The sequence below is a fragment of the Chenopodium quinoa genome, unplaced genomic scaffold (assembly GCF_001683475.1).
Source record: "Chenopodium quinoa cultivar QQ74 unplaced genomic scaffold, ASM168347v1, whole genome shotgun sequence".
In the NCBI taxonomy this organism is placed as follows: Eukaryota; Viridiplantae; Streptophyta; class Magnoliopsida; order Caryophyllales; family Amaranthaceae; genus Chenopodium; species Chenopodium quinoa.
The window spans coordinates 42,788-114,876 of record NW_018744582.1 but is presented as its reverse complement, the minus strand read 5'-3'; the positions used below and the strand labels follow the sequence as shown (position 1 = coordinate 114,876).

Genomic DNA, 72,089 nt, shown 5'->3' with positions numbered 1-72,089 from the left:
TTGAAGGAGGAGAGAGAAAATCAAAAAATACCAAAAGGTTGAAAGAGGAGAGAGAAATCAACAGTTAACCAAAGTTAGATGTAATTTTGTTTATCAAGGTTATAAACTTGTATTTTCTCTTTGAAAAGTACAGTTTTTTTTTTTTTAATGTAATTTATTTTGATCTTATTTGTAGTCGTTAGTTACGTAGCAATTGAATTTATTATACATAAATAACTTGTAAATATGTTATCACATTCTGTCACATTAGGATAAAATCTTTAATGTGCATGAAAAGATATTTTTTAAAAAATTATTTGAAAAAGCATGGGTACACCTTAGAAACTCGACTACCTTAGGGGCATAGCTTAGACAAACCCTTAAATTTTTCTTGCGTGGCGATTGAATTTTTTAATTCCAAATTAAAATACAAATCACTTTTTTTATTGGTTGAAATAAGTCTCTTGCTTATGCAACGCGCCGAATGCTCTCGAAAATTGCCTCCTTTATTTATATATATTAGATTTATTAAGCTCAAAGTAAATATACTGAAAACTTACATTTTGTTTAATAAATGCTTCTTGTTAAGAAATAAGGGTGTAATTGTGTTTGATTAATGTGGAACAAGTCAATGAAAAATAAGAACGAGAAAAGCAACAAAAAAGATAAACAAAGAACACAAAGATTTATGTGGTTCGGTCAAATTAGACCTACATCCACGGGTGAAGGATTTGAGAGCTTCTTCACTATAATGGAGAAAGAACGAGAGCATAATACAAGGAGTCCTAAATCTTAATGGCTCTCTAAGGTGTGATCTAATTGATCAACTAAAGGGTCCTTTTATAACACAATGAAACCTTAATAAAAAAACCCTAAATTATTCCCCAAGTATACTCAAATAGCTGTCATAGAAGAAATATACTTTTAGGAAATATTCCATAAAACAATTACACTTAAAACTGAAATTATTTCCGACTAGGCACGAACGTGCCTGGTCGAGTAGTTCGTCAGCAAATTTCCAGCATCGTCAATTCTTCGTAAAACGGACATAACTTTCTCATTTCTTATCGAAAATAGACATATGATCAACCGTTGGATAGATATTGAACCAAGCTATCACTTCCAACTTGAAACATCTCAAAATCACTTATAGTTTGAGAGATATCTGCATTCAACAACCCTACTAGATTTCGAGTCACAATTTAACACTTCTAATATAGTACTAAATAATCACCAGTAAATATATTGAAATATGAGGTAAAAAAAAAAATCTTATCAAGCGCCCCAAGGGCACCTGTTAGCATTTGCCATTTTTCAATGAGTTGGGTTTTGATTATATGCATAAACTATTAAAGTAGGTGAGAAAGAATGGTAATCTTGGGTGGAGATTGAGAAAGGAAAAAAAAAGGGATTAAAACGCGACATGAGGTATGTAAAGTTAGTGGAAATTGAGGTAAAAGGAGGGGAAGGATGAAAAAGAAATTATATTACCTTTGACCAAGGGTCAAGAATACATATGGTTTTGAGGATGAAAGATACTAAGTGTTGAGCGCCTAGATTACCATCTCTTTTCTCTCCTCTCTCTTTTAGGACTTTAGTTTTCTTAGTCGTTAGTTTAGGTCGGAAATAGTCTATATTCTTTGGAAATTAGACTATTTTCGACCTTTTTTCTTTGATTTAATTTAGTTATCTGTTATTTGTTTTGTTTTGCTTTGTTTTGTTCTCTCCATTTGTGAGAATTTGTCCCAACTTTACCCCAACAATGAACATACATCTTGAGTGACTCTTGATTCTCTATTTATGGAGAGTCACTTGAAGATGACACTTGGCTAAGATCCGCTATATTGTATGTAAGAGAAAAGTCTTATTAGTACATACTCGATATATAGGATCCTCATACATACCAAGGTGTCATTTTTTTTTATAAAACTGTAAATTTCAACACTATATATTTTGTGTACCAGTAGAACCATATATATTATCATTGAAGTCTTAATGGTACTATTAGTTTAGTACCATTGAAATTTACATTTTTCTAGGATGCTCATACATATCAAGGTAAATTTGTCCTTTTTTTTTTTATAAAATTTTAAATTTCAACACTATATATTTTGTGTACCAGTACAACCATATATATTAACAATGAAGTCTTAATGGTACTATTAGTTTAGTACCATTAAAATTTACATTTTTCTAGTCGTAAAAAGAATTTTTTGAACATGGTAAATTTTCAGTGATTTTAACTAGTTTGGGGCTCGGGCAATGCCCCATGATGTTTAAATACAAAATAAAAAAATTACCTTGAGTCTAAATAATATTCTGGAACCATTACCTTATTAAGATTAAATAATAAAATAAAAATGGTAAGGTTTGTTGGGGATAGAAACAAAGATGTAGTAGTATTTGTTTACAATAAAAATGCTTAAAAATCTTTTAAAATTCTTAATGAAAAGTTACAACTCGTAAATGTTAATTAAGTAATAAAGTGACATTAATTGTGGAATAGAAACAACAAATGCAATAGAGTAAATATGAATTTATTCACGGTAAATCAAAGTGAAATAATTGCCTACTTGATATAACAATGGTAATGAAAAGTTAGAAATTTCAAGGGATGTAATAGTTTAAATCTAATTCAAATATGAATATGTAGTGTCATGTCATCATCTATGTGGCGCTATATCATAAATTTCATGATGACATAAGAATGACATATGTCGTCAGCATGTTAATCCCTTGAGTTTTAATAATATTATAGATGTGATATGTGATAGTACCATTAAGACTTCAATGGTACTATATGTGTTTTTAATGGTGCACAAAATATATCATTGAAATTTAAATTTCCTAAAAATGACCAAAATACCCCCGTACAATATGATGCTCATACAACACGGGTATGTATTTGTATCCAGGTAACTTTATCTTTATTAATTGTATGATATGTGTCTATGTGGGACCATAAATCTCCTACTTGTTTTTTGGCTCACTCATGGATAGATATCTATGGAGAGACATTCACTATTATTGGTGTATTTTAAGGTAGGTTTAGAGGATATCTTGTAGAGAGACAATGATAGAAAGAAAGGGAAGAGTCGTTAAAGTATGGTACATAATAATAAGGTTATGATAGTTGTAGCGAATTTTTCAACTCTCATTGAGCCCTATTGGTGTTCATGTTTATAAGCATGGCGACGTTCCAAGGAAAAGAAAATAGAGATAAAAGAGTCGCAACAAGTTTTAGGAAATTGTAAATCGTTCGGGTGTGAAAGTTACACCCCATTCACAATCATGGAGAAATCGTTCGGGTGTGAAGGTTACACCCCATTCACAATCATGGAGATTGCTAACTCCATAGTGGTCCGGAACCATGACTGGATGTTCAGGGATGATGGTACGAATCCAACCTTAAAGAGATTGGACCGGCCCTAAATAGGCCTCTACTTAAGTCTTATAATATTTATGTGCGCTTTTCGATCAACATACATACATCAAATTAATCATAAACCTGTTTAATCTACGTTAGTTGATTATTAATGCACAATCAAATCTAATATTGGTGATCACTTGAATTAAAATCATATTATCCTAAATCAAATTATTAATTATCTTATTAGGCGTGATTTCAAGTACAAATTCCCTTTAAACCTACAAAAAGGGGCGTGATCAAGCAATAGCAATAAATCATGGATAATCAAGCAACATATGATTAACACAACAATCATCATCATAATACATCATCAAAATATTGTTAATAGTAAATCCTAGGCATGATACTAAACGGATTAATAACAAATCCTAGCATGTCACTAAATAACAAAAACAAAGCTTTATCCTAAACATGATACTAGAAATCATAATAACATCCTAAACTACATGATACTAGAAATCATAAAAACATCCTAAGCATGATACTAGGAACTAAAATAATATTGTAAACATAATTTCTACTCCAAAATCAAAGAATATTAATATGGGTGATTAAATTACTCAATTTGATGCCTCAACCTTCTTGCTATTAAAACAATACACATATTAGTAAATTTCAAGAAAGTTAATTCAATAAAGTAAATAAACCAAATATGAATTGAAATATAGATTTGGGACCAAACCCTCAGGATTATCAACCTTTCACGTCGAGGTCGAAGGCAACATCAAGTATGGTTTGGAGTATTCGAATCTCGCAAAGGAGGTATTATGGATGATCTAGATGTATCAAGGATGTGTTTAAGCTAAGAACATGGATGATTGATAAGGATTGATGATGATTGGAACTAGGTGATTATAGCTAATTGTGGCTTATGATTGATAGTTTTAGCTGATTTGAAAACGAGGAAAACAACCTCTATTCATAAGGAAAAATGAGGGTTTGGACGATCAGAAAAGATCAGAATTTGGAACGGAATAGAATTGCTCTTGTCCCGCCGCGCTGGCTTTGACGCGTCGCGTTGGAACCATCGCAGTGCGTTAAGACCATCGCGGTGTGTTGAGACCATCGCGGTGCGTTGGGACCGTCACGATGTGTTGATCCTGGCGTTGTGCGCTGGTTTTAAAGGATGATATAATTTGTACGAAATTTAATTTCTAATGGAATTATGATCGTGATATATATTCGAACGTCTTTGAATTCAAACAGGATGAGGATTATCATATGAGAAGTTTTATTCGGTTTCGAATTCTTTTTTATCTTTATCTTTCCGGAAAGGATAAATTAGAACCTTCTAGAGGATTCTTGAAGCTCCTAAGGAATCCTAGTTGGTTTAGGATTAGGAATAAGTTATTTGGACCCTCATGTGATCATTGGGTCGTACGTTAGGTGGACCTAGGTTCGGTTTGGGCTCGATTTAGTATTTTGGCCATAACTTATTCGTTTTAAGTCGGATTTGGGCTTATAATATATCGTTGGAAAGCTTTTTTCAAGCCCCATCCAGCTAAGAAATAATTGGACTGGAATTATGGACCAAAATAATTAGGTTTGGACGTTTTTATGAGTTGGACACGAAATAAACGATTTTAAGGACACAAAATGAATGATTTTGGGTTTAAAGACACGAAATAACTGATTTTGGACACGAAATGAATGATTTTGGGTTAAAGGCATGAAATGAATGATTTTGGATAAAACATTTTAGGAAAGGTTAGAAATATGATCAAGGCTTAAGGTAATTTCACGAGACTCTTCAACACTTTACCGAACTCGTTAATCAAAGACGTGAAAGGTACTCATCACTGGATTTGGTTTTTGGGGAGACACAATCAGGTGTCTACAATAGTTTTTTGAAAGAAGGTAAAAAAAATTTATTAATGAACCAAAAGACTTTAAAAATTTATTAAGAAGGTAAAAAAAATTTATTAATGAACCAAAACACTCAAGGTAGCCACCCTATACAAAACCTACTTACATTAAAAATTCAGCAAAAAAACACAACAACTAAACATCAAACACCAACACTAAACTCCTAAGCAATCAAGCACTTCAGCCATTCTCTGTTCTTTCTACTCGTTTTCCTTAGCATGACATGATTGATTCTTTGATAAATCTCCCACACCAGCTTCTGAACAACCAAAGTTGGTCTCTGCAAGCACATATCCCAGACAACTTTATTTCTTTGCTACCAAACTACATAAAGGATCCTGCATAATAGCTCTGTATCACATGTCTTCTAAACCTTCCAGCAATGCTTTGCAAATTCAAATTGCAATCTTCCAAGGAGCTAGGACTGCATTTGATGCTTGTAATCTTATCCACTAAGTCACAACGTTCTTTGCTGTAATTACACTCAAAGAATAAGTGCTCAACAGTCTCATCCTTTTCACCGCACAGGGGGCAAGAAGTCTCAGTTATGATTCCCATCTAAACCAGCTTCATTCTCACTCTAATTCTCTTCCAAACAATAAGCCAAGCAGTAAAACTGTGTCTAGGGATGTTCAATATGTTCCAAACCCAATTACACCAAGGTACCTCTGGAAGAGGGTTTCCTGTCCAGCTAATGCTAGCTGGACCTGGAAACAGTTGTGGAAGGTAAAGGAGCTCTTTAAGCCTATTTATACTGGAAGTAGATGGAATGCAAATGAAAAGGGTTATATAGTAGCTAGTGGGTATAAATGGCTACAACAGGAATTTCTAGAGGTACCTTGGTAGTTAATTACAATTGCAAGCATACACTATTATTCCCCATAATTGAAGCAGAAGATTTTTGTACATTATGATTATTGTCCATGAAATCATCAAATAGTATGCGTATATGCCCTTTAGTAAATATTTCGGCTCTGACAGCGGGATAGAAAATGTAAGACACATAGTTCACCACAAACAACCTTCCACTATGACACTACGGATGACATTACTTCCACTCACATGTAGTTTGTTCATGAAATCTCAACACCTTCCATATTAGTATATGTTATACTTTGTACTCATGCCAATTTTTGTACTTTTATCGGCCTATTAAAAAACAAAAACATCACATAGTAGCTTAGTACTAGTTCAATTCATCACCCTTGCACAAACTAAACTTACATTATTATTTTTTTTTTTTTTTTTTTTGAGAGAAAGTTACAATAACTTATTCAAAGTGCACATCAACAAACCAAAACAAAACATTACAACTATAGACTAACGCTCATAATAAATAAAATTACATACATACGTAGGCTAGGAACTTCATATTAGTATATTATACACACCACAACTTCACAAGTAACTTATTCAAAATATACACATACACTCATAGATCATGCTATATTTTTCACTTTCATTCTTTGGGAGGATTGTTGTTGAAGTCTTGCCGTGGGATCTCATGGTGATTATTTGGATTACTTTCCGAGTAGTAACCAAATTTTGGGTTGTCGACACCGCCTTCGGACAACATTCTTGGCATCCTCTGGTTGTCCTTTTGAGTTTGCACCATCAAAGTTCTCCCTTCTGCTAACAACCAGAAACTTGAGACAATTAAGATGATCATAACCACCCCTTGAAACCTCATTATAGCTAACCAAGAGCTTAAGATAAAAGTTTTAGCAATCAAGTTTATCTTAATTTATATGTAGAAGCTAGAAAATTATTTGATTGTATGTTTAGCTAAGAGCTACTACATAGTTGAACAAATTTATAGAGGAAATAATATAAGGTAATTGACTAAATAATGTGGTAAGAAATTAAATTAATTAATAAGTGATTAATGATGGAGTCACCACCAAATCAGGCAACATTAAGTGAGTTGTAGCCACTTGTTGAAAATGTGAAGAATGATGGGAGTAGTAGGCATATATGCGTTTTTCTGTAACTAGAATTAGGATGCTTTCTCAATTCTCATTGGAGGAGACAATAATATTGGATGTTGGTGCATTGCAACCAGAAATTTTAAAATTGAATTTACTCAATAAGTCATAAGTTGTGGACCTACATATCATAAATGATCTTTATCTAAGGTAAAAATTGATGAAATGATTTTCACCTATATATTAAACGGTCGAGTTTAGTGTAGATAGCTTCAAATAGAATTGGAATATAAGGGTCGTTTAGAGTGCGGCTTAAATTTAAATGATTTTTTTAATAATTAATTTAATATGTGGTTTAAAATGAAGTTTTGATATAATTAGATTACTCTCCTTTATAAATTAGTTGGCTACTCTCTCTATTTTTTTAAATGCATCACTTGATAATGGGCGGAGTTTTAGGATAGTAGTATAATATTGTGACTGGGTGAATAATTTATTATAATAAAAGTAAGATGAGAACCATGAAAGAGAAAATATGTGAGAGAGTAGATATTTTTACTCCCTCCGTTCTTTTATTAAGAGCTTATCTGAGTTTTTTCACAGGAATTAAGAAAATTGTAGATTCCTTAAAACTAATTATTGAGAGTATTTATGGGCATGTGGGGTTAGAGAGAGAATAGAGAAAAAGAAAAAGTGGTTGAAAATTATTGAAGAGAAAGAGAAAGGATTGGAAATTGATGTAAAAAGGTATGACAACTCATAAAAAGAGGGGAATATTATCAAAAAGTACAATCTCTAAATAGAAATAGACTCTTAATTTTGGTTACCTAAAAATGGAATACAGGCTCTTAATAAGAGGACGGAGGGAATATTATTTAAAGTGGGGACCATGGGAGAGAGATAAATTATAAAATAATTTAAGTGGAGTTTAAAGCAAGAGCCCTTTAAGAATGAATTGACTACCACAAGCCTTATTATGTGGCATGATTTGATTGGATGTACTTTGCCATGTAATCTTTGACTTTTCAAAGCATATTTTAATTAAAATTTATTTTTGTAATTTCTGAAATTCTTTTTTTGCTTTCAAAAATTTTATTTTATAATTTCTAAAATTCTTTTTCTAATTTCTTAATTAATTTCAGAAAATTAAATTAAATTAAAAATCAAAATTAAAAAATTAAAATTTCAAAAATTGTTCTTCATTGGTCTTCATCCAAAATAAAAACTTTTCAAAAATTTGTCACTTTTATTCAGCAATTCGTTCAATGTTTCAATATTAGGTTCGATCTACCCATGTCGTTCATCAATTTATGTTGTAGCGTTTTTTTTTCCAGTTTTTGATTTTTAGGTTTTTGTTCTTAAAAATATCTATAACTTTCGCATTTTTAAGTATTTGTTAAGCAAGAATTACCCGCATATGTGTTTGTCAATATCGAAGTGGTCGGGGGCATAGTGATTAACGCTGAATGATTGGTGTTCTTCCGACTGTGCAATCGAGAAAGATGTTCGTTCGTTTTTACTTTTTGAGCTTTAGTTTGATTCATAAACATGCATGTAATTAATTTATCGCGAACTTGTTTGTGTCTTAGATAATGACCTAAACTAGGTCATACCTTAGGCACAAACAAGTACACGAAAAATTAATTACATGTTTACGGATCAAATTGGTTCAAACCCATTGAAATTTAGGCAATATTAAACAACTACTAGTTGTGTATCAATCAACTTTGTTCTAACAATCGCTTTCACAACCCCTTTGCGCTGCTCAACTCCCATTGCCAATATCATATACTACCTCCGTTTCATATTTTTTGCAACTTTGGGGTATTATTTCTTATCTAAGTATGCTTTTTCTTGTTGTTAATCAGAGTTTGCTTTACTTTATTAATTTCTTTATGGCTAATTTTAGTCTATCTTGGTTATTGTTCTGCATTTCTGGTTGTATTGGCTATAGTTTATTGGATGGTTGTGTGCAGAGGGAGTTTGGATCCTTTGTTAAGGGTTTTGGTTTTGTTGTAGTGTTGGGAGAGTTAACAGGTGTTGTCGTTGTTTGGGGGACGAACAAGAATTTGACCGTGGCTAGGGTGAAGTGTGTGTTGTGCTGGAATGATTATTATTATCATTCTTTTCCTTTCTTTGTAATGATCATTGTGATCATTACTCTTGAAATTTTATATCCAAAGCAGGCGCCCAAACTTTATTTTGGGGTTTCTCGAACCTCGACGTTGTCAAAGATTTCTTGCCAACAAGAACACTTATGAATATAAAAGTCACATGTCGAAGTGACTTGCTTGAAGGCTTTACTTGGTGATAAGTTGATCCCAGTAGGTAAGGTTAAACTAGCCATGAACGAATAGTTCCAGTACTCTCTGCTCTCTTTGTGTTTTGAAGTATGTATCCGCTCCTTGGCCTATAAGGAGGTCCTAATCTGCAACATGTCCGGCCAACCCCAATTATGTTATATTGTTTTTAGTGTCGAAAGTTGTAATGGCTTAAATGTTAAAAGCCATGTAGTGGTAAGTTTTAGTTTTTATTTCGTATTTTGTAAACTCTAATTTTATTAATATAATTTGCTATTGTAAAAAAAAAATAAAAAAAAAAAAAAAAATAATAATAATAATAATAAAATAAAATAAAATAAATAATATGAAATGGAGGTAGTACCATCTTCATCTTATATTCTTGATGCATATCATGTTGATCTCCCTCTTTAATAAGCCAAGCAATTTGGGGTTGTAACATCTGTTTCTCAAGCACCAATTGAACATCTTTCTGCCAATCTAGGATACCTTCATCCACCCAATGAAAAAGTTGCATTCTTATCTTCTAGGAGTAGTTACTTAGCTAGTACCATAGTCATAGAACTTGCATGAGCACTACCACTTTCTAGGGTTATCAATTTAAGGTATAAATAGTTGAAATCTAAAATCCAATAAGGTACTAGATCACAAATTGAAGATACTTGTTGATATCTTTGCCCAAAAATTACTCCGTATATAAGTAGGGTGATTGACTTATGTAATTTGTTTTTATGTAGAGTAATTTTTTTAGGGTAACTAGTGATTTTTTTTTTTTTTTTTTTTTTTTTGGTATCTCACATGCATCTTTTTAATCAATAAAGTCTTAAGCATTTTGTCCCTTGATTAATGAAAGCATTAGCTTGGCATTTTCCCTTTATTGATATATAAGCAGAGTATACATTTTAAAAAGGGCACAAACATGCCTCTTTTTTTTTTTTTTGTTGTTGTTGTTGTTGTTGTTGTTGAGCTTTTATAATTATCACAAATTCTTGATTAAAGCAGACTTTTATTAACTTATAGTAAGACGAGTTAAAGTTACCCTAAAAGTATTTAAAGTTACCCTTATATGCTACAAAAGTTGCCATTTTCCTAACATAAATTCTACCATTAAAAAACACTTATAATGTATTAGATTAATCATATTAGCCTTCATAGCATGTATCCTTTAGAAATTATACATTAAATACAGTCATATAAACTCCTTACAAATTAAAAGTTATCCTTAAGGGATTAAAATTATCATAAAATTTATTAAAATTATTCACAAATTAATTGTCTTACAATAAGCTCATCTTATACAAGACTTATTGTATAATTAATAAGCCTAATTATACATTTTTGTCGGCTGTACAAACAAATTAAATTTGATGCATGTTGGGTTGTATTGGAAAAATGTCAAGCCGTAATTTTGCAACTTGATTTGGAATATGTCCTAGTATATGCCTATATGGCCATATTCGAAAATCTGAACCATATGAACATCCCCTACTTAATGTGAGAAAGCTTTTCAAATACTTCATTTGACTTACACTATTTATATACTAACTTTTACTTAATTTTTGTACTAATTACATGAGAAAAATCAACTTTCTTTTAATTTTTTGTACTATTCAAATAAGGGTGCATGTAATTGGTTGTGGGATTAGGTAAAATGTCTATTTTTATAATCTAATTTTTGTATAATTTTACTTATAGACAATTGAAGATAATGGTAAAAAAAAATGTTTCTCTACAATTTCGTTAGTCTAAGTGATGCAATTAAATGAAAACAAAATTAGCAATTTGATTTTATGTAATACTTCCTATGATCTTTTATTATTGAAGCAATTAAGGTTATTTTTACTCTATTAAGATTATTCACATACCATCATTAGACCATTTACTATGTTTTTTTTAATAATAACATTGATTCATTAATGAACTAAGTCATACAAGTTACAAAATAAACCAAATTTATAACAAATAGTAGGTAGTACATAATATAACAAATTGAATTGTCTAAAGGCTTTCTCATTGCCGTTATTATTGTTGTAATTTATTGTTATTGTACTAATTGTAGTAGTTGGCTATATATAACTATATATTATTATTAGTCATTTAACTCCATTTCTATAAGTCAAATGTTTTCCACTTCTATAAAAAATTAAAAAAAAAAATGACAAGAAGTCAAGGAGGCACACTAAACAAGCTAGAACATTGCGATCTGATGTCAAGGCATACGCATGGTTGCCTTATTGAAGTGGTTTGTTTATAAAGGAGAACCATTTCGAAAATTTTAAACAAAAATCATCATCACTTGCTATGATTACTTAGCAAAAACTCAATTATATCTACAATTTTCAACAACAAATTTATGTGCACATAAATTTACTCAACTATAACACTATTATCGTCAAGAAAATTGTTGGAAATGTAGATTTTTCAAGGCTACTTAAAGGACAATGTGAACAAAAAGTTGTTCAACGATGAAGGAATTTGCTATATATGTTGTGGCAATGAAGAAAACCACTGACTTGAAAACCATAATTCGATGTAATCGGGTTATTGAGATATATTGAGATAATATCGTATATTTGTTAGGATATATTATCTTGTGTATTTTAGTTAACTTCCTAATATCCTAGCATATCTTTTATTTTAGGGTTAGGAATATTGTATCATATATATATTGACTGAGCCATGAATGAGAAGGAAAAGTCGTATCATTGCAAATTTCTACATGGTATCAGAGCCAGGTTATTTTCAAAAAAAAAAATGATGATCGACTGTTGCAGTCAGGGGGGAAAAGGTCCTTCGGCTGCTACGGGATTGATTGCTAATGCAAAAGTTTCTGAAAATCGTTTGAACAGTAAATTTGATACAACTTTTTGGATTATTGACATTGGAGCTACACATCATGTTACAGACGAAAAATCATGGTTATTTGATGCACAAATTTTTCATTGTCCCATTGGTTTACCTAACGGTGACTCGATATTGGCTACCTTAGAGGGTTCAGTTCGTTTGTCAAATAAAATTGTGCTAACTCGAATTCTTTATGTTCCCAATTTGAGTTGCAATTTGCTCTTTGTCTCTCAACTTAATAATGCATTACGCACAACTGTCCAATTTAATTCTAATATGTGTGCTATACAGGAAAAATTGAAAGAGCTGATTGGAACAGGAGTTCAAAAAGACGGACTATATTATTTTAGCAAACCGGAATTGGTGCAACATGTGTCCGTAGATGAATCAACAAGCAACTTGGAGTTATGGCATAGACGAATGGGGCATCCATTCGAGAAAGTTGTCAGGTTACTTCCTCATGTTAGTAGTACTAAGGATAGTTTACATAAAGGGTGTGAAGTGCGCTTTCGTGCTTAACATCCTAGGGATAAATTTCCTGTGAGTGATAATAAAACTTCTAAAATGTTTGAGAAAATTTATTGCGATTTGTGGGGTCCTTATCATCATATTCCATCATGTGGAGCTCGTTATTTTCTAACAATTGTTGATGATTTTTCCCGAGCAGTATGGGTTTATCTGTTGATTGATAAACCGAAGTGTTTCGAATGTTTATGGCTTTTATTGCTATGGTCAATAGGCAATTTTCTCAAATAATTAAAATGGTGCAAAGTGATAATGGTACAGAGTTTAGTTGTTTGTTTGATTATTTTACTGTAACTGGTATTTTGTTTAAAACCTCATGTGTGGGTAGCCCACAACAAAATGGAAGAGTTGAGAGAAAACACAAGCACATTTTAAATGTTGCGAGAGCTTTACGATTTCAAGCCAAATTGCCTATCTATTTTTGGGGGGAGTGTGTTCTTGTCGCCGCTCATTTGATAAATCGTACTCCTACTCCTTTGCTACAAAATAAAACTCCATTTGAAATTCTCTTTGATAAACCACCTTCTTTTGATGCAATATGTACTTTTGGGTGTTTGTGCTTTGCTCATAATCAGAAAACAAATGGAGATAAATTTGCAAGTAGAAGTAGAAAATGTGTATTTTTAGGATATCCGTTTGGGAAGAAAGGATGGAGGTTGTATGATCTTGAAAACAAGGAGTTTTTTGTTTCTCTTGATGTAAAGTTTGTTGAAGATGCGTTCACTTTTAGTTGTCTAGAAGATGTGAATTTTGTGCCTATTGTGTGTGACAATAATGATGAAATTGATTCTGATTTTGTGGAGTATGAGATGTATGCGGGTGATATTGTTGATATTGCTGGTAATAATTATGAAAATGCTGCTGAAAATATTTATGAACATGCTGAAGAAATAGTTCACGAGCTTGAGCAGCCCACGGATCAGCACAGGGCCGAACCAGGAGGTGCTACCCAGCAGTTAGCTGCTGTCCAGCCCGCTGGAGACCCATTGGGTGTAACAACAACTACCATGCAAGCATTAAAATGGCACCGTTTGAAGCTTTGTATGGAAGAAGGTGTAGAAGTCCAGTTTGTTGGAATGATATAAGTGAAACTATGGTACTTGGGCTAGAGATGATTGAGGATATGGTGAAACAAGTGAAGTTGATCCAAGAAAAGATAAAAGCAGCCTAAGACCAACAGAAAAGTTATTCTGATTTGAAAAGGAAAGAGGAAGGATATGAAGTAGGAGAGAAAGTCTTGTTGAAAATTTCACGCATGAAAGGTGTAATGAAGTTTGGGAAAAAGGGAAAGTTGAGCCCAAAGGCATAGGGCCATATGAAATCAAGAAAGTAGGAAAAGTGGCATATAAATTGGATTTGCTCACTGAGCTGGAAAGGGTTCACAATGTGTTCCATGTGAGTCAAATTTGAAAGTATATTCCTGATGTGACCCATGTGTTGCAACCAGAAACCATTGAGATGATGGATGAGAATCTGACCTATGAGGAAAGACCAATAAAGATTCTGCATTCTAAAGTAAGAAGTACAAGGAATAAAGATGTGAGAATTGTGAAAGTATTTTAGTCGAATTAGAAAACTGAGGAGGCTACATAGGAAGTTGAGGTCGATATGAGGAAACGTTACCTAGAGCTGTTTGCCTAAGGTTAGTGGTCGAGTTACGGGAGCATAACTCTTTTTAAGGGGGGTAGAGGGCAATAAAGTTTCGCGTATTTGCTTTTCGAGTCATTTTGAGTGATTTTGAGTCTTTCTTAAGTTGGTTGGAGTCTTGAGTCAAGTTAGGATATGCATGAACCAATAATTTCAAATGATTTTCGTATTTCTTTTGGCTAAGTTACGGGACGAAACTTCTTTTAAGGGGGGTAGACTATAATACCCCGTATTTTTTAAACGTATTTTCTAATTAATTAATTAATTATTATTTTCTAAAAAGGGTATTTTAGTAATTTATTCTACTTTTTGAATTTTGGAGCCAAAATAATATTTGAATTTTGGCTCCAAAAGTATTTTAAAAATTAATTATTATTTTTGGATTTTGAATAAGATTTATTATCTATTTATTTTATTTTAAAACCCGGATTATTTATATATTTCGGATATTTTAATTAAACAAAATTATATTTTATTATTTATTTATAAGGGCCGAAAATTCCTAATTCAATTACTATGGTTTTTGGATTTTCTATGTGTAGAAAATCTGATTTTCTTAGTTATTTTATTTAGTGAATAATTGGTATTTTCTTAATTAATTATTTTATAAAATAAACAATATTTACACAATTATTTTTAAGCCTTAAATCTAGCAAAATATTTCCTAAATACTACAAGGATGTCCGAAATTTTGGAGCCATGGAAGCTCAAAAATTTTGGCCACTTGGTTGGATTTTTGGGTGATTTATTTTGGTAAATTGTATTTTAATTATCTCCTTAAAATCTCTTATTTTCCTTAATTTTATTTTCCACATCCTAAATATTTGATCATCTTATTTCCTTACCTTATTTTATCTTTTATTATTCCCCAAGTAAACCTCCTTTGCCATATTATTTTTCATGACAACATACTTTCCTTAATTTTGATAATTCTTAATCACCTTAATCTCAAACTTTCCATATTTCTTTAACGCTCTTCTCCAATTAATTTCGTTAATTCTTTTTACCATAATTCTTCCCACATTCTCTTGTCACAATTCTTGCATGAGCTAGCCTATAAATACCTTCTCATATTCTTCACACCAAAAACTCAATTCTCTTCTTCTCTCTTACTCTTCTTCTCCTCTTTTCTAAACGAAAATCAGCCTGTATATCTTTGGAGCCAATTTTCAGACACTTTTGGTAATTTTTGGAGTTTTTCTATTTCACAAAAAATTGTTTCTATCAAAAATTCCTTGAGTTTAGGCTCAAGAATCACCTAATTTAGAGTTATATTGAAGGAATTATGTCCTCCGCAAGTTCTGCCTATTCTTTCCAACGCAAATCCAATTCTCTTTAATTTCTCTTCTCTTTTTCTTATCTTTACTTTCTTGCGCCACCACCACCAATCACCATGACCGCCACCTCCAGCCACCTGCCGGAAGGCTGCCCTTGCCGCCGCCTCTCTCTCTCTTTCCCTTGGTTTTCTACCTATTCTTCTTCTCTTCTCTTATTTAATTAATTAATTATTATTATGGGGGATTTAAAAAAATTATTATGAGTAGTTTTAATTAAATAAAATCAGAATTTTATTCATGTTTATGAAAAATAATTTAAAAGGTTCATGTACATGTAGTTGGGGGGTTTTAATTTAATTGTTGTGATTATTTGTTAACCTTATATCAATTAAGGTTATATTTAATTGTAGGGTGTGTTTGATCCAAGTGCTTGAAGTTTCTTTGTGTTTGCTAAGCAAGGACCAAAGTTTCGTTAGGTGGCTAGATAATTTTGAAATTGATTGGATTATATAAGCATGTTTTGCATGATTTTTATGATGATTGAATTAAATTCAATTGAACTATGATTTATGGAATAAAAGCATGTTAAAATAATTGGTTTGATAAATAAATTGGAGGATTAATGTTATGTTTGAATGGTTGAATTATGTATCAAGTTTGAATAAAGAAATTGATTTGAAAAGTTTGATGAATTAAATAAAAGGTTTTTCAAATGAACAGTTATTGATTTTGAAAAGTTCCTTATATTAGATTTAATTCTCAAGTATTTATTAAAAGGTTGATTTTTAAAGCATGTTGAATTAAATAAAAAGGAGTTTTGAGTTAACCTATTACAAAGGTTGATTTTTATTCAAAGAGGAATTTTATGAGGATTATTGAATTATTTATTAAAAAGCTTTACAAGCATAATTATTATATTAATCCCACTATGCAGATTCATTGAAGTCTATGGACTTTGTATGACTTAGTCTTTCTCCAAGAATAGCCTTGAAATAGTAGGAGACTAGCTTGGGGGGTGTGCACACTTAGAGAGGAGGTTGAGTTTTCGAAAATAATTGATTTGACTAATCATTATTATTGAGTTATTGGAATTATTTTGAGAATATTGAGAATTGGTTTTCAAAAGAGGAATTGGTTTTATAAATCGTTTCATCGAATTATTGAATTATTGAGAATTGGTTTAATCATGAGTTTTGGAATTCATTGGATTGATTATTGGAATTGGTATTAAAAGCATGTTTGCGAATAAATTGAATTCACTTATCTTGCACTTATCGTACTTAGCATATTTTGCCGTATTTCTTATTTGTTTTGGTTCGCGCTGTTTACCGTAATAATAAGCAGTGTTGACTAATTTCAGGTAGAGTCAAGAATTATGCATATGGGAGTCCCTGGAATGTTCTTCATCTAGATTAGGAATGTTGGTCTTTGTTTAACTATGACTACTCATGACTATGGTTACTATTTATATTATTATTAATAAAGGAAGTATTGAAGTTTCCGTTGCAAAGTATTGGTTTTGGTTAGTAAGTTTGAGTAGCCTTGCGTAATCACGCGGCGGTAATACGCCTAAGTCTATCTCTACAGTATAATTATATGTATTATACTAGTATTTCCGTAGAGGGAGCTTTGGGGGTGTTACATTGGGCGCTGGGTCCGGGCAGCAGTAGCCACACCCAGCTACTGTTCAGTCCGATGGAAACCCAGCGGGTGCTGGGTCTGTGCAACAGCAGCCACGACTATCCACTGTTTCGCTAGATGACAGCTCCAACCAGCAGCTGCAATCCAATTCTATGGGTCGGGGATGTCGAGAAAAATTTCCTTTGGTCTTACTTCATGATTACATGACACACACATTTTTTGCTAATAGTTGGTCTCGCTCCGTTCCGGCTTCCAATCTCCCTTCAGGTACTTCGTACCTTTTAACATATTATATAATTTATGACACTTATTATGTGAATTGTTGGAATTTTCTTGCAGCCGTTGTTAAGAGCAATGATCTGAGGACTTTTAAGGAGGCTATGAAGTTTGAAGATTGGAGGAAATCTATGAAAGAAGAAATTCTAGCTTTAGAAGATAACGAGAAGTGGACCTTGGAACATCTTCCACCCAGAAAAAGAGCTCTTGGTAGTCAATGGGTCTATAAGACCAAATTTTTGTCAAATGAGGATGCTGATCGACTCAAATCCAGTTTGGTGGTGTTTAGGAATCATCAGAAGGCAGGTGTTGATTATGATGAAACTTTTGCTCCGGTTGCAAAAATGACAACGGTTCGAATTTTTCTTGCTATTGCGGCTTCAAAATTGGGAGTTTCATCAAATGGATGTTCATAATGCCTTCTTACACGGTGATCTTGATGAGGAAATCTACATGAAGTTACTACCTGGTTTTGAAAGCTCGAATCCTTCATTGGTTTGCAGATTGCGCAAGTCGTTGTATGGTTTGAAACGGGCTCCCAGATGTTGGTTCTCAAAGCTTGTAACGGCTTTAAAACAGTATGATTTTCTACAATCTTATTCTAATTATTCTTTATTTACATATACTAAAGGCAATGTTCAGATAAATATCTTAGTTTATGTCGATGATCTAATTATCTCTGGAAATGATTCCACTGCATTTACTGTTTTTAAAGCCTATCTTAGTGATTGTTTCAAGATGAAAGATTTTGGTCCTTTGAAGTATTTTTTGGGTATAGAGGTGGCCCGTAGTTCACCAGGTTTGTTTCTGTGCCAACGGAAATATACGTTGGATATCATCTCTAAAGCAGACTTGTTGGGGCCAAAGACAAGTGGTTTTCCCATAGAGCAGAACCCCAAGCTTGGCTTAGCTAATGGCGATCTTATTTCGGATCTGAAGTCGTATCGCAGACTTGTGGAGCGTTTGATCTATCTTGCGGTCACTCGTCCTGATTTGGCATATTCTGTTCATGTGTTGTCCCAATTTATGCAAGAGCCACGGAGTGAGCATTGGGATGCGGCTTTGAGGGTGGTTCTCTATTTGAAAGGAACTCTGGCTCAAGGTATTTTGTTAAGTGCTGATTGTGATTTGAATCTGCAGGGTTGGTGCGACTCAGATTGGGCAGCTTGTCCTCTCACTCGTCGCTCTTTATCTGGTTGGTTTGTATTTCTAGGTAAATCGCCTATTTTGTGGAATAAAAAGAAGCAACATACAGTGTCTCGGTCTTTTGCAGAAGCCGAATACAGGTCCATGGCTGGGGTCACTTGTGAGCTAAAGTGGCTTAAAGCTCTGTTGTTGAGTTCGGGTGTTCAACATCCAAAGGCAATTAAGTTGTTTTGTGATAGTGAGTCAGCTTTATACATAGCAAAGAATCTGGTTTTTGATGAATGAACAAAGCACATTGAGGTTGACTGCCACTTTGTTCGTGATGCAATTAAGAAGGATTGATTTCTCCTTCTCATGTTTCAACTTCATCTCAACTTGTGGAAATTTTTGCAAAGGCTCTCGGAAAAACACGGTTTGATTATCTTCTTTCCAAACTGGGCATTTTTGACCCGCATGCTCCAACTTGAAGGGGGGGTATTGAGATATATTGAGATAATATCGTATATTTGTTAGAATATATTATCTTATGTATTTTAGTTAACTTTCTAATATCCTAGTATATCTTTTATTTTAGGGTTAGTAATATTGTATCATATATACATACATATATATATATATATATTAATTGAGCCGTGAATGAGAAGGGAAAGTCGTATCATTGCAAATTCCTACAACATAATATTCGTTGATTCATTCTTTAACATTTACACACCACTCTCACACTAAGGCATTTAGGGAACTTTTTTTTTTCAACAACAAAAAACATAACAAAATAAATAGTATGGAGCCACATAAACTAGAAGTATATAAGAGGTATAGGATTAAGTTAGCTTTCCAATAAGAATAAGTATAGAAGTTCAAAAGTATAATGAAGAACAAGGTTGATGTATATAATGAAGGATAATTCATAACGACATTTTTCTTAAAATGTCAACGATCAACGATCAACTCTCTTAACGAAGAGATTCATAGGTAACCGCCCTCCACATTCAATAAGCAATCAAGTACTGAAAATATAATATCTTAGAAACAACAATCTTTTATTTTCTAGGTACTAATGGGCATCGGTTTGTCCCTTAAACCGGTGCCCAGCCGGTGCCCATTATAACATATCTATTAACTTCAATAATGGGCACCCGCCTATTTCGCACCGATTCAAAACCGGTGCCAATAAGCTGCTTTTGAACCGGTGCTCATTTGTGTGTTTTCTACTAGTAATGAATAAGAGATTTACAAGGATAGGAAGATGATGAAGAGAAAAGGCCTTCAATGATTATCCGGGCACGGGCCCGATTGGACCAACTCACACGACCTAGGTAAACAAACCTACATTTTCCTCTCTTTAAACACAACAAAAAGTACTTAGTTAATGACTCCAAAGGTCTCCTGTTTAGGACAATATAAGAGGTTATATGGTGGGATTTATTCGACTTCAGTCATTTGACTTTAATTCAATATAAGTTGTTTTCTTAGGTAAAGATTATGCGAGATTGAATACAAGATCAATTTACACTACAATCAAATGATCGAATCAGACAGAGTTACTTTCACAACTACTCTGTACATAAGATTAAGATCCCCTTGTTGAAAAATGATATAAATTACAACAATATAATAGAGTGCAGGAAGAATGTTCAATGTGCAACGGTTATTATATCACCAATTGGTTTTACCATAAAACCTTCTCCTTGGGTTAATTGCCCAGACCCAATTCATATTTTATTTTATTTTTTTTAACAAAATTAGTGTTATTCCTTAGAGGTGTTAAAAATAAAAATAAAAACAACTAGTAAAGAACTCTAACCGTCTCCTCTCTAATTTTTTCTCTTTAGGGTTTTTCAAAATAAGTGTTTCATAGGCTGGAAATAGCCAAATTTCATTTCCGACCTTTTCCCTTTAGTTTCTTTATGTTCTTGTTATTGAATTCAATAAAACTACATTATTTGATTCTATTGTCATGTATTAATATTTATTAGATTTCCCTTTCCCCTTTTTTTTAATGGTGTTTAGAGAGCCACAAGGATGGGGTGAGAATCGATCTCAGAATCTCCTGAAATCGGGAGGAAAGCTCTAACCACTTGAACTATCCCTCACTCTATATGACTTTTTATTTCAAATTTTTATTCCAAAAATTAGTGTTATTCCTTTAGTTATTTGTCTTATTACACATGCTCATGGTGGCTTGCTTTCGGTTTTGGTACGACATTAATAAATAAGTCGTCCTAATTTTATGTTGCTGCTATATATTAGTCATTATTTTAACACTTCTTATTTTGGAATATAACTATTATTACTATTTTATTGTTTTCTTTCCCTTGAATCCTACTCACACAAATTTTTTATTGTTTATCTTGCCCACAAACTATTAAAAACACCCCACTAATCACACTTACATATCAATATATCATTCTTTATGTATTACCCACATGCTCTCTTAAAATAACCCCAATTAATTAACAAGAGGTCAAGATGGCAAGGCGGCAAGGCGAATGGGTACAAACTACATACAGAAACCATACTCACTTAATAATCGTTGTCTCTAAGATTTTATGTCTCCATCTCATTTTACTAAGTTTAGGTGATGAAGGAAATATTTAAAATCATATCTCAACATCATCTTTTTGGAATTAATGTTATGTATTGTTGACCAACAAAACAATATGAGCATAATAAAAGATCAGGTCTCCACTAGATTGGGGCGGGCGGTGCCGCGGATGTGTCAAGTAGCTAAAAACTACAACATTTTAAAAATTGGGTTTCAAAATGATACTAAATAACTAAAAACTTAATTCTCAAGCAATAAGAATGATAATAAATAAAGTTTTGCTAACATAATATCAACAATACAAACTTAAAATAGTTTTATTAGTACACTATTTATAAAGTCATAAAATATTGATACACAATCTAATCTAGTAGGTCAATCACAAGAGTATGAGACAATTAATGTTAAATAATGAACAAAGTATGTTTTTGACACCTAAAATTGTTTCTCCTAATACAAAACTCAATGATAATAAAATACTAAGTGTATGTAAGATCAAATTAGTTTAGGGTCTAAAGAGATAACCAATGAATGACAACCACAACAAACTTATATTATAAAAGTGTTTTATATACCCAAATCTATTATATTTCCAAAGAAATTCAAATGGTTGGATAGCATAATTTTAAAAGAGTTTTAAATTGATATTTCATAAGCTTAATTTCAATTTATATTGAAAATAGGTAAACCATTGAATAAAATTAAATTAGGCCAAATATGACACCCTTGCACAGTTGCACTCTTTAGGCCATATGATCATACAATATATAAATGATATGGATGTGAGACCAATCAGATTAAAATATATACTTCAAGAGATTTCCAACGGTATATTATAAGCCCAATTTTAACTTCGCAATCAAAAGTTATGGGCTTCGAAATATCAAAGTTTTTGCAAGGGTAGAATTGTTAAATACGGTGTGAAATCGTAGAATCAATCCGATTCCACCGATTCTATCCGATTTATGAGCGGTTCTACCACACAACGATTTTGAATATGATTCAAATCGCTTGGGTGCAGTTGATCAGGATTGTACGATTCTACGGTCCAGATCGCGATTTTAATAACAATTATTATATATGTAAACAAACATTTTAAGAATATAATTGTCCTCACACTATTAATAGTTTAATTTTCTCATACTTTTAATCGGTATAACCAAATATTTTAAGGATATAATTGTCCTCACACTATTAAATATTTATATGTGTTTTGTTATACTTTTTAAAAGGTAGGGATAAGACTATTTTATTATTATAAGATCACTTTCTAGCTTGAATCATCTTGATGGCTTGTCTACCCGATGATTCCTTTAACAACGCATAAAAAACCCCTTAAGAAACATATATTATTCCCTAAAGAATAAAATTAGTAGGTGTCGTGAAAAACTCGAAGGTAGGAAACAAAATAAGGACAAAAATGGAAACTTAAAGTGGAAAAAAGTTTAGGCAAATATCCAACTAACTTTTGTGGAATGCTAAACATCGCCCGCAAATCTCCACATAAAGCCCGCAAACTTATGTTGAAGTTACAATATTGCCCTTTACCTTAAAAAAAAACACAACCTCAATAAAAATCAAAGTACGGGGATGTCGAGGCTCGTGGCAGCAAGGTGGTTGGCTCGTGGCAGCAAGGTGGTGGTGGCTCGTGGCGGCAAGGTGGTGGTGGCGCCAGGTCCGGCAGCCACGTCCACCGGCCTGGCGTCTGGGCAGGACGCCCAGCCACGGTGAGTGGCGTTTGGGACAGGCGCCAGTCACTGTGGCTGGGCGTCCTGCCCAGACGCCAGGCCGGTGGACGTGGCTGCCGGACCTGGCGCCACCACCAGCCGTCGGCCGTCCTGGCCAGGCGCCCCACCACCTTGCCGTGGTTGTTTTATTATTTTTTTTTAATTTTTTTTTGTTTTTTTGTATAATATTTTTTTTTTTTGGAAATTGAGATTTTTTTTTTGTATTTTTCTGTAATATCATGTTTTTTTTTTGTTGGAAATTGATAATTTTTTGTTTTCTTTTTGTTGTGTAATATTGTGTTTTTTTTTTTGTTGGAAATTGTGAAAAAAATATTTCTTTTTTTTTTTAATATTTTGTTTTTTTTTTTGGTAACTGAGAAAATTTTTTATTTTGAATTTTAAGCAAGTTAAATGTAAAAAAAAAAAAATAAAAAAAATAAAATGGTCGGACCACCACCCTGGAACCGGCGCCTGGCCGGGACGCCGCCAACATGGTGGTGGCGCTTAGCCGGGACGCCAGTACCATGGTTATGGCGCCTGGCCTGGAAGCCTCAACCATGGTATAGGCGTCCTGGCTAGGCGCCACCGCCATGGTGGCGGCGTCCCGGCCAGGCGCCGGTGCCACGGTGGTGGCGGCTCCTCCCGGACGCCAGCCATCTTTTCCGATGACATTCGTCGTCCCCCGGATCTCCGGCCTCCCCCGGCGTCCCCGTACGACTCCACATTTTTCGGTGAGTGAAATTTTCGTTTTCAGAGAAAATTGACAAAGGGGCAAAAATGTCAAATCATATTAATTTTGTGGGCTTTATGTAGTAATTTGTGGGCGATGTTTAACAAATCCCCTAACTTTTTGGGTAGAAGCTTTCAGTTTTGGACAATTCTACGTAAAATTACCATAACTATCCCTTTTAAAATCATAAATGGGTTTCCAAGAGTTTATGACTAGTCATTGGAAAACTTTTAAACAAGCTGTCATCTAAAACTTAAATCACCAAATATGTGAATTTATAGTCATCCATTTACCAAACTTCATCACAATTAACAAAATCAAATTAATAGTTAGGAAAAATTGCTCGGAATAATCCGACCTTTGCCTCATCCGCCCAAAATAATCCCACCTTTCAACTAATTATAAATAATCTGACCTTTATACCTTTTCCGCTACCAATGGTCCCGAGTGACTTGAAATCGACTAAACAGGTTACCATTTATGATTTGGAATTGTTTGCACATGTGTCACCATGTGGTTGGTCATAAAAAAATTTAAAAAAAAAATTAATAAGAAAAAATTATTGAAAAATAAAAAAAAAAAAAAAAAAAAACGGCCACCTTCTCTGGCTTACCACCACCGAAACCACCTCCCCCACCCAGCCTACCCACCGAAACCACCTCCTCTACTCACTTTTAGCCCACCGAAACCATCACTCTCCCCTAAGAGTGGCCGCTTTGATGATTTTGCGATTATAGGGATGATTAGTAGGCGTTGAAGCGGCTGGTTTGTGGTGTCTTCCAGCGATTGTTGGTACAACTGTGGTGGGTGGCGATTGATCATTGTGATGGTGGGTTCGTTGGTGGTTGCTACGGTGAGAGTGGTTGGGTTAGTTTGTGGGTGGTGCGTTTGCGAAGGAGGAGCAGCGACGGTAGCTCTGCTTTTTAGGTGGTTTTGCAGGTTGGTAATGGGGTCGAGTTGGCCGAAAACAAGGAGAGTGAGGGAGGGGTTGGCCAGAATCGGGAAGGGGAAGGGAGTTGGTGGCCGAAATCAGGAGGAGAAGGGATGGTGGCCGGATTGTGCAGGGGGCCGGTGGCTGGGGCTGCTGGAATCTGGGTTTGGGGTTTTTTAATATTTTTTTTTTCTGTTTTTAAATTATTTTTTTCTATTTTTTAAAAAAAAGTTGTTTTTTTTTACCAATCATAGGCTGACATGTGTCTAGTAATTTGTAATAACAAGTTAGATGACCGGGTGGGACCATTTAAAGCGAAAGAAGTATAAAGGTCGGATTATTTAAAAATAATCGAAAAGTAGGAATATTTTGGGCGGATGAGGCAAAGGTCGGATTATTCCGAACAACTTTTCCTAATATTTATTTGATACTTTATAAATTTTTTACTTTTAAATTTTTATTATTTATATAAATAAAATGAATACGTGATATGTTAGGTAAAAAAACAAAACCAAGTTGAATTTGACTTAATTTTTTATAGTTACCTAGATTCTACTTTGAATATACCGAGTTAAAATTTTAACTTACATATTTCTTGATTGGTGGGAGATTGAGAAAAGCTAAGGAAATCTCAACCCACTGATATATTTCAATGTTTTAGACTAAATGAATTAGAGTAAAACTAAAAGATGTTACCACTCTAGTTGTTAGAATGGAAATTGAATCTTAAAGTTATGATTCCACAATCCTAGACTACTCGTTTGATTTAAAAGTCTAAGTATAAAATTTGACTTAATTTTTTATAGTTATCTAGAATACTCGATTGATAAGATAGGTAATTGAAGTATCAAAATCTTCAGATACTTTACGATTTCACAATCCAATGATTTGATCCTACAATAATAACTTTAAAATGGTAAAATAATCTTATATGTTATTGCTCACAAACAAGGCTCATTTACGATTGTATGTGTTATATAACATGATATAGACTATAGTGTTTCTCTTTTTTTTTTTTTTTTTTGATAATGAGAAAATAGAGACAGACGAGCTTTATCTACAAATGATCTTGGGACACTACTACATGCAACAAAATTATTCTATTACAAAGGTTCGAAAAGTCTAAAACTAAGCTCTCAATAATTAAACAAATAACTTTTAATACTATTATATTCAAATAGGACTAACTATTAACTAACTAACAACGACATAATCATATCTTTAGCAATTTCAGAGTACGTAGAATCTTATGATTACACAACATAATTTCTAATATCCCTATCGATCCAAAATAGAATCCCGATTCGAATAACTCCAAATCTCCAATCATCACAATAATATAGCATGATAACATATTTAGCAAATAAAGAGTATGTAAAATCTTACGATTACACAATATAATGCCAAATATACCTGTTGATCTAAAGTAGAATCTCGATTCCAATAATTTCAATCACCACGGTAACTAACTTATAAAATCCAACACGGATGAGAATCAAAACCCCACACTTTCCCCTAAAAACTCCTACTTGATTAAGACGGTGTAGATAATAATAAAAAACGATCTCAAGTTGGGTCAATTTTTTCGGTCCGCGGTCCTACTACACGGAGGGAATCACGTCCTTTTGACATACTTGTTGGACAAACAGGACCAAAACGAAGCAAAAGAGGGAGATTGCGAAGGTGGGCGGCCAGGCGCGAAAAGAGAGAAAGATATTGAAGAGAGAGAGCAGAGCAGAGCGACTCGTGTAGGCTTAACGCATACGATGCGTGGCTTCTATTGACAGCAAAAATGGCGACAACAACCAACACTCGTCTTCTCTCATTTTTGTCCTAAAATGGACATCTTACTCTATAACTATAACAATTACACAAATTCTTTATTCTTTTTATTTTAATCCCCAAATAAAACCCTAATTTCATACCTCAATCTTTTATTCAATCTTACATTGCTTTTTCAGGTATGATCTTCAACCTTGTTCTTGTATATTTTATTGCATTTTATATCCACATTGTTGATTTTTCTTCATTTTTTTGAATATGTGTTTCAATTTTCATGATCCTGAATGAAGTATATGATTGTTATTTCAATTTTTCGAGCTCTTCTGATTTTCATACAAGTTTATTTGATGTTTTTTTTTTTGGAATTTTTTGAATTTTTACAAGAGAGGTTATGAATTTGATCTCATTGTGTTTTTTTTTATTTTTTCCTTGATTAATTGGATTTGAGAAATTTATTGTAAATATGTATATTTTCTTTTTCATTTTTCGTGTAGAAAATGGCCGAAATGAATAAAGTACTGTATATAGTAGTTATGGACGGAGATCACAATAAAGCCGAGAAAGGGGAAATGGAGAAGGAGTCGTTTCGATATACTCGATCTGTACTGCAGAGTACTTTGCAGCTTATGGGATGCAAAGCTCGCCATGCTTTTAAGGTAGTTTTAGTTTGTTGTTTCGTTTTGATTTTAGTCGATTTTTTGCTTAATTACTTTTGTTTCCTGGTACTTTACTTTTAGCTTTTGTTAAGGTGACAAAGTGAAGTTTGATTTCTTCCTCAAAAAAAAAGTGAAGTTTGATTTCATTTTTGGATTTTGATTGCTCGTTGTTCTTTTTGGAAGTGTATGATTTCGTGTACGAGAATGTTGTTAGGTTGGGTTTTCGCGGTTGTTTCGTATAGGGAAGTAATTGATTGGCTGATATTTGAGTATCTGATTCTGGTTGAATTTTGTAGAACTGTACTGCATTTAGAAATTTACAAGGGAGTGGCTGAAAAAAGAAAGTGCGGGAAAGATTCGAACTTTTGGCTTTTGAATCTAAGCTGGAGTTGCTTTTATATTGCTTGGCTGGAAATCAAAGTTCCTTTGATTGGTTGAATTTTTGTAGTTTCTTTACTTTTCAGCTGACATTTGTAGTTGGCGATGCATTGTTTTTGTGGAGTTTCAACTTGCAACTTAGCAAGTACTGTACGGATGACAAAGTACATGCTTCAAAATTAACCTTAATAACTGGCTGGCACTTGTGTTATTGCATGATATTGAAACAGATCATGATTTTTTTTAGCATAATTATTTGTTTTTTGTGTTATTGAGAGGAATCTCAGAATAGACTTGTCTTTAAATTACTTCATAATCATGATCAATGTTACCTAATTGGCTAAACTCCCTGCGAATTGCGAATTGAGATAAGCTAATAATGGTCAGTTTTGGGCTATATGTTTGGGCGAATTAGGGTAAAAGTGATCATGATCAGCCGGTTTTGGAATGGAATTTTTTTTCATGCGTGCATAGTTTAGTTTTGGAATGAATCATATGTGGGTGGTTGTTAATGAATCTTCTCTTTCATATAAATATAACTTGTCCACATCTTCCGCAGTGTTTTTTTTTTAATAAACTGACCCACCGTTCACAGTTTCTTGACATATCAATGTAACTTGTGATGCTATCTCTATCTTCATTTGGGTATGACAGAGTTTCCATCACTGCTAACAGTTTAGACTGATGTTGATTGTAGTAAAATGATCTTGCTGAACCCGTGTAGGTGAATGTTTTGTTAGCATGAACTGCACCAATCTTTTTAATGTATCACAGATCTCTGTTTATTTTTCTTGGTCATATGTCAGAATGTCACTTAAAATGCTAAAAAATTTGCCTATTGTTTAGATTAGCAAAAGGGTTTTTGAAATGGTGAAAAGTCAAAGTTCAAGTGACACATCAGCTGGCATGGGTCGATTTGGAGCTGATACAACTTATATAAGATCAAGGTTTCAAGAACCTCCATCCCTTGGCAATCATCTGGTTGAAGCTCGGGTGAAGAATAACTTAGTTATGGAGAAGGATGGTGGACCTAAGAGTTTGTCATCAGAGTTGTACAAACGGCGCACGACAGTGTTCATTGGTAGAGACAAATTCTTGGATATTGTATGTGATGGCCTATCCGAGTATAAATATGTGGGTCCCAATCAACGTGAAGATTTGATTTTGGCTTGCAGGTATGCGTAAATTTTTATTTTTTTTAAATAAAGCTATTTTGTTTACAATTTGTTTTTCCTCATAAAGTCTCAATAGCCTTTATTACATCTGGATTATGTGTAAGTTGGGTGAGGTTCAAGTATTGTTTGTTACCAAGCAAGATACTGAAATATCTTTTTGCAAACCGAGCAAGTCTCACAAATTTTATCATTCCATAGTGCTTAGCTACTTGTGGTGGTTTCTGATTCACGGGGCTGGTCTGTCTCTTATGGATGAGTTAATCAGTAGCTGGATGTGGTTTTTATACGTATTATGATTTGTCTTCAATGCTTGCTTTCATGTTTAATATATCTGTTGTGGCTGCTTCTTAAACTTATCTTTGGTTAGATGGAATCACTAGGAGAGAGACTGAGGGGGAAACACCCTTATCAGACTTGAACCTGTGTCTCACATGGCGCCTTGGGGGAAAAGACTTGAATTTCACTTGAGTCTTATTAATTAAAGCTGTAAAACGTATGTTTTTATGTAAGTTGGAATAGATTGTTTTCCTTTTTTGTTTTGGTAGGACAGTTCAGCATCATGAAATATCGAAATCTGTAGAAAACCAGTGCACCTGATTGGCATATGGGCCAATGTGTGTACAGTTATACTAATCATTATGATTTATTTATGCATCAAGTTACTGTCATCCAATGATGGTGTCTTTGATTGTATTGTCTAATACTTCCATACTATCCATATTTCCATGTAATATTGTTTTTCTTCTAAAATGTTGATAGTATAGCTATTTTGAGATTTAGTTAGGGATAGCATCATGATGATCTCTATATAATAATGCTTCCTTCTATCTCTAACTTCTAATACTTTAGCAATTATGTTTATTGCCGAGTGTTTAGCACCAATAGGAGACTTCTAGGCAGCCAACATTAGGGATTCAAATGTCAAACTCTTATAAATGTATGTGAACTTTAAAAAGCTTGTATGAACAGGAATAGTGTGTTCCATCTCAAGGTTCCCAGGCTTTCAGCCCTGAAGAGTTTTGGATTTAAACAAAGGTTCTTTTGACATGTACGCTTCGATACTATTGTGGAATCTCTTACATAGTGTTATTGATTCAATATTCTTTATCCATTAGTGAGATACATGTATGCAACTTTAGTTGTTTAGTATTGCTCTTAAACCATATATCTTGTAGCTGTAAGCTATACATTTTGTGGTGAATTACAAACAAGATTCAAGTATGGTTCACTTGGAAGATTGTTAAGTATGAGTGTATGCAAGCCTTTGGGATGCATCTTTTGCTTCCTATTGCTTAGTAGACAAGAATTTTTGTTTTTGTTTTTTTACTTTTTTTGAAGTGTTGTTTGTTTCTGCTTCTTGAGATGCAAGCTGCATCATGTTTGCATTATCACCTGTCTAATTGATTCACCCTTTCCATTTCTTTGAATCACATTGCTGAAAGTGATATGTGTTGATTGCAGAATCCGTGAGAGGAAGGAATCCATGACCATCTTGTTGTGTGGAACTAGTGGCTGTGGCAAATCTACACTGTCATCCTTGCTGGTATGTACACATGACTTGTTTAATATCAGCTACAACAATGCAATATTCCTTTGCTAGTTTGGGTGTATTGATCTAGTTTGTTGTCTTCTCTCTTGGTTCACTTATGATTTTTTTATTTTTATTTATTTTTATTTTTTTTAATGGGACACTTATGAGTTGTTATGTATTGTAGTTTGATAGATCAATTTGTTTGCTGTAAAATTATTGGTTTGTTGAGTTCTCTATTGTAATTTCCTGGAGATTTCATGCAATCATGTGAAGATTTTATGGCATTGGGCATCCACTATGTCACCTCTTTCTGCATGTTCTTTCACCATACTGTCCTTACCTGATGCCTGTATACATGGCTTCCTTTTAAAACGAAAACTGTGAGGAATAGATTTATTATGATGGGAACCTTTTTATGTGCTACTTGTTATATATCGTTTTTGTTGTTGAAGCTAAATTTCATTATTTGATTATCAATTTATGTTGGGTTCCTTCAGAACCAATTGATCCCTGTTTCAAATCAACCTCAAAGTTATTTCTTTTCTCATGTTTATAGGGAAGCAGATTGGGAATCACTACTGTTATATCAACAGATTCCATACGACATATGATGAGGAGTTTCGTTGATGAAAAACAAAATCCTTTGCTGTGGGCATCAACCTATCATGCAGGAGAGTATTTGGATCCTGTTGCTGTTGCAGAAGCAAAAGCTAAAAGGAAGGCCAAGAAAAAGGATGGGAGTACTCAATCATTTTTGAAAGATGGTTTGAATGATAATGTTCAAAATGGAACAACTGATCATCAAACGCCAGAGGTGGGTGCAAATAATACTGAGCTGATCAGTCCAAAACAAATGGCAGTTGAGGGATTTAAGGCTCAGAGTGAAATGGTCATAGAGAGTCTTGATCGGCTGGTCACTGCTTGGGAAGAACGGAAAGAATCAGTTATTGTTGAAGGGGTACACTTGAGTCTTAACTTTGTGGTGAGTAGATGTATTATTTGTTCTTAAAATGAATGCTTACCTTGTTCAACTTTAAGGTTCTGATATTGTCGTACCTTGTTTGGCAGATGGGGCTTATGAAAAAGCATCCTTCAATTATACCGTTCATGATATACATTACTAATGAAGATAAACATTTGGAAAGGTTTGCGGTGCGTGCAAAGTACATGACCTTGGATCCTACAAAAAATAAATACGTTAAATATATTAGAAACATTAGAACAATACAAGAATACCTATGCAATCGAGCTGACAAACATCTTGTCCCTAAGATAAACAATACTAATGTAGACAAAAGTGTAGCAGCAATCCATGCCACAGTTTTCAGCTGTTTACGAAGGCGTGAAGGTGGAGAGCAGCTGTATGACCCTACAACTAACACTGTAAATGCTGTTTTAGAGGAATTCAGGAATCAATGTGCGGCAGATTCGCTGAGCTCTAAAGGGATGTTTCAACTTATTCAGAGGCAGGGATCATCAAGACATCTGATGGCTCTTCTAAACGATGATGGTTCTGTAGCAAAGGCTTGGCCAGTAAATTCTGTTGACAGCAATGGCAATCCTAGTAAGGGGCATGGTGCTGACACTGAGATAGGAACACCTATGTATGGTCCGCTGCAAATTGGCAAGGCAGAACCAGTAAATCTTCAGTTCGGTCATTTTGGTTTAAGTGCTTGGCCCAATGATACTGGCTGCACGAGCCATGCCAGCAGTGTTGATGAGTCGAAGGCTGAGTGGAATGGTACTGATACTGGGAGTAAATATTACTCTTCCTGCTGCAGCTCACCTCGTATGTCTGATGGGCCTGCTAAGGAGGTAAGTCTTCATGTTCATTCAGATTTCTAATTGGAACCTTGTTTTTTTTCCTCATCCTTTTGATTTCATTAATATGCAAGCCTTACGTTCCAATGAAAAATGCGAAGTACCAAGTGTTTTTTTGTGCACCAAGCTTTGTTGAAACTCAATTGTTTTACAGCTAAAGGAAGAGCTCTCAGTATCTGGCAGTGATGAAGAGGTTGATGATCCACCCGAGATCGATAGCGATGAGGACCTGAGTGATGGTGACAAACATACTCAAGAAGAGGTAATATATTTTGTAATGTTATTAGGAACTAATGATTGTTGTCTTCCTCATGTAGTAGCTATTTATACGTTTTATTACTGTTTGACCACCAAAGTTATTAGTGTATAGACTCCGACTCCTATTGACTAAAACTCTATCACCTTGTAAAGCTGTGTTGATGTCTCGTCTTCAAGTTCTGGAAATAAATTATGCCATTGGTGCTTAATGGAAATGTGAATTTTCTACTTTTTGGTCAATTCCACCATTGTGCTTGAAGGAATGCAAACCTAACGGCAGTATTTGTTTCTTTTTCAGATGGAAGGTTCAGTTGATGAGGAATCCACCAAGTCAGATGAAGAGTATGATGATCTAGCAATGCAGGATGACCAAGAATATGGCTCTGTGTTGAGCAATCTGTCAGATGTGGTAAATAATAACAAGATGAGGGACAACTACAAGTACCCGCCAACTCTTGACATGTTCTTGAGGACTAACAGTGAACCTTTGTCTGATACATTCTGCCCATACCCTCCCGTGTTTGCTAAGAGTGATAAGAAGATTCTTCCAAGCAGTAGTAGGCTGAAGAAACGCTCCCTCAGTATTCCGGCTTTTGTAAAGCACGGGAAGGCTGCAGATGCCATAATTTCTGGAGCAGCGGACTCATAGTGCAACAATTAACCGTCTAACCTTGCTATTTTAATTACTTATCCTCTTTTAGAACCCTCCTTTCTTTTTCTGGTAGAAGGCATGTTGTTTTCTCAACTGGCAGGTTTTCTATTTTTTTTTCCTTTCGCTAGGGTATGTAGATCTGTATTTTATATGTTGATGTCCTCCCTTGATTGTATAGTGAGGGCTGTTGTAATCTCAGACCATTTAATTTGCTGCTTTTGGCTGTCAATAACTATAGATCTGTAGGTGTAACTCCATTAGATGTTAGTTTTCTGAAATTGCTGTATCTGAATAATAAAGTTTCATTTCTGCAATATATCTGCTTGCTTACATTTACCTGTAAATATTTTCTATCTTGCTATGGACTTGATTCTAATTTACTGATTCTTTAATTGGGATGGAATCAACTTAGATTTTGAACGAAATAAAGATCAAAATACAATTTTATTAGCCAAAGTAACACAAGGGAGAACTATAGAGTTTGGGATAAAATTTATTAACAAATTCTCTCATGAATTAAACTTGCATAATATACAAGACTTGATGGTACTTCTAACAAACCTAAACTTAAGACTAAGCAAGAACAGAGAAAAATAAACACTAGAAAATTATGGTGCTTCTATGATACCTGTGTATCCCAAAGGTCCGAATGATAACAGACTGGGTTGACAGATATAAAGCCTATTTGTGCACCTCACTAGTTACTGGAGCTATCCTTACGCAATTTCAACCTTGATCTCCAGATGCAATGCTGAGTTTATCATTGCTGCCATCCTTGTGAGGTATCAAGAAACAACACTATCAGCAAATATTACGGTGTTGCATACAACATACAATCAGGATAGATACCAGGGTTCGTAATTGACTTCCCCACAAGCACAGCAAAGGTCTTGATTGAAGTCTAAATGAATAGCTCCATTATATATGGATACATGGCTCATCACAAGCATCAAATCTTGGATAAAGTGGTACGTAATGCCTGTGTTTCTTTGCACACAAGACCCTACACCATATGACATTTTGCATAATAAGTTAATAGCCACAAGATTGCACAAGGGAGCTATGCTTATTGTTTTATGGCTTCAGCCAGGCTTCATTAGTTTAAAAGGCACAGAAATGGTTACAGCAACATTGACAGCTACAAGTTTCCTTTAACCAAGGGGCTGAAAGTTTAACAGCAATGGAGATTAATGGTGCTATAGGTCCACTGGAATTTGACTGGGATGTACAACCATACACATTGGTCATCCATCTATGCATATCCTCTCAAAAAGCTGCTGCCCAAATCCTATTCATTGGAGTATCAACCTATTTTGTCAACACAGCCAGTGGTTCCTGAAATGCCCAGTCTAACATTGACCGTTCCTGAGATGTCCCAAATCAAAACTTCAGCAGGACTGAAAGAGCTACGAGTAATTCGACTATTTCTGGATGTTGCTATAGTCTGACAGCTCTGATAAATCACCCCTCTTTAGACCTATACAGTTCAGACATGAGTATTGGATCATTGCTCTAAGGCTCTGCCTTCTGCAATGTTGATCATGCTATAAGTACAAAATCTGCGCCCATCCTTTGCTTGTTCTCCTCATTTCCAACTCTTCACATAAAAGACTATAAATATCATCATCATCATATTGACTAAGCTTGGGGTTCAGAATGGAGTTCTGACATGATTAATCTTGCTCAGGATGGAATTTCTTTATTTTTTAATTCTTCAAGTTCTTCCATCATCCCAGCTTTTTTGTATCCATCTACTAAATCATTCCACATAGCACCATCAACCTCACCTCCCTTGTTTAGCACCTCATTCACCAACTCCTTGACCTGACCCATCTCTCCAATCTTGCACATACCACTGATCAAACATCGATAAATACCATCACAGGGGGCAATCTCCTTCTCTTGCATTGTTCTAAGTAATGAAAAACCATTGCTTGTATCTCCCAATCTACAATAGCCTCTAATGACCATATAGTACAAATACGCCTCCACCTCAAAACCTTTGACTTGCATCTCCAAGAGCAACTTCTTTGCTTCATCAACCTTACCATAACCCGAATACCCATCAATCAAAAGCTTATAAGTCGTATCATTAAACGTAATTCCTTCTCGTTCCATCAAACACAACACTAAATCCAACTCCGCGAATTCCCACCTTCTTGAACATGCATCCACTAAAGTATTAAATGTTATAACATTAGGTTTAACCCCCTTCCCAACCATTTCTTCCACCAATTCTCTACCCATCTTCAACTCCCCAATCCCACACAATCCACTCACAACAATTGTCAATGAAAACACAGAAACCTCCATGCCTGAATCCATCATAAGACGAAAAAACTCCAAACCTAAATCAACCTTATCAGCCTTAACCAAAGCATACAAATGAACAGAACAAGTTCTCTCATCCCTCTCAACTTCTCTCTCAACCATGTACTCAAACGCAGTAACAGCCATATCAAACATATGATGATCAGAATACAATTTAAGCAACATATTCAACAATTTCGTAATAATTCTAGATTCCTTGCAATAATTCTCAACCCAATTTGTAAACTCACTAAAAGGGTACCTGTATTTCGCACCAATAATGAATTTCTGCAACAAAACTTCAGCATCCGAATACAACCTGGATTTAATTAGCCTGCAAATTATGGTAAAATGGGCATGAATATCAGGCTTGAATGAAAGCTCTGATTGATTATGGAGTACAATGTTGAAGATTCTCAAGCAATCAATAGTTTTCACAGATGGGTCTGAGAGAAAAGAGTGGAGTTGATGAGAGGATAGAGAAGTAAGGAAAGAAGAAATGGTGGTTTGGGGAGATGGGGTTGTTTCTGAAGCAGAAGAAATGGTGTTGAAAGATGAATTGATGAGGGTTTTAATGGGGGTTTGTTCATGGTGTAAGGATGAAGAAATGGTGGATGGAATTGCACTTTTTGCAGTTTTCAGGGTTTTCAGAAAATCTTGGGTAGTCATTTTGATGTTCAGAAATGGAGATTTTGTGGGGATGGAATGCTAAAATGAGAGTTCATTAATTAAGGATTGGCTGATTATAGTGAGCGCCTCAGCGGTTCTTCACTTCTGTGGTCGCTTAGAGGGCCATTAAGTTGGGTCACTGAATCCGATCTGGGATCGGTTATTTATCGATTTCGGGTTATTTGAATTTGGATTTGGATTTAGACTCGGTTGGTTTAACCATGTAGGGTGTTAAGTTTTCTCGACAATTGTAAGTTAAGTTATCAAAATAATTAAAAAAAAATAACAATATATGGTTAGTCATTTCAAATCACATAAAAGTCACCCCTAATACGTTTGCAAACTTCAGAGTGATTTGGAAAATTCGGAGTGATTAAAGCTCATAAAAATACTCCCTCTGTTCCATAATACTTGACACAGTTTCTATTTTTGTTCATCCCACAATACTTGATACATTACTTAAAATAGAATGAGACTACTAATAAAAAAATATTTTCCCATATTTTCTCTCCTCACCTACCCCACTCCCACCCCACTCCCACCCCACTTTGTTGTTTTCTTACGATATAAAAATACAAAGTTAATCTTTTATACGATAAATAAATATTTTAAATGACCCACTTGTAATTTTCTTAAACTATATGTCCACCCCAACGTCCCAAGTATTATGAGACGAAGGAGTAATAAACTTGTCTAAATCCGTATCATATCACATGAAAAATCCTTCCATTTTCCTCAATATAGAAGACTTCTCTGTAAATTTGTTGAGACACTTTTTTCACAAACCATGTTAGTTGCTTTGAACTAGACTCAAATTAAGCTAATTTTGAGTGCCTCCACAATCGATTAAGGAATTGTATTCCGTAGTTCAATTCTATTAGACAACCAATCCTTGAGTTTTAATTTGAGGGCGCGTGCCTGTTAAAAAAACAAATGAAGGCGCATGATAACTGTAAAAGCTAAATATATGATACTTCGTATGTGACCATCTTATTTGTTGCTTGTTGCTGACTTGCTGCAAATAATGAACAAGGTTCTTAATCTTTTAAAAGTGAGTCAATTTTCAAGTGAGGGTGTTCAGCAAAAGGGTCTTGGCTTTTTATTTTGGTCAAACAGCTAAAAAATATGCTTCGTTGTTGGATTTTAAGATAGCTTTTCAACCAAAAGGTGAAGCCAATAGGACTATTTTTTTCTATTGACTTTTGGCTTGTTGGCCTAATTTTTTACTAATAAACAGCTAACAGCCACAACTAATTTTATCAAACACTTTTCTAAACAGATGGCTTTAACAACCCATTTAAAAAGTCAATTCATATAGCTAATATTTCCAGATGGTCAAACAAGCCAAACAAATCAGCCAAAAACTAAAAGGCTGACAACCGATTGCCAAACAACCCCATTATGTTTGACACTGGATAAAGGAAGAATAAACAAGATTAAAGCCTAACTATTAAAGGTAGTACTGGTCTAAAACATATTGAGCTTGCGGCGGCTTGTTGCAAGATTATGAGCATCTTCGACCTTTGACCTCTGTTCCTTGGGTATGATACACCAGTCAATGTAATGGCCAATTATATTGATCTCATTGATAGTCCATAGCAAAGTTTTATCTCGTGTTCCCTTACCTTGCAAGAGGTCCGCCAACTTACTAGCATCAGTCTTGATTAGTATGCTTCGAATTCCGGCTTCCCAGCAACTTAACTGCTTCAAGACAAGCAACAGTTTCTGCTTGAAGGGCTGTATTTGCTATCCCGTAGGAGCACCCTTAAAGATTTGTTATGACCTCATTGCACTCCAAAGCCCATCCTGCTCCCCTTCTCCTTGTTGCCTTGTTCCAAGCCCCGTCAATTTGGATCGATAATCTTGCTGTGCCCCTCTCATTCCTTCCAAGTGTGAGCTCAAGTTGCTCATTTAGCAACTTGAACATTCAAGATCGTACGGAGAATTAAGAATTTTTTTACCCATGCCCAAGAGTCCTCTAAGTTAAAATAATCCAAACCCAAAGATATCCAACCCAAAATTTAATACTTGTAGCATTTAGAAATTTACACCATTCGTACATTCTCCTTCCTATGAGTAATACATTATATAGCCGTGGTCAAAATTACGTGTTGATATGCAAAACTCCAAATGATGCAAGCAAAAAAAAACGGTAAAAGTATTTTGGAAAGTAGAGAGAGATTCATAAAACAATAATTACAAAAAAAAAAATGAGACGTACAATTTACTCAGAAAGATCTAGCTATTTGATCACCTCAGGCAATAGTAAATTAGTCAAGTTGATTTCTTCAAAATATTTATCTGTGGATTGGTGAAGTCATTCCAAATCCCATCATCAACCAAAGAAGAACCAAACACAATCTCAATGTCAATCATGAAGCGGTATCATGACATCGGGAAACATATAAACAAGTGGTCAGCTTCCTTTAATAGGTACAACATCAAAACCTGCCAATAAATTATTCTTCTACTAACATTGTATATGATGCTAACCAAATAATCTTAGGCAATGCTGAGGCGGTGTGGCGGAACAATCCTAGATATGGAAGTTTTTGATTACCAGGCAATAAACCACAAAGGTAATTTCCCTGAAGAAAATTTCAGAATAGTCCACATTAAATCGAGGCGAAATGGGCAATACCTAATTGAATAACTAATTTCTGGCTATACATCAAGCATTGCTCCCCCTTCTTGGGACAGGCTTGTAAAGAACAACTGTGACAAACTTTGACCGGAAGCGATGAGTAAAACCGAGCGCCACAACAGATCTTGGAGCCTCCCTGTTTTCGATGTAAAGATGATTTACAATCACATTTTGAGGCAGGGGAAGTGTACCAGAGGTTTCTCTACTTGGAGGACAGCTTAACAGGGTATGCTGCAAGTGGGGAGGGACAACAGGTGGTTCATGTGCTTCATCTTCATTTCCAGGGTATACACTGCTATAACTTGAACTAGGCGAATCAGGAGTTTCAAATCCTACTACAGTACCTTCTTCCTGCGCAGCCAATTTTTTTTGGTTATAATCTAAATAAAGTACAATTCTAACAAGGTAAACACAGGCTCATGCTTACTCGCTCATCAGTGCAAGTGGTACTCATGTTGACAGAGTCACTCAGAGAGGCAAGGTCACATAAACAGAAAATTCTTTTGAGTGAAGAACCTGAAAGAAAATACTAGATTTTCAGTAAAAAGTTGAACAGTTTACAACAACCAAAAATGCAGTATAAATCAAACAAAAATATATTGATGCGCACACAAAGCTGAAACAATTCAAAATAGCATAGGAAAAGGATCAATATTTTGACCTTTTAACTCCAATAAATTCTTGGACAATGGAACAAAGCAGGTTGGTGCTCAGCATAACAAGCTAAAGTAGACAGAGCCAAAAAGAAAACCAACACAATGTCAAAATTATCATTTTAAATTTCATCTTCAGATTACTAAAAAGGGCATGGGCTCATCCATAAAATGATAAATTTGCTCATTCCATGTTTAAGTTTGCATTTCCTGAATGACATCATGTTTTAGAACCCCAATATGCACAGGTTTCTGATACCTTACCAGATGGGTTTTTGAAACTCATATCTTAGTCAGCAAAATGTACACATCAAAGGTGATAGGAGAATAAACTTGTAAAATAAGTTTAAAAAAAACAAAGGCCTAACTCATCTTTGCATAGAAGGTCCCCTCCTCTCCATGATCTGGCTTGCCCTTTTCCTACACATCCCATATAAATCCGTGACATAATCTCCCCCCCCCCCCCCCCCCCTCTTTTCCCAAAATAATACTCTGAATTGAGCTTAATTAAAGATCTCATCTCTACCATCTCAATCTGATTGGCCACCAAAGTAGGTGTGAAAAGATTGGTAGGAATGAGTTATAAAAGCTACTCTAGATTAGTTGCTAGTTCCACCTCCATCAAATGAACCTAACATCATCTTGAGTGCAAAAATGATTTGGGATTCGAGCATAGTTGCAAGGCCTCTGTCTAAAAAGAAGCAAGTCTCAAAAGGTGCTAAAGGCTTATCCACTTCTAAACAAAACACAGGACACTGGTATAGTATTGAAAGGTCCAGGGTCAGACATGAAAGTGTAGCTAAGAACAACTCATATTCCCATAATGTAGTCCCTTGAACTCAATACACAGAAAGTGATAAGACTTAAAAATGCAATCCCACTATCCCAGACACATTGAATCATAAAAAAATCAGGACAAAGATTCATAGCATAAAACCTGACAGAGCCAGGATTCTATAGTAACAGGTTAAAGGTAGCATAATATACACTTAACCTAAGCCTCGGGTAAAGAGCAATAATGCCCACCCTCCCAAATGAGAGAGCAAAGGAAGAAATAGAGGGTGGACAGCAATTAGGAGACCACAAGAAAATATTTATCAGGCAGAAGAACAGAAAGAAGTGATGAAGTTAGCTGACAGAAATTACATTCACTACTCATTCCTTAGACCACCAATGCCCCTAAGAATCAACATTTCACCAACTACCCATTCCTTAGACCACCAATGCCCCTAACAATCAACATTTCACCAACATTAATTCCAACTCTCATATCCATTCCTCAACACCTTACATGGTGTTGGACACTTGGACCTCACTCGGGCCCAGAGGGATAGAACAATAGATCCATACAGACAAAGGACCTAAAACAATTGGTAATGAGAACCAAGAGTATCCGAATACATGGTAAAAAGCATATGTATCATCTGATAACCTCAAATTATGTTCAGAAGGCTAAAAGCCTCTAGAACTTTCAAGGGGCACTATACCATCTAAATGTTACAAAAGCAACATATGCAATTCTAGAAATTTATCCTACCATATCAAACCAAATCGCTAAATATCAAATCATCCTAAGACCCTGAACATAACACCTAAGGTGGGGTGTGACAAGGAGGGAGTCACATGTTCACAATCTCTATCGTATTATTTCAAAGAATCTCTATCGTTAGTTGGTTACCCTAAAATTGCACATGCAACTCAATATCCTACTTACACACGGATACAAAGTAAGCTACATACTTTCCGGGCACGTGATTCAATTTATCATGCTCCTGAGTCAAAAAAACTACCCGTTTGATGCTCTTTCAACTTTGTTGAAGAAGATCTAGAAATCATAAGATAAAAGGCAATCCTAAACAACCAAGAAGAACATTCCCACCCTAACTCCTACCCAAGCCTCTTCCTTCGAGAAAATATGATATTAATAGATCCTTGGAAATTCATTTGAATTAGGTTGCTATTCCAGCTTGTAGCTCAAATCAACATATGTCAGGCATTTGGAAGACCAAAGAAGTAATATCTAGCCAAGTAGAGGAGATGAGTCATTTTCACTTGGGTCAAAGAACACCCTTCCTATTCAGACCAATACATGTGGGAGCTCTGTAGTTATGTTTTAGTAAATAGAGATTATTGCACATGTGCAATATCATTGGAATCTAAAGGGTTTAAGCTAAGTCGGAGTAAGAGTGAATATTTGGTAATGCCGCTTTAGTACTCAGAGGGGGACAAGCGATGATGTGGTGAGTTTGGATGGAAAGGACTTGACCATGAGTAAATGTTTTAAATATTATGGGTCGATCATCCTGAAAAATGGAGACATTTCTCAAGACGTGGCCCACAGGATTAAGTCGAGGTGGCTTAAGTGGAGAGCGGCCACGGGAGTGTTATGTGATCGAAGCATTCTCTTACAGTTGAAGGGAAAATTCTAAGGATTGCCAAAAGACCAGTGTTGCTCTATGGTACAGAATGTTGGGATTCTAAGAAGAAACACATTAAAAAGATGGAGGTTACAGAAATGCGCATGTTAAGGTGGATGTGCGGGAACACTCTAAGAGATAGAATCAGAAATGAGGTTATTCGCAAGAAAGTAGGGGTGGCAGACATTGCGGACAAACTAAGGGAAAATCGTCGGCGTTGGTTTGGACATGTAAAACGGAGACCCGAGGGTGCACCGGTACGAAGAGCGGAAGAGTGGGACAATGGAGGGGTTAAACGAGGGAGAGGGAGACCGAAAATGACTTGGTTGGAAGGCGTTAGGAAAAATACGAAGTACGTGGATTTGCATGAGGATGAGGCATTGGATCGTAAGGGATGGAGAAGGAAGATTTTTGTCGATAACTACACGCAATAATCACTTTTGGTTCATGTAGCCGACCCCACTTATGGGATTAAGGCTTTGATTGATTGCAATATCATTGTCAACAAATTGACACCTACAAAAATGTAATAGTTATTTATGCATCATTGATCATACTATAGACATTAGATTAATATATAAAAACCTAGAAGAGAAAACCGTAAAAGGTGATGGCAAGACTAAGGGAATAAATTAAATAAAGTAAGAATAAGGGAAACTTGATTTTCTAAAATTATAGCTAGAATGCTTGACTGACAATCAAATATAGAATTCACCAGATTCCATCAAAATTTTAATGCTCCATCAGTCAAAAGATCTTTACAACATAAATATAATTAGTGGTGCTATTAGCTATTGTTAATACATAGCTGCAACTGTACTGATCACACTAGGGTGACTAGATAAGGTGCCCCAATAATAGGAAGCCATTGCAGTAAAGGGCACAGCAAGTGAACACTATAACAAGTGAATAGTGGTAGGTGAAGGGCACGGGCAGAGACCCCAAAGTGCTGCTACATAGACGAGAATGGTCAATCATTAGCCTACCCCGAGCAACCCCTAACATTATCCCTCCAAAGGTGACACAGAGGACCATCCATGTGTTTTTAATAAAGAAAATTACCCCCTTCCTGGCAACTGGTCAAAGTCACCAGAAGGCTGCTAAAATATTACAAAGCCACTAGTGCATCACCCAGAATCTACACATCACCCCTTGAAAAGATGGTAGAATAAAGAAGTCATATCAAAAAGGTGAAAATATGCTCTGGACAGTCCACAAGATGAAAACTCTTTCTGGTGCAAGATTTTTTGTTTTCTTATTTTGTTTCACCATCATTGTTTTAACATTTCCCTGCTTTATGGTTGTTACAGAAAGGCTATTCACCCAAACTACTAGTAAAATAGGAGTTCTAATCACCTATTGTTAAGTTTGATTGCTATGGGAATTTATGGTTAAAAAAGTAGTGAGCATCCAGCTGCTGGCAGCACACATAATAATACAGATACCTAGTGCAACTTTGCAAGTTTTTTCTATTATTTGATTCTGTTTCTCTTTCAAATTTTCAATACTTTATTTATTGTCCCTTTCTTTGGTTGTAGGGGAAATGGGGTGAAATAGAAATCCAAGCACATAGAACACAGATGCTGAAATCACAACTTTGTCTCAAGATAGTAAACATGTGAAAAGGTCCAAAAATCAAACTTTTAAAATGAAAAGATCTTTGAATTGACTTCGGCAAAAAAGGACCTATAAAGGCTACAATAAGTTTACTCACTATGGGAAAGAGGATGATGTTTTATGACTTTTAAAAATGTTTTTCTTCCTTATCAATCCATTCTATTCCAAGAACTTGGAATATTTCATAAAATATCTTGGAGAGTAATTGGGATTTGAATCACTCCTCTGTTTGAAAACAACCTAGTACCGGTTTTACCAGAAACGCAGTACAGAGACTACATACCTCCATTCCAAAAACAACCCAATACGGTAAAACCTTTGACCTGGTTCAACAACCCTATGACCCATATTATTTCAGGCTTTTTTGGTTTAGAGCACACCAAATTCACTATGGGTAGCACCCGTACCTTTCCCCATACCACGAATTGTATTGTACATTGTACCATGCAAGACATATAAAAAGGTGCATTCCCGAGTGTTCCAATTCACCCACAGGTAGCACTCCCGAACCCGTACCCGTACCAGAAATCATATTGTATCGGTACCATGCAAGCCATGAAAAAAATATTTGCTACTTTTGCATTCTGGAAACAATGCAAATAATCCATATGGCTCATTAAACTATATGTACTTCTAATTTCAGAAGAAGCGTAATATAACCAACCATATAAGATGTAAGATATAACCAACCCTCACACAGTCACACTACCACAATTCACAAAAGCCACTTACAAGGTGCTAAAATAATGTTAATAACCATAAATTCTAGTGGCATGGGCATGCATGGATACCCAATAAAACTATCCTATTTGCCTCTTTACCCCACGTCATTTCGCTCGCTGATCTATGTATATAGCTTTTAAATTCTTTCCCTCTAGCAAGAAAAGCAAAGGTAGATCGGCTAATCAGGGAAAAATGGATATAATCCAGTCTAGGAGCTCCAGGTAGAGATCGACAGCATATAGGTCAAAGAAAATAAGAAAAACACCCCCTCCCCCCCCCCCCCCAAAAAAAAAAAAAAAAAAAAAAAAAAAAAAAAAAAAAAAAAAGAGAAAAAATTTAATAACCTTTTAGCACTTGTATCATAAAGGAGACAGTGAGATATGTCCTTTCGAAACAAAGTGCTCTTTCCAACATACTCCATAACACCAAATATCTTTCAATCCTCTAATAATTCTCCAGGAGGACTAGGACTGTCAGTCAGCACTTCCAAGACCAAGAAAGTCACTAAACTCAAGGTTAACATTGTAAACATGAGAGTGAGCTTTAAGATGCTCCCACCCTCTTAAAGAAACCAGTTGCTGTGCTGCTAGACCTAATACAGATTTCTCATACGACGGTGCGATGTGATAACAGCTATCAAATTGACACCTCAACTTCTCAATGTACTGGCCTGACCTATGCGATGGTGGCCTATATTCTTTGACAAATTTAGATAATGCTAGAAGCTCACTGAGTAAAGTCTGACCACATTTAGCCATTCAAGATAGCACCCATATTCACATATAGACTAATATTTAAGAAAATTGGGCAATGCTAGAAGCTTTTCCATATCACATAATTGTTGTTCTATGATACAAGTTCCAACAATTATCGTAAAAAAATCATTAAAATTGTTCCTCTAAAGCATTAAATGAGTTTTTATATGAAATGCTAAATCCCCTTTACTAATAAATATGATTAAATACAGTATATCCAAATTCAGCTACCTCTCTTCCCGAAAGTCACATTTCTACAATACCCTAACATACAGTTGCCATCATAATGCACCTTAAAAAATGTCAATAATCGCATCAAATTATACATACCCACAAATTCAAGTATCTTTAACATTTATATACCAACAAAATCATTGCATGTCAAAAAAAGAAAAATACCCAAAATAAACCTAAACAAAAATCTCACAAATCCAACAAATAAAACACCACCCATTCGCACAAGTTAGCCATCAAAGAGAAACCCTAATCGCCAAATTCTCCTAATTTCAAAAAAATTTAAAATCCGAACTAATCCATATAATAAATAAATAAAAAAAAAAAACAAAAACAAAAACAAAAAAAAAAAAACCAAAAATAACACAAATACAATTCAAAAATGAAATTTAAAAAGCAGAGTAGGAATTACCGTAATGTGAAAATCGTGGATGAATATATACCGAGGTTCCAATAATCTAAAGCTTTGTCAGAGATGCTTTAATGGCGGAGTTCTGAAAAACTGAAGTTGATTCTTCAGTCTTCACACTCTCTCTAAATTTTATTTTTTTTAATTTTCTTATATATTTTTGGCTTTTTGTACTTTAATTTTCCATTAATAATTAATTCTTATAATATGATTCGTGTTTGATAGGTAAAGTTCAGGTATTTCATTTTTGGTACGTCAGTTTTATGTGACATGGGTCCCCTAATTTCAGTTTGTGTGCACTTGGGGCCTTGGGCTTCTTCTCGTACCAACCCACTCCAATCAAGTTTTTAAGTTTTCGTACCTAATTCCATGGTAGAAGAAGTAGTGGCCACATGCTACTATGTTTTCCTCGCCTTTTTTTTTTTTTTTTTAATATATTTTCTTCGTTTTTAATACTCCTTTTTTTACTTTCAGAAAAAAAAAAATACTCCTTTTTTTTTAAAATTAGAGTCAAATTTACACATTTGTCGAGATATAATGGTAAAAATTATGAAAAAACTAATTTATAAAAGTAAACATTATGACAAATCCAACAACATATTATATGATCATATTTATATATTATATATTGGTAAAAAAAATTAAGTCAATGATGACATATAAATAGTGGAAATTCTCAACTCTATCTTTTAAAAAAAAATAAAAAAAAAAAACGAAGGGAAAACTTGCAACGCACATTTTTTTCACAGTATTTAAGAAAAAATAGATCGCACATATTTCAATTCACTTAAAATGGGGTTGAAAGGGCGTTAAGAGTATTGTGTCATTTTCATTTAGAAAAGTGTTACAAGTATTAGAAAAGGAGGAACCATGAATTATGTTATTTTTTACAAAGTAAATGTGTGTGTGTGTGTTTTTTTTTTTTACTATAACTATTGTCAATTGACATTAATTAGATGATCTACTTAATATCTATTTTTGTTAAATTCGATTTGTTGTGGCGTTGAATGGTTTATTATTACTGGTATTTGTTTTAGAAAATAGAAGGGAACATGATCTATAATGAAATCACAAAACAATTTACCAACTAGGGACATGAGCTAGAAACATTGTGTCATTATACTTATTAGACTAGGATCATAAGCTAGAAACATTGTGTCATTATACTCATTAAGTCATTGAGAAATTGATGGACCAAGATCAACTAGACCAAAATGCTCAGACATATGGTTTGATTTTGGATCACTTATAAATTATATTAAAAAAATTATAAAAAAAAATGGTTGAAATGGAAAAGTAAGTTAAAGTTAGTTACTTAGTTATACTTATACATTCTTCACCTAACTTTTTTTTTCTTTAGGGTAAGGGGTGGGCCCCACCTTGATTTCCTATCACAGGAATGTCAAGGGTGTATTACCCAAGGGGGAGGGGAATATGAGCATTGAACCCGAGTCGCAACCACGAGAACCGAAGTCAAGCTCCATTGAGCTATAGGCTTTTTGCTCTTCATCACCTAACTTGGAGCTATGAGATGAAAGTTTATTTCTCTAAACCCAAATAATGGGGTTTTAATTTTCTTTAATAGCTTAATATTGAATTGCTCCTTAAATAAAATTGGGCAAAGGTTTTTTAAAAAAAAAAAAATGGGCAAAGGTTGGCAAGCGGTTTGTTTAAGTCTAGCACAACATTGGCCCAACCTGCCACGTGCCCATCATAACCCCAATACGGCCCAAAAGACATGATGGTGTGCCATGAGCTGTAGATAAACATCATTTTCGAAATTTGGCACAAGTATGATGGGCTGACTCATGTATCGACTTGCTCATTTTTAATCAATAACAAAATATCTAAAAATTATTTAGGGGAATCCACTAACATAACTTGACACGTGGGATGAACAATGCATGAGCTGCTTGGTGAAAGTTCGACATGGTATAACATGCTTGATTTACTCCTGCCTTTTTATCATTTATCTCCTAATTTGGATATTAGAAATGAAATTTCAGCACTAATGATGTGTTTTCTTTAAACAAGAAGATGAGTTCTTATAATTAATAGATTTTAATGAATTTTCTTTTCATGATAATCGTGAACTAGGCTTAAGTCTCTTGATTAGGGTGGTTGGTTGAATTTATTTAGTTAATATAAAAAACACACACGATATGGATATTATTAATCTTTCATGGAGTAGTTTGTAGCCACCTCGACATACACAACATATATCTCTCACGATTAATATTCAATATTCAATTAGGGTTATCACTACAAAAAAAAATAGACATTTAGCAACAGATCAAATCCGTCGCTAGATTGTACTTTTCTGTCGCTAAATATAGGTAGCGATAGATTTTGAAAAGGAATTACTCCACTGGCAAAACTGTTGCCGCTAAATGAGACTAGCGACGTTGTATTTGTTTTCCATTGCTGAACTTAGCAACATATTTTTTATTTCCCGCTGGTTTTAGCAACGGATTTTTATTTCCGTTGTTGGTATTAGCAACGGAAAAAAAAATTCCGTCTCTAAATTTAGCAATAGAAAACAAAATCTATCGCTCATATCAGCAACAAAAAAAAAATCCGTCTCTAAATTTAGCAACGGAAAACAAAATTGTCTCTAAAAGTAAATGATATTCGATCCGACCTCACTCGGGTTAACCCGACTCGGCTTTGCATGTAAGGCTCCTTGAATCCCCAATCTCAAGAATTGCAATAGGTAGGAATCGAACCCGTGACCTCAAAGTTACATAGTGAAACTCTTACCAACTATACCAAATATTATTTGTTTACTTCTACACACATAATTAATAATAAGTGAAAGAAATATTAGAGACGGATTTTCAAATCCGTTTCTAATCTAGAGACGGATTTTCAAATCCGTTTCTAATCTAGAGACGGATTTGAAAATCTTTTTCTAGTTTAGAGATGGATTTTAGTTTACATAATTCGTCTCTAAGGTAATATTTTACATAATTCGTTTCAAAAATAATTTAGAAACGGAATTAATAATCCGTCACTCATATCAGAAACGGAAAAAAAAAAAAATTCGTCTCTAATTTAACAACGAAAAAAAATCCGTCTTTAAATTTAGCAACGGGAAAAAATCCGTTTCTAATTTAACAACGAAAAAAAAAATTGTTTCTAATTTAGAGACGGATTTTCAATTCTGTTTCTAATTTAGAGAGGGATTTTTTAATTCCATCTCTAATTTAGAAACGGATTTTTTAACTCTGTTTCTAAATTAATTTAGAGACGGATTTTTTAATTTCGTCTCTAATTTAGAAACAGATTGAATTCTGTCGCTAGAATTCTTTTTCTATATAGACATTTTCTTGTAGTGTATGTAGGTAATTAATTGCTGGTGGGTTTATGACTATATATACCAATGCAACCGTTGTAAAAAAAAATCATTCATATAATGTAATTATGTTATTTCTGACAATAAATCTCTCTTTCTCTCATATTTCTCAACATTAATGGTGATTTTTATGTTTAAAGATATGAATGTAATTTTAAAATGGCACAAGAATACATTCTAGTTGTCAATGTATCATCAAGAATTCAAGACTATACAAACCTAAAATTTTTGGTATTGGGAAAGAATCAAACACGCAATAACTTGGCAATAAAGACAAAGTTATGTATAACAAGTAAAGAATATTATGCTTCAAAAAAAAAAATATATAGTAAAGAATATTAAATGTCAACTATATATAAAGAATTTTAATTTTATATTCTCCTATATCTCCATTATTTCTATATGAATACTAGTACAACAAAGATGCAACTTTTGTAAGGATTACGAATGAGTGAATGAATATTCCCAATTGACTTGAGCATAGTTGAATGAATATCCCTCCTTAAATACATGGGATCATCAAACTTTGATCTCTTAATATGTACGATTAGTCCTTAATAATGTATTTAATACAACTCCATAAGCCAGAAACTAAAGATGCGGCCAAACGGATTCCATTATACTTTGTTTAATTAACAACTAGTGTGATTAAGGAAAAGAATCATTAACTTTACTAATGACAATGTCAACTTCAAAAGTCCTACTTATATCCTCTCAAAATTATACACCTTCACCAAATTAAACCTTCCCAAAAACAACCAAAACATATATAGCAAGGTACTAGGATTAAAATCCAGATATCTTTGCCAATCCCACACCAAGGTTTGCCCTATCATTGTGATCTACAAGTCAAATGACAATGTTGATCAAGATCTTCTCCTTGGCCAACCCCCACATCCGGAGCGGAGGCTACAAGCTAAGAAGGAAGGCATTAACGACGTGAGTTAGGTTGAACGCCCGCATGTGATGGTTTGCCAGGGAGAAGATCTTGGACATTGTTACCTTGGAAGTCCTGGACCAATAGGGCGAAATTGGTTGTGGGATTAGTTATCAAAGAGGCCAACTTTATCTATATTTTGCTCCAAGTGACAAGCCCTTTACACTACTTGTTGATTTAGGCATGTTTTATAACCTGTTGAAGTTGATTTGTTGGTAGAAAAAAAGTAATTACAGACTTACAGTGCACATTAGTACGATGGATTAATAATTTGACTTTATAAAAGAAGGGCCAACGAAAATGGGTGTACCGTGTACGGCATTTTCTTGTGACAGTACGATATCCTTGCAGGCTTGCATCATGTTCTCTTATTCTTTAATGCACATTTAATATTTGATTCAAATTATAATAGGTGAATCTTCATCTATGTAAAACCTAGTACACCATCTAATTATTCTAATATGCAAATAAATGCAGGAATTATAGAAGTAGTACAAATGTATAGAATAAAGTCAATAAATGTCGTAACATATGAATGTGTGATAATTGAAAGAGAAGCTAGACATGCTGCACATGACATTTTATATCTTAAGGAGAGGCAGAAAATGGCACAATGCAGCAGAGGGGGGCAGGATGGAGTCAACCGCGGTGGTCTTTATCATTGTGGCCGTGCAAGACGAAGTCATTTATCAAGATCTAATATGTGGCCGCCAACCTTAACAACCAGGAAGATGCTACAGGTGAATGACCGCTAATTAAGCTGAAGCTGCTGAGCATCCGCATGTTGCAGTTTGTCTAGGCGTATCTGAGACATATTTGTGATGGTGCATAATAACTAGATTGCGGGATGAGTGGAGTGAGGACCATCATGGATGCCACCTCCTGAAGAAGGAATCACCAGTTCGCCATAATCATGACAATGGCAACCAAAACTTTGTGAGGCTACCTTCAGGACTTTTTCCTTCGACTCGGACTTCTAGTTACAGATTGATCCTCTTCTGCTTCACAAAGTCACAAGTCAAAGTTGTCGATTTGATTCGTGATTTGGGTTGTTTGTCCATTTGTTTATTTCTCAACCTAAAGGTTAATCATTGAGCAAGAGCTCACCAATGTATATGTATAGTATGTGTAAAAAACTTCAGATTTGAACTATTGTCTTGCTCCACCTATTATAGCCATGATCATGTCTTAAGTCTTATGATTCAAAGCAAACATTAGATTCAAGTAATCACAGTTTCCATAAATTTCCAGCTAAATTCTCACTGGCCCGTGATGGGACGCAATTACATCTCTTAAATCTTAATTGCAAGCACCAGATGGTCTTTCTGTTTTGGAAGAGCAGCCACTTAAACATTATCACACCACAGAAACATTCTTCTGAACACAATAATTATAAGTACAAATTAGAAATGGACTTCTGCAACATTAACTTCCACAGAATCCACACTGCTGTATGAGACCTATTTTAGGCATTACTGATTATCGTTTGCCTTGAAACATCCTGAGTTTTAAGGCACGGGAAACTAACAGTTCTACAAGTACATAAAATAACAGAAGCGATGCGTGAAGCCATGAAGCAGACTTTCAGATCCTTTAGACTTCAGCTGTTCATTACTGGTATGGTTAACATCTGACACAAAATTTGTTCTTATCAAAATGCTCACTTTCACCAGAAAAACAACTTTTCCAGGATAACCTTTAATATTTTATGTGACTATTAATGTCAAACTCTATACGGAATAATCACTTTTGGTTCATGTAGCCGACCCCACTTATGGGATTAAGGCTTTGATTGATTGATTAATTAATGTCAGACAGAGGGAGTACAAGTATTTGGCTGGAAGAAAAATAAGAAGAATAATAGAACTGAATGGCCAAGATCCAGCCCATCCAGGTAAAATTAAGCTAAGAGTCTAGAGATGTCACCAATATGATAATTACAAACTCAGCTTCCCACTGCCATCGCAGGTTCTACAAGATCGAGCAGCTGAACACTTTGTGCAATAACTCCATTTCCTTGGAAGCCTGTTTCAGATCAGTGACTTCATTGTGAGGATAGCAAAGGAAAGTACCAAGAAGGAAATACATATCAGAAGATCTACTTTAATTTTTTACACAGAGATCATTACCCAGATGTATAGCGAGTAGCTGCATCCTTAGAAATCATCCTAGCCCTTGCAGCCCTTTCTTCTGACAGTTTCTGAAGCACAAAACCCTCTCCATTGCACTCTGAGCAAATACCAGAACCACTACAGTCTTCACAGATTTTCACTGGAGTCTGACTTCATTAAATACAAAAACATGCTTCGGTTAAATCTCAATTCAACAGAAAATTGAGGTCAATAAACACAGCATCGAGAAATGAAATGAAAATAGAAATCAAAATTGTACTCCGTAATATTCGAGCACATAGCCATAAATAACTTTCACATTAATTTGTTGGCAATTATGCAGTTTCATAGCATATTATTGATTTATTGTATTTGAGCTGATCAAGGTACAAATTGGATGTCAGCATTCGAGTAATATGTAGTAAAACCAACATATTTTGGCCTCTATCATACAGTGCTAAAAAGACACGGATAAAATTATGGGAAATTCTCCATGGTAGAAATTGCACATTCTCATTGGTAGCAAAACTTTTTCAAAAATCTCATAAATAGCAATGAATTTATAAGTTTCTTCTAATCTAGAAATATTTTGGTAATTCTCAAATAATTAACCTTAAATAGATAATCGTGGTTAAATAATATGCCAACAAATGTGAAAGTTATTTACTGGAAGCTGTTTTCGCTTTCATAATTTGTTGACATCAAAAGTTAGGCAGTAGCAAAGCAGAAAAGTTAGCAGAGGCTTAACTTCACGCAAATACACAATGAAGCTCTTGGGTCTTCTAGAATACTAGTATTTTGACTCTCCAGTAAGTGGAACCATCAGAATATTGAAAATGTGACAATAAACAAACTAGCACAAGTAGTAACGATATACTACTTTTAGGCACTTTTAGCATTAATCCACTGCACCCATTGACAGGTAAATTCACCTCCACATTAACATTTAGAACCTAGCAGTCACTACCACAGTACCACACGCACACAGAGTAATGAAATATTCAACATCTAAAGTTACTGGTTGGAAGGAGGACCTCTCCTGAAGCATAAAAGACTAGTTATATACCCTGTACTACAAGTTGATTCCCAGATAAAACAAAATATACAGCAAAAACAGAACGTAGTAGCACACACCTTTTTTCAGATTGTTGGGTTCTTTTAACAAGAATAGTGGCTGCTGCACCAACAACTGCAGTTGCTATTGTCACAGACACAACTGTTTCTGGCAATGCAGAAGATATTCTGAAGAATTTTCTTCTGTGATCTTGCAACTTCAAGCAATTGGATCCTAGTCACTTCATTACATTAACACAATGAAAATCACAAGACAATATACAACATGAACTGCATGAACTAAAGAGATCATGTTCTGGGGAAAAAGAAAAAAAAAAGGAAAACAGCATTTAAACTTACTAAGACATGAGGACTCACTAAACAACTACTCCGTGGTACAGTTTAAAATATACCTGTTTACATGTTTTATGAGGAAGTCCCCATTGATATCCTACATGTGTTAATATAGTGGCATGCTTGAAAATATATGCCTTGGCATTCTCATGTTTAATTCTAAGATAACAGGTTAATCTAGTTCTCTTGAATGGAGAAGAACCCAAGTCTTCATTTTAAGGCCTGAGCTAGAAAAAGACATTGAACTTCAAAAGATTAATCTACTTTTAATGATAATTAGTTTTCTTCCCAAAGTAATTCAATAAATGGTGCAGAATTTAAAGAATTGGACAGACACACTCACGCTTAAACTCCTTGGCAGAGCAGAAAAAAGAATGCTAAATTGACGTACAATAGTAGAGGAATAGTGTAATATGGGAGCTGCACAAAACACTTGATATAAAAAGACAAGCTCAATTGCATATATTCCTTTTGGCCGTCAACTCACTAAACTATAAACTGACACTACATTCAACTTTTTCAGTCTTGAATCGTGATACACATGGAAACAGGCCATACAGCAGGAAAAATTGGCTGTAACCTATCTCATTGAAAAGCTGTATATTGGGTTTGTGTGATATTGGAAGGAGAAGATGATAATGACTGGTGGTAGAAATTTAAGATTTGAAAGTGGAAATGTATTTCCAATACCTTGGACATTGGTAAGATAATTTCCTAACAACATTACTTACAAGCATACAATAGAGAACCATTCTTTTCACCAATAACCTCATACCAAACAGGCTTTCAAATATTGCTTTCAAAGATGAAATAAGCAGAAACAAAAGTTACAAACTTGAAACGAACCATAAATTAAGCAAAACACAAAGTAAAATTAAGCAGAAATAACACAGCAGGAGAGAGAAAGTTGAAGGATGAAGCTAACCTCTGATGGGAGGGAAGACCGAAATTGAATGGTTATGAAAGGCGACCTCCATCTTTGTGCTCAAAGCTATGATCCTCAATCCTTATCCCCTTTTCTCGTCACTGTAATTTGAGTGTTGTACCAACAACTCAACAAGTATATCATATAAGGGCATAATTGACATAATGTAAATCTCTTGTTATTAAAATATTTTTTGTAAACATTGTCGTGATTAATCTCAACTTTACTCCGTCCGCCAATATTAATCCCAACTTTTGTTTATCAATCAATCATTAATCATTATTAATTTAACATAATACTAAAACAAACACCAGGAATGACGCATGTCACTTCCTGCTGCTGTTTTTCCCTCCAAAACTCCCCCTTCCCCTTTTAGCAAAATTTTTTTATCCCTACCTTATAAAAAGTATTTCGTATAAGATAACTCTTAGAAATATGTGTATTTACATTTGTAACCTTATTTATATGTTTACCCTCATTAATGTTTTTTTTTCATTAAACATATCATCAATTAATTCAAAGTTTTTTTCCTTAACAATAAACTTGTAATGCTTTTTTTTTTTTAATAAAAAAAACTTCTAATGCTTTATGCTCCATTTTTTTTTTTTTTTGAGGAAATCATATATTATTATTATTATTTAAAAAGAAAAAAAAAAACTGCATGTACGAAAAGACGGTTTATTATTATTATTATTATTATTATTATTATTATTATTATTATTATTTAAAAAGAAAAAAAACTGCATGTACGAAAAGACGGTTTATTACCAAGAGACTGTTTATTTTTACTCCTTCGTGGTTGCTCTTCTTAATTACAATCTTGTCGTCCTTTAACTGCAACTATTGTTAAGGTTTATTAGATTTTGAAATTTACATTGTTTGATGGCACATAAACAACGTTATGAAATTCATATTAAATAGTGATATTTGAGCAGATGTTATCAAGATGTATAAAGAACTTAAAAATCTTAAAATCAAGGGAAATCGATGGTAGAAACAAAAAAAGCTGAGAATAATTATGGGAGAGAAAATGATGGAATTTAAGAGGAAAAAATATAACTAAGTGGTTATTGCTTCAGTATTAGATATAGATATTAGATGGTCGTAGAACATTAAAGAACTTATATTATTAGGTTTTTAGCCTCAACATTTCACATGTTATTACTCCGTATGACCTAAGCTCACAAAAAATTCATCTGAAGAAAACCACGCTAGAAATATTATACTAAGTATTATTGAAACATACAAATCAATTAAGAGTTCTAAACCAACAATTGCCCCTTAAGATATGAAAGGATAATAATATGATATGAAAAGATGAAAATTAATTAAATATTATTTAATAATAATTTTGGAATAATAATGTCAAACTTTAGAGGGTTTTAAAAAATAAACGTCATATAAGATTTTGGTAGCTTTCAATCCCTTCTACAAAGCCACCACATAGGCATATATATCAAATAATACGTATTAAAACTACCACCCAAACCAAAGGTGTAAATACACATCAATACAACTTCTCCGTGAGATCAGAGCTAGCCCCTTCGCGCACATCGCACGCGTAGGCCACCCTAGTTTTTTTGGAAATTTGTTAATACAATCAATAACATAATACTAAAACAGACACTGTGAATGACACGTGTCACTTCCTGATGCTGTTTTTTCCCTCTAAAACTATCCTTCCCCTTTTAGCAAAAAATATTTTATTTTTGGAAAATTTGTATAATACAACTATAATAATATTCCAACTCTTATATATTATCTTTACATAAAATGTATTTCTTTTTATTTCGTATTCTTAATTCTTCCATACACATTTACCTAAAATAGTATTCTAATTCTTTTTTAATTATAGAAAAAGTGAGCCACTGGTTCAGGTACAAGATACTATCATTACCGCCTGGACATTTTTAGCCGGAGTATTTTGAAATTTTTCCCTAAAAGTAGTAATAAAATTAATTCATATAATTGATATTAAAGAAATTACTTTAAAACATTACTTTAATTTTATTTTTTTTCAAATACCTCTAATATTTTGTTTCTTAGACTAATGGAAGTATTACATATGATCGACAACTATATCATATTTCTAATTCTAAGAGAATGTGAAATATCAATCAATTTGTTGTTATTACGTAGTTAAATAAATTTATATCTTAGTAAATAAAAAAATAAATTATTGTCTTTTGCTGAAACATTTTATTGAGAAATTTATTACATTCGACATTATAAATAAAATGCATAGTAAAAGACACATCGGACATAGCGATAATTGACATCTTCTTGTGTATCATTTTTTCCAATAAATAACTATCGTCTACAATTAAACTTTTAAGACAATAAACAAACAATGATTAAATTACAATTATTGGATAGCTTCAAACATATTTTTATATAATAACAAAGAGTGACGATATCATATAGAGCATCAATTCATAAACAGAAAATGTACAATTAATAATATAGGTTAGTGTTGCCTAATTGTTGATTATAATTGCCTTTAATGATACGAGTACAATTTATTTCCATTGAAATTATTTTATTGGATATAAAGGTGATATATTATTTGTAGTTTATACATTTACATGTATGTTGTGCTAATAGTTTTATTGAAAATTTTATTCTGTTGTTTGACTAATATTTTCATGTTTATTAAAAGGCATTTATAAAATAAGTATTTAGTCATATAGTCACTAGTTTGTATAGTTTTATTGGGAATAATATGCATCATTAATGTAATATAATGTATATACTTTTAAATATTTCCAACACAACTAGTCAAAAATAAAAAAATTTCTCAATCGTAGTTTTAATAGTTTTTGCGTTATTATTTTATTTTTCTATATGCATTGCATTTTTTTATTCTACATAAGTTGCCTCATTTTTATATTATTTCACAATTAATTATGGAAAAATGATTATTACTACCGTGTATCACACGAGCACTAATCTAGTATAATACCAATTCTATTCTGAGCTGGCCCTAACTGTGCCACATGGCACACTCTCATTAAGTATTTTCCCACTTTTTTCCAACCTTCCTTGCAAAATTTAAATAATAATAATAATAAAAGTAGAAGAAAATAAACTTGAATAGATCTTGATCTTATAACTCTCTTTATTTTTGGCAATTTTAATCAACTAAATTAAACATATATATTATAATTAATTTTACATTATAAGTTTGAATCTAAAACGGGGGACATTTACGCACAAATTACTTACATTTTTTATATTATATTGGATTTTTTAGTAGAAATTTTAAAATATTACTTGAAAATAAAATTTTGTAACACAGGCTTCAATCAAAAAAAAAAAAATTACAATTGTAACACGGGCATCGCCCGTTATTCAATCTAGTTTTTTATTAATCCCAACTTTATATCCGATCCGCCCAAAACACTCCCAAGTGACTTGCAACCGGTTGAGCAGGTTAACATTTGTGGGTTGTATTTTTTGCACACGTGTCACCATGTGATTGGTCAAATATTAAAAAAAAAAAAAAAAACCACCGTTAAAGGCAGCCAGAATCGGGGAGGGGAAGGGAAAGGGTGGCTGGAATTCGACAGAGAATGCAACAGGGTGGTCGAAATTGAACAGGGAAAGGAAGGAAGGGAGGCAGTCGGAATTGGATGGGGATGGGAGGGATCTGGTCGGAATTCGACGGGGAAGGTAAGTGAGGGCGGAAACCGACTAGAAAGGCGGCGGAAACGGAGGGGGATGGAGATCGAGGGTGGTTGATGGAGTTGGATGGGGATGAGGTGTTGGCTATGGCGGAACAGACGGCAGCAGTGGCCGCAGAAACCGCCGCAGTACCGCCACCACCAGAGGCAATAGCAGCAGCAGTCGCTGTAGCAACCACGACAACAGATCCAACAGCATCAGCAGCAGTGGCCGCAGCAACCGCCGCAGTACCACCACCAGAGCAGTAGGAGCGAGCGAGTAGTGGTCGGAAATGGACAGGGGAGGGGGAAAGGAAGGGGGGCCGGAGGAGGCTAGGGCTGCCGCCTGTCGGAGGTGGCAGGGGCTGCCACCTGCTGGGTAGGGGTTAGGGTTTTACGGAGTAATTATTTTTAATTTTTAAAAAAAATTTTGGACCTATCATGTGTTGACACATGTCTGGTAACTTGCTATTACGGGTTGGATGACCGGTTGGGTGCAATGGGAGCGAATTGGGTATAATGTTGGGATTAATATTGGCGGACGGAGCAAAGTTGAGATTAATCATGACAATTTTTTCATTTTTTTTTTATAGGATAATTTGTATTTTACCGCCTATAAATAACCCATTTATTTATATTACCACCAAAAAAAATTATTTTAAAATTCTAACCAAAAAGAACAAAAAAAAAAGAAAAAAGATATTAATCACCAATTAACATTTTCCGATAAGAAAACCGTTAAATCTAACGTTTTTAAAAAAAAAAAAAAAATCTTCAATTTTTGTACAAAAAAAATGATCTTTAGAGGTTTTGGGGTCATTTTTGTTCTTTCGAACCGATTTGAGGTCAAAATTTACAAAAAATGATAGGAAATGCCTCGTTTTACATACTAAAACCTCAATTTGCGTGATGACACATGTAATATATATATGAAGCCTTATCGATAATTTTTTTTGCAAATTTTAACCTCAAATCGGTCCCAAAGAACTAACATGACCCTCAAAACCTCTAAAGAACATGTTTTTAGCACGAAAATCGAATAAAGTTTTGTAAAACGTTAGATTTAACGGATTTGGTGGTGAAACCTAAATTTTTTGTCTTTTTGTGGTGATGTTTTAATATTAAATTTTTTTGAGTGGTAATATAAATAAGTGGGTTTTTTGTGAAATTATGGGTGGCAAAATACAAAAATTTCTATTTTTTTATTATATAACAAAAAATTATTAAAATTACATATATTGAAACTAAAATTAAAGACGATTATACAAAATCTCATAAGACTATTTTGAAATAGTATATAAAATCTCATAAGACTATTTTGAAGAATATATACAAATATACTTATAAGACAAAATAAAAACACTTAATCAATATTCAATTTTTTTTTTCTTAAAAAAAAAATCCAAACTCAAGATTTTAAATAAGACAAATAAAATAAAGAGAGTAAAACACTTAATCAATATTCATTTTTTATTTTTTGAAAAAATATTCACTTTTTTTAAGTGGATAATCAATAAACTTAGTTGCTTGAATCTTAAGGGGGGTACTGTGAATCTGGATCAGATCCGCCTACATTTTTTTTAAGTATGCCCCACCTGATTCACCGGAACTTAGCTCCAACTACATTCGGATCCGACCCGAGTTGCACACCTGGTTTATAGTGGGTGACTCTTCCAACAAGCTAAGAGTTTTCTACATTCGGTGAGGCTCGAACTTGAGACCTCCCTAAAGCGACATTAAGCTGCTTATTACTTAAGCCAACTTTTGCCCTTAAGCGACATCAAGCTCAGACTAAATCCCATCTACATTAGTTGTCTTTATGGCTCTAAAAAAATCCATTTTAGTTATTTAACCAGTTTTTAGGCTCTATAACTTTTCAATTTAGGTTTCAATAAATCTACACACGTAGTATAAATATTTGCTCGTCTCCCTGGATGGAATGTCTCCTTATGGTGGAATCGGTATTTTCGTTGGATTAATTGTTTGTTTTTCTTTAGAATTTTGTGTGTGTTAGATCAGAACTTATCAGAAAAGTAATCACCTTTTGCCCTACTATCAAATCGTTGGTAAAAATTTGTTCGAGAGTGCAACGGTTGTCAAATTCTCAAATATAATAAATTCAAGGGAATCAGATAAAAATCATCCTTACACCTATAACAAATAGTTCGATCATCTCTTCGAAAAAGCGGTAAATTCCAGCGATGTATACAAAGGATGTACCACAGTGCAAGATTTATTCAACGATCATAGCTTTGATGAAAAAAAAACCTTTATTTGATTCTATTTTATGTATTTGTTAATTTAGATTTCATTTCTAGATGTTGTATGTCTTTTAATTAATGAATTGATTTTGTAAATTAGAAAAAAAAAAAAAAAAAAAAACTAATACTTGGGCTAGGATCATGCCCAAGGAGCCTAAGAGTGTTCTTCACTGCGCTTGTTTAGTTCACCTTATTTCGCTTATCTGATTTGATGTGATCTGATCTTATTTGATTTGATTTGATCTGATCTGATTTGATTTGATCTGATCTGGTCTGATCTGATCTGATTGTACGATTTGATCAAACATTGACCTTATGTGTACGATAATTTATAAAGAAAAATATATCAAGTGGGGTCTTGTTAGATACGTAATAATGTGTATTTTATTAATATATGATTTTCATAATTTTTTTCATTACAAAATTAAAGATATACAGCGATAAAAAGCCACACATAAAACGATGATCTTTCTCAACTTATTTTTTCTTATCTGATCTGAACTTTTTTTTTCTTGATCTGATATGATCTGTGCTTATTTTTTTCTAAAATAAGTAAAAATAAATTGAACCAAACAAGGCGTGCGTAAAACTCTAAAAGTGTGTTATGCTTGGTCTCAACGTAATACGCTTCATGCAAACATATTTGCGCTGATGTTGAAATCCAGAATTTAAAGGGTGTCAACAGTCAACTTTGATATTTCGCTACCTTCATTTATTTTTTTTTTTTGCCATTTTCTCACTCAAATGTGCTTGTTCTTGCTAGTTTTCTTGTATTCTTGCAAAGACTTCATAATCATGTATATTTTCATGAATATGCTTTTAAATTGCTTGAATTTAGCTGAAATTTCCTAGCCCTTTTAACCTTTAAACCTAAATCTATTACTAAAATAGTACGCTGACGTCATTAATGTTCACATGTCACTCTCTTAATAAATATTTTCTCGCCTATGATGCCATTTTTTATATTTTCTTCTTCTTCTTCTTCTTTTTTTTTTTTTTTTTTTTTTTTGGAGCTACCCTGTTTAACATTTTTGAAATTTGAATGGTAAAAGCTTTTACATTTCAATTACAACCTAAAAAATTGAAATATTTTTTCCTAAAAAATTGAAATAATTTTTCCTAAAAAATTGAAATAATTTTAAGCAGCACACTAATAAATGACCTCCGATCCTAAATTGAATATATGTATTACGCGACGTCAGACAGTACTATATTATAATTTTGATGAAAATCTGAATTTTAAAATTGCTAATAAATTTGTACAAGGTACATAATTTTTATTTATATTCATGTATAATAGCCATTTTTTTTAATAATGCACAAATTACAAAAAATAAATAGGTTTTATATATAAATTGTGCATTGCACGAGTTCTAACCTGGTAGTTTCTACTCTAGCCCAAAGCCATTTAATAATCCTAAACATTAATAGTAGAGTATGAGAGGTTTACTCAAACTTTATTACAAAAGGTCTAATCCTGATTACTCTTGAATAATTTATGACAGTCTTAGCGTATGAAAACCTCCCACTTTGCTATGGGGTGTGATAAAATATGAAAATATTCTTATAGATTTTTATGTAATAGTATTGTAGATATTTATATACTTTTTTTTTTATTTTTTTATATTGTCACATTTTCCTTTATAGAAAATTTCTTTTTAGTTGACACATTTTCTTTTACTCAATATGGTAAAATTTTGTTATGTATAATTCCTAGTTCACCTTTACTACCTTACAATACCCCTCACCCAATTTAAAATGGGTAGGAGTATAATTGACTTTTTCCTTCTTTCATCGCACCTCTTTAATATGTGTGTCAAAATCAAATGTGTCAATTAATAAAAACGGAGGATGTATATCTTTATATGGAGTATTATTATTAGAGTAGTAAATATTGCAACTTATCTAGTCAATTATTTTCCTAGTCTAAAACCTAAATTACACCCTTAAAGTAAGCTGCTTTTCCCTAACTACCCTACGTCCCTACATTACCCCCACCCAATTTTGAGTGGGTAGGAGTATTATTGTCTTTTTTCTTTATCACATCTCCTTAATATGTATGCCAAAATTAAGTGTGTCAAACTCTCAACTACTAAAGAATGTAGGAAGTATATATTTATACGGAGTATTAGGCTGGTAAAATTTTCAATTTATCTAGTCAATTATTTTCCTAGTCTGCAGCCTAAATTATAGTCTTAATGTAAGCTACTGTATTTTTTTATTTTATTTTTTACTTTGTATTTTATTATTTTTAAACAATGTAAGCTACTGTATCATGAAAAAGAAATAAATGATCTGAAATAAGGCACACATTATTCTCTTTCACTAATTTTTTTATCCGTGTGCTCTTTTATTTATTTATTTATTTATTTATTTTATTTTTTTTTTAAAAGAAAAAGTAATCCACATGTAAGTTGGGAGAAAGAATGACTAACCTATAAGATTAGTTGCTTCTCATACTAGCACCAATTGATTTTAGGATGAAACTTTGTTGGGCTTTATATATAGGCATACATACTCACCTTCTTATGGACTGGTGTAGGCTCATAGAAATTTGTCATGATATCAGAGCCAATTATCTTGGCCCATTATTAACATCAAATGAAGGAGCACCCAAAGCTTTACAAAATGCAGGATGGAAAGAATTTGAAGATTCGTATGTAGCACATAGCCAAATAATATTGTGATTATCATGAGTAGAGACTAGTTGACCTCTTGTTAACAGTCTAGAGATGGTCAAGGAGAAAGTTTGTTATATGTCCAGATTGTAATATCTAAAATTGTTCACAAGTGTGCAATTTCTAACTTACTCTGATCCGGGGTCGAAACGCCGTCGTTTTTAGCTTGGGCAATAGGTATATAGTCCGCCTCTTCCTCTAGTATCCCTCCTTCTTCTCGATTGTCTCCCTTTTCTTCCTAATATACTTTGTTTTCCTCTATTTTCTTTCAATCTCTATGAATTTAATCCTCTTTTTTCCAATTGCAAATTTTTCTTCGGATTTTTCACTCAATCCAATCAATCACTCTTTTTCTCATCTCGTTTCGTCAATTACTTTTCTAAATTGAAGATGATTTTGTACAATTTGCTAGGTATCAAGGTCGATGATGCTTGTTGTAGTGGTTTAAGTAAAATAACATAAGGTTTCAATAAAATAACACAAGGTTTTAGCTTTGAAAAATAACATGTTTTAGATAACATAATTTTTTTAACAAAATAACACAAGGTTTTATATAAAATAACACATACTTTTAGCAAAATAACATGTGACTTTAAGTTAAATAAAAACCTTTGATTTTAGGAAAATGATGTTAGGTATAAGTAAAATAACATAAGGTTTCAACAAAATAACAAGGTTTTTTAGCTAGAAAAATAACACTGGATTTTACGTAAAATAGCATAATGTTTTAGTAAGATTACATAGTATTTTAATTAGTAAAATTAAATAACATATTGCATAAAATAACACAAAGGTTTAGCAAAATTCTAAAATAACATAGATTTAATTATATCAAATCAAATTAACATATTTAGTTCAAATTAGCAGTACATTTTCAATCAATTAAATTAAAATCAAAAACAAATTTAAATCTACTTACTTTGTTTTTCTCATTCTTGTTCACGATTGTCGTATCTTTATATTATTCATGAATATCAACCATTTTATACGTAGTGAAATTGATTTTCAACTTCGATTGAGCAATTTTGTGCTTGTTTGAGTGGTTAAAATAATAATCAAAAGAATTTTTGTGATTTTTGTTGAGAAGAATGAAGGATTAGGTGATGCTAAAATGGTGGGTTGAGAAATTAGAGAGAGAAAAGGTAGGGAGAAAGAAATGAACTTGAAAATTTGACTATTTTAGGTTTATTTTCATTTATATACTCTCACAGCTTTTTACGTTATTTTTTTTTAGATATGTTGTTTCAATTAATATGTTGGAATACCATGAGCCAGTAGTACCTAATACTAATTGCACAAGTGAGGAGGAGTGAAAAAACGTAGCTTACATGTGATTTAGGAGGAAAAAAATTTACATTTTAAATTAGTGGGCTATTCCACCTATCACCAATTGATTTTAGGATGAAACCTTGGTAAGCTTTGATTATAGTCATACTCTCTTTTGATGTAGGCTCATGCTTAGCCTTTATTGAAACTTATCATTACTACTACGAATCACTCACATTGCAATACAACTTACATCATTTCATTTAATAATATCGGCATGACAAGTACTGTTTAAACATCCAACGAGTCGTACCCTTCAAACCAAAACCAACAATTAGAGCCTCGACTTTACTTTACTATGTCCTTGCCATAGTCCGAGTATCGCTTTTCAAATTAAAGACCCTTTGAATCCCAAAAAGGATTATGCTATTATAGATTGTTTAAGCCTTAAGCTAGAATGAAGTACCGACATTAGGCGCCTTGCTTCCGCAAATATTGCCCGTAATAATGCCTCGTGTCTTTCTCTTCCAAGAAACCTTCAAGTAAAATTTTGAATGAAATGATGAGAAAACAACGATTATATTCCATTTTTTCTCCAAAAAAGAAACCCACTAACCAAAGAAAGAAGAATTATATTATACACATAAAAAAACCAAGCAAAAAAGACCAAAAAAGCATACTTCTTTCATTACAAACAACAATTAGCTGTAAAATTAAAGCAAGTCAAGAATTTTTTTGTCCTTCTGCAGTCACTCTCTGTCTCTCACTCCCTTTCCATTTTTAGCCTCGCACTTCTTACTTTCATACCTTCTTCACTCTTTTTAGTTTACTCATCAGATCCATCTTTCAACAAGGTTAGTTTTTTAAAGCCATTTCTCATGTTAAATGCATCTGTTTTTTGAATTAATAGTTTATAATCTTTATTGATATTTCATTATTGCATGTTATTTGGGCAGTTTTTAAAACCCATTTTGTAATTTGTTGGGTTTTTGGTGTATTTCAGCTTCTGGGTTATTTGGGTGTCTCAAATTCAAGTTTATTATCTTTTTAATATAGTTCTTCTAATATAGTATGTTTGTGTAATTTAATGTGTGTTTCAGCTTCTGGGTATTTGATATTTTGTTCTTATGACTAATTGGGTATCTCAAATTCAAATTAATTATCTTTTTAGTATAGTTCTGCTAATATACTATGATTGTGTAATATAATGTGTGTTGGTGTATAGTGTATTTCAGCTTTTGGGTGTTGCTTATTTTGCTCATATGGGTTAAGTGGGTGCTCAAATTAAATTAGACAATAGTGAAAATTACAACTTTTTTTGGGGTTCGTATGTTTTTTCTGTTTTCCTCCTATAATACTGGCTCCTTTGTTACAGGTTGGCTCCTGATTTTTACTGTTAGTTGTATTGTAGAATATTGGATGAATTTTGTTTGAAAAGACTGTAGTGGCTGGATTGAAGGATTAGAGAGTAGTGAATGATTTAAGTTGAAAATGGAAGAAATACAGTCCCAATCAGATAATTATAGGTCTTCATCTTCCTCAGCTAGTAGTCCTGCTACCAGTAGGGTGCCTTCGAGTAATTTCTTCTACTTGAGGAAACCTGGTTCGCTGAGGCAACCTATCTCCTTTGAGGATTCTCCGGACTGGGGGGATGATACAGATATTGATGTTAGGGTGGATGAGGGGGTTGACTCAATTAATGCCGCCACCACTCCTGGTTCGCCAACTTTGTCAAAACTCAATAGTGGTTCACTGCCTTCCCCTTATGCTCATGAAGGTGTATCTGTTACGAGAAAGGTGGCAGGAGCTTCGGTTGTTTGGAAAGATTTAACTGTAATGATAAAGAGTAAAAGAAAGTACTCTGACAAAGTCATAAAGAGTTCTACTGGCTATGCATTACCAGGAACAATGACAGTTATCATGGGTCCTGCCAAGTCTGGGAAGTCTACCCTACTGAGGGCTCTTTCAGGTTTGAATATTTAGTTTCTTATTAGTAAAATTTGAGCACGTTGTAATACTTTCTGTGAGGTTTTTGAGTTTAGGGCTAATGTAATGTTTCTGTTTTTTTTTTATTTTTTATTTTTGTTTATTTTTATTTTTATCTTTCAGGGAGACTGCCTCATTCAGCTAGAATGTATGGTGATATATTTGTCAATGGAATGAAATGTGACTTACCTTATGGGTCCTATGTGAGTTCCAAACCATGATATACTATAAACCAATTGTATAAAATATTTAATTGTTGCTTTCATAAATTCCTTTATGATATGCTTATGTTGGTTATAATTATATGACAGGCTTACAATGTTTCTGGATTTTTCTATTTGTACTTACCTAAATTGTTTACCTTGCCTAACCTAGGCTGCTCTCATATTCTAACACAATGAATTATATATAACTGTGATCTTATGGCAAATCATTATGTAAAGATTTATCTCTGTACAGAATTAATGCACTCATAGAAGCAAAGAAGGACATAATTAATATAAGGATGTCCAGTGTACATTGGCTCCCTCACCACTTCTCTTGGCCAGTTTGTATCTGCTAATAATTTTAAAGAACACATGGGATTCTTGATAGAAATAGAAGACTTATAATGTCATCGTTTTTATTTGGCACATATCGATGTTTTTGTGAAAGAAACTTTCTGGTATATGACCAGGTGAGCTTAAGGCTTTCCGTGTTTCTTTGTTTGTCTTGTTTTAGATGATGTCGTTCTTGATCTGGGGAACATTTGACTTGGGATTTGTATGAGGGCATCCTAGTTCTGTGACTTTTGATACGCTACAAATATGGAGAAGGATGAAGTTTAATGATGTGAATGTTTGCTTCTAGCCTTCTACTTGATTAGATTTTATTTTGACTTTCAGATCTATTGATGTTTCTTACAATTTGATGTCAAATCAACATTTAAAGGTGTGTGACCTTCTGTCTTCACTTTATAGAGTCGTTAGTTTCTTAAATAGAAGTAGTTGGTGCCACAAATTGATTTGCCATGTTGTTGGTGCTTATATAGCCCCTTCCATGGATTGTTTGTGGCTTTTTGCAAGACTTAGAATGTAATATTGCTCCTGATTATAAGGGAAAAAAAAAATTCAGATTAATTGTCTGGAAGAAAATATTAAAGAGTAATGAGCTTCTTCCATGAAATCTTTGGTGCCTAAAGTCTGTTTTCCATGCATTAAGGGAAATTTTTTCCAGGACCCACATAGCTCCTTGTAAGTTTTGTGGCTTTGTGCTAGAACAGAAATTGACCATGAGAGAAAAAACTGTAAAATAAGAATGACTTACTGGAAGAAATACAATTCTCTCAGTAGAGGGGATGAAAATTCTTCTTCATAGTCCTTCCTCTCATTCAGTGATTTCTTTTTAACCTTTTAAAGTATTAGGTTGGTGGTTTGGCCTTTTCGGTTGCTGTTCTTGGATCTTGTGTTGCTATGTCTACTTATTGGGATGTCCTGCAATGCATTAAAATATTGATCTGCTTTTTAATTTCCATATGCAGGGATATGTAGAAAGGGAAACCACACTGATTGGATCCTTAACTGTTAGAGAGTTCCTTTATTATTCAGCACTGCTTCAGCTTCCTGGGTTCATTTGTCAGAAAAAGAATGTAGTAGAAGATGCAATCATTTCCATGTCTTTGGGTGATTATGCAAACAAACTAATAGGTGGGCACTGTTACATGAAAGGTCTTCGTAGTGGTGAGAGAAGGCGAATTAGCATTGCCAGGGAGCTTGTGATGAGACCACATCTCCTTTTTATAGACGAGCCTCTCTATCATCTAAACAGGTGCTGCTGATGTACATTAGATTTCTTTTTTCTTTTCCCCTCCTTAACTCATTAATACTGTGTTCCTTACTGGATCAAACCAACTGAAATGCTCTGTAATGATCTTTTCCAATAAAATGCTTTCATATACAGACAAATGACTCCCTTAGGCCTTAAGTGCTAAAGTTCAGGACTTTTCAACACTTGTTATCTGCCGTAAGATTCTTCTTTCCGGTCATAGAGTGCTGCTATCTATAGATCTGTTGTTCAGGTGTCTGAGTTTTATAAATATGTTGATGCAGAAATGGCTGATTTCAAGAGATCTGTTGTTTAACTCATTTAACTCTAATATGGTATCCATTTAATACACATATTCATGCTGCTAAAATGGATCCTTTGTCCTTAAAGTATATTTATGCAAAAGGTTGGGAAGTATTTTTGTACTATACATGAATATATCGCTGTCTCAATAACTCGTGAGCTTTTACCATTAGTATCAGATAATACGATGAGATTTGCATTAAAAAATGGATTTTGATGTCAGGATTTTTTTTTCATGCATCTGAAGAAGCACATGCATGTTATTGAGGCTAAAATTTTCATAAGACTTTTTGGTTTTTGATACTCCATTGCTGATGATTTAGAGAGTCTTAGATGGATTTTAAAACTATTGTGTCCTTGGGAAGCTATGTTAATTAAAGTTGGGGATGTTAAAAAAAAAAAATAAATTAACAATCTGTCAACTAAAATGGTGCTTGAGTTCGGAAACACTAAAGGGTCTCCTGATATCAATAATATCTCATAACACGATGCTTGAGGCTTAATGCCTAGTGGGTTGTTGTGGCTTGCCATGCCTTTTCTTTCCAATTAGATCCATAAACAATTTTCTGCTGCCTCATCTGGAAGTGTTGTGCTGGAAATTGCTATGATTAACACTAACTTAATGTATCGTTTGTTTGCCAGAAGTTAATGAATTCTTGTCTTTCAGTGTTTCTGCACTTCTTATGATGGTTACATTGAAGAAGCTTGCAACCACAGGGTGCACCCTTATATTCACCTTAAACCAGAGCAGTACAGAAGTCTTTGGCCTCTTTGATCGAATCTGCCTACTCTCAAATGGAAATACCCTATTTTTTGGGGAAACACTGTCTTGTTTGCAGGTAAATTTCAATAAGATGTTGAAAACTTGAAATTGTGACTTTTTCTGTGTCTTTACATTTATGAAGCTCATTTCCTTATCTGAAATTCCCAAATCAGTCTACTACAGCCTTCAAAAATCTCAAATTTGATTGATTTTTGTCAAGTGGTTTGTTTCTGTTACCATTTCCCTTCTGGGTACTCTTTGCTTTGCATTGTACAAGCAGTCTAATCTGCACTCCCAAACTTTAGAGTACCAATGTATTGTTAGTATTTAGTGTTGAAAAGTAGACACATGCACTCTAATTCTTCTTTCTTTGTACAACATTTCTGGGATCAATTATAACTAATTTTTGGTAGTAAATCTCTATTTTTTATTCCAGAAGCTACTAACTCTTAAATGAACATTTTTTTTTTTTGAAACCAACTCTTAAATGAACATTTTCCTGTGTAACTAAATAATTTTTCTTTGTTGGTGAAGCACTTCTCCAATGCTGGATTTCCATGCCCTATCATGCAAAGTCCTTCTGATCATTTTTTGCGAGCAATCAATACAGACTTTGACCGGATTATTGCAATGTGTAAAAACTTACAGGTATAGAATTACATGTAGTTTACTTATCTTTGGATCATCACAATTCATTCGATTTCCATCTATGCTATTGTAGCTATCTTACTCATGTTTGAACTAAAGTCATAAAGATATTAATAAACTTGATCAGGATGACCATGGCGACTTGTCATCAGTGAATATGGACACTGCTGTAGCTATTCGTACCCTTGAAGCAACTTACAAGTCATCCGCAGATGCGGCTGCTGTTGAGGCAATGATTATAAAGCTCACTGAAAAGGTTTGTTGCTGCTATATGTTAGTCTATCTAGATCCCTCTTTTCTCTTTCCTTTCATTTCCTTGTTTGGTCGCTTTCTTTTAACTTTTGATATACAACATACTTGTAAAGTATTAATATGTGAGCTGAACCACTGCATGTATTTTGCACTTTTATTTGTCATATAGTCATATGTCATTCACTCTCCATCCTAAAAATTAGTCTCAATTTTCAAGAAGGGCCAACTTTTGGGTAAGAGGAAGTATAACTTCACCTACCTCCATAAACTAGACCAAAAAAAAAAAAAAAAAAAAAGGAAAACTTAAAATGTTATGACACTTTTTTAGGAATTTCATATGTATATACACTGACACAGTCGTAAATCGTTGCCTCATTTGTGGCATACATATTTTATAGTGATAATTTTAATTATGTTCCTAAACCAACACAGATACTATCACATTTCATGTAATTTTCTCATTGGTTGCTTAGAGTGACTATTCATGAGCGCTAAACGAAAATTTGTTATGAGCTGTTCCCTGAAGAACTGTGACTCTACAGTTATACAAAGTAGAAAACAAAATGAATTTTACGTCAATTCTTTTGTGAACTTTTCTCTTCAGGAAGGTCCTCTTCTCAAAAGCAAAGGAAGGGCAGGCTGGGCTACCCGGATTGCTGTTTTGACCTGGAGATCATTACTAATTATGTCCAGAGAATGGAAATATTACTGGCTTCGCTTGGTTCTCTATATGCTTTTGGCTCTCTGTATTGGTACTGTGTTTTCAGGCTTGGGGCATTCTTTGTCTTCTGTTGTGGTAAGTTGCTACAAATTTCTATATTCTGGTGTTGCTGTGCTTTACATTTGTGGCCATATTGCTTTTTTTTTTTTATTCTTTTTCTTTTTTTTTTTGGGGCGGGGGGTTGATATTGGTTTTAAATGTGCACTTTATGAGCTAATTCCCAATCCCCACCCCTACCATAACTTTAGTAGCGGTTTCTGGTCCATTTTGTTTCTCTCGTATTCATAACCTGTATAACCCTGGAATTTTAAATTACAGATAACATTCAACACTAATGTATTACTGCTGGGAATTTTTGTCCCCACCCCACCCTTGATATCCTAGTTGTTGATTGTTAAATTTGTAATGACTGAGGCACAAATGATGCAGGGGCAAAGCGATGATTTCAGTCAACAACTTTAGTCCAGTTGCAAATTTGGTGTTTAAGGAAGGATCATTAAAAATAAATAGTCAATTGAAGTTTTTCATTTGATTTATCTTTGAAGCACTGGATACAATGGAGACATATCATGCAACCAAATGAGTGGATATGGGGGTTTTGGATCTTCTCTGACTTGATGCTGTATCGTGATTGGCAACCATATTCATTCCTTTTTTCTGCATTATTTCTCTTTGGTTGGGAACCTTTTGCAAAATCCATTTGATTTTAACCTTTGTTATGGGGTTTTGGAGTTGCTTAAAATAAAATAAAAAATCTCAAGCTATTAATTGCTCATATAACACAAGCTTGTTTTTGTATCAGTTTGGTCCTTCTGAACTGTTTGTGCATATGCTCTCATTCCTAGGCTTAAAGTTGTTTTTTCTTGAAAGATTTTTTTTTTCATTTTTTTTTTTTACTTTTCATTTACCATTGCTTTCCTTGTTTTGATCTACAGGCTAGAGTTGCCGCTATATTTGTATTTGTATCATTTACATCTCTTCTAAGCATTGCTGGGATGCGAGCACACATGAAAGAAATAAAGGTTAGGACTCCCACCTTTTGTATGGATTAAGATTCAAAATTTATCAATCTTTCAGCTTTCTAATTCAACATTCAATGGTTCTTTTTATTCTTTTCAGTCATGCCATATTCTTCTTAGTCTTCAGGGTGAAACTATTCTGGTTTGTAGTTCCATCCTCGTCCTTTGGTTATTAATTTTAATCCTAGTGTGTTTGCTGTGCAGACATATAGCTGTGAAGAATCAAATAAGCATTCTGGAGCTTTTGTTTTCCTTATTGGACAACTCTTATCTAGCATACCTTTCCTGTTCCTGATTTCTATTTCATCAAGCCTTGCTTTCTATTTCTTGATTGGATTACGAGATGAATTCAGCTTGTTAATGTACTTTGTATTGAATTACTTTATGTGCCTTCTGGTCAATGAAGGATTACTGCTAACTGTTGCGGCCTTCCAGCTAGATGTTTTCTGGAGCATTTTGACCCTAGTGCTTGTACATGTGAGTCTTTGCTGATCCCTTTTCTGATGAATTGCCTGTGTA

At 33.8% G+C, this 72,089-nt stretch overlaps 5 protein-coding genes and 1 pseudogene across 5 annotated transcripts in view; 3 read left to right on the top strand and 3 right to left on the bottom strand.

The window, feature by feature from the left end:
• The first annotated feature begins 17,637 nt into the window (after positions 1-17,637).
• Positions 17,638-18,126, top strand: LOC110699391 (uncharacterized mitochondrial protein AtMg00820-like). The gene is made up of 2 exons (XM_021876911.1): positions 17,638-17,701; positions 17,774-18,126. The coding sequence occupies exons 1-2, from the start codon at positions 17,638-17,640 to the stop codon at positions 18,124-18,126; spliced, it is 417 nt and encodes a 138-aa protein (XP_021732603.1).
• An 8,160-nt stretch (positions 18,127-26,286) lies between these two features.
• On the top strand, positions 26,287-33,372 carry LOC110699158 (P-loop NTPase domain-containing protein LPA1 homolog 2-like). The gene is made up of 8 exons (XM_021876643.1): positions 26,287-26,750; positions 27,066-27,227; positions 28,452-28,780; positions 30,242-30,323; positions 30,868-31,293; positions 31,380-32,126; positions 32,287-32,394; positions 32,689-33,372. The coding sequence occupies exons 2-8, from the start codon at positions 27,069-27,071 to the stop codon at positions 33,037-33,039; spliced, it is 2,202 nt and encodes a 733-aa protein (XP_021732335.1). The 5' UTR covers positions 26,287-26,750; positions 27,066-27,068; the 3' UTR covers positions 33,040-33,372.
• Positions 33,373-33,499: 127 nt separating this feature from the next.
• LOC110699159 (pentatricopeptide repeat-containing protein At2g28050-like) lies at positions 33,500-36,547 on the bottom strand. The gene has a single exon (XM_021876644.1). It carries the CDS (start codon positions 36,019-36,021, stop codon positions 34,726-34,728), a length of 1,296 nt encoding a protein of 431 aa, XP_021732336.1. The 5' UTR covers positions 36,022-36,547; the 3' UTR covers positions 33,500-34,725.
• Positions 36,548-38,284: 1,737 nt separating this feature from the next.
• LOC110699390 lies at positions 38,285-39,604 on the bottom strand (annotated as a pseudogene).
• Positions 39,605-51,447: 11,843 nt separating this feature from the next.
• Positions 51,448-54,330, bottom strand: LOC110699157. The gene is made up of 4 exons (XM_021876642.1): positions 54,209-54,330; positions 53,011-53,164; positions 51,895-52,047; positions 51,448-51,790 (listed from the first exon to the last, which is right to left on the bottom strand). Exons 1-4 carry the CDS (start codon positions 54,258-54,260, stop codon positions 51,703-51,705), a joined length of 447 nt encoding a protein of 148 aa, XP_021732334.1. The 5' UTR covers positions 54,261-54,330; the 3' UTR covers positions 51,448-51,702.
• Positions 54,331-64,539: 10,209 nt separating this feature from the next.
• Positions 64,540-72,089, top strand: part of LOC110699156 (ABC transporter G family member 3-like) — a 9,599-nt gene continuing 2,049 nt past the window's right edge. Inside the window, exons 1-10 of the mRNA XM_021876641.1 lie at positions 64,540-64,929; positions 65,451-66,044; positions 66,185-66,264; positions 67,581-67,867; positions 68,835-69,006; positions 69,465-69,578; positions 69,706-69,834; positions 70,435-70,626; positions 71,487-71,573; positions 71,775-72,047. Of these exons, the coding sequence (XP_021732333.1) occupies positions 65,567-66,044; positions 66,185-66,264; positions 67,581-67,867; positions 68,835-69,006; positions 69,465-69,578; positions 69,706-69,834; positions 70,435-70,626; positions 71,487-71,573; positions 71,775-72,047 (1,812 nt within the window). The 5' untranslated portion in view covers positions 64,540-64,929; positions 65,451-65,566. The remainder of the gene's footprint in view (positions 64,930-65,450; positions 66,045-66,184; positions 66,265-67,580; positions 67,868-68,834; positions 69,007-69,464; positions 69,579-69,705; positions 69,835-70,434; positions 70,627-71,486; positions 71,574-71,774; positions 72,048-72,089) is intronic.

Bases quoted from the DNA above. Each gene is read 5' to 3' on its own strand.
- LOC110699157 (XM_021876642.1), bottom strand. From the start codon at position 54,260: ATGGAGGTCGCCTTTCATAACCATTCAATTTCGGTCTTCCCTCCCATC. The intron at 53,165-54,208 runs GTTAGCTTCATC...TGAAGTGACTAG, and splicing joins GGTCTTCCCTCCCATCAGAG to GATCCAATTGCTTGAAGTTG. The intron at 52,048-53,010 runs GTGTGTGCTACT...TATTTAATGAAG, and splicing joins ACCCAACAATCTGAAAAAAG to TCAGACTCCAGTGAAAATCT.
- LOC110699391 (XM_021876911.1), top strand. From the start codon at position 17,638: ATGACACACACATTTTTTGCTAATAGTTGGTCTCGCTCCGTTCCGGCT. The intron at 17,702-17,773 runs GTACTTCGTACC...ATTTTCTTGCAG, and splicing joins GGCTTCCAATCTCCCTTCAG to CCGTTGTTAAGAGCAATGAT.
- LOC110699159 (XM_021876644.1), bottom strand. From the start codon at position 36,021: ATGACTACCCAAGATTTTCTGAAAACCCTGAAAACTGCAAAAAGTGCA.
- LOC110699158 (XM_021876643.1), top strand. From the start codon at position 27,069: ATGGCCGAAATGAATAAAGTACTGTATATAGTAGTTATGGACGGAGAT. The intron at 28,781-30,241 runs GTATGCGTAAAT...TGTTGATTGCAG, and splicing joins GATTTGATTTTGGCTTGCAG to AATCCGTGAGAGGAAGGAAT. The intron at 32,127-32,286 runs GTAAGTCTTCAT...ATTGTTTTACAG, and splicing joins CTGATGGGCCTGCTAAGGAG to CTAAAGGAAGAGCTCTCAGT.